The sequence below is a fragment of the Squalius cephalus genome (assembly GCF_949319135.1).
Source record: "Squalius cephalus genome assembly, chromosome: 3".
In the NCBI taxonomy this organism is placed as follows: domain Eukaryota; kingdom Metazoa; phylum Chordata; class Actinopteri; order Cypriniformes; family Leuciscidae; genus Squalius; species Squalius cephalus.
Window position 1 is genome coordinate 3,265,295 of NC_137124.1, and position 67,664 is coordinate 3,332,958.

The window sequence follows — 67,664 nt, forward strand, 5'->3', positions numbered from 1 at the left end:
CCTCTCTTCCTGACTCTCCTCAAGCTCACTGTCAGAGGGAATGACCCGATCATGTTCCTTCCGCCCATAACATGTTCTTGTGTCCAATTCCTGTAAGTCTCAGTAGATAGTAAAAACATTGACTATTGGTGCGTTCAATTGAGTGGGAACACCTTGTTGGAAAATATATATAGATAATGGTACACCACAAGGTAGTGTACGCTCTATGACATTGTTCAACATAATGATCAACTTTTTCAGCAAATAAAGGAAGATATGAGACCACTGTATGCAGATTACAGGCAATATGGGTTGTAACATCAAACATGTAACCAAAGTCAGACAGACAGTTGAAATTGGGTTAATAAATGGAGTTTCAGACTATCAGTGGCAAAAACTCAACTGGTTTGTTTTACAAATAAGAAGATAATAAATGAAGCTTTATGGACAAATAAAGGTTCCAATTATTAGACATGTAGAAGTCTGGCTAATAAAATAAAGTGATGTCGCGTCATTAATAACTAACATGATCTATCAATGTAAAAAAGGGTTTTGATTTTGACTCTCGGACCCACTGAACGTTTCTGTGATTCACACCATGACTAAGACACATTAAGAGAAAAGCATTTAGATAATTTTATGAATGCACTTTAGAAATTCAGAATCGAATCATTAAATGAATTGTATCTCATTGTGAATCGCCTCGAATCTAATCATTCTGAACTTGCGAAAATTGCTCCTGAATCGAAAAAATATGAATCATGAATCAAATCGATTCGCTGTCGACCCAAAGATTCACACCACTAATTTATTCCAGGAAACTGAAATATGCATGTTTTGTAAGTGACATCATATCCTAAATATCAACCAAACACACCAACAATCACATATACATTTTACATATTTATTACTATTTATTTGACAGTTTGTGACATCAATTCACTTCTGCCTTTCTAAGAATAAACCAAATTTAATTCTCCTGAGACACAAATAATGATTATTTTAAGATCTGCTGCTCACAGAATCATATTCAACAGTTACTGATACAGATAAGATTAGTGAAAAACATAGACACATAAATATACCAGATATGCAAAGAGATTCTTAAAACACACATATATTGTGTTAGTATTTTAGACATCTAAATAATATTCAATGATGTCAGAAAACTTTAATAAGATCAGATTATGTTATGATAATTAACACAGAGAAATAGTACAGAAATAGATTCACTCAGAAATTACTAAAAGAAAAAAAATAAACATGAAAGTAAATAAGAAAAGTAAAGAATGAAAAGAGTGAATGTAAGTAAACACACAAGCATTGCCGTCTTCTCACTCCTAAGATCTGCTGCAGATGAAGTTGAGTTTGTGAGTCTCAGGAAGGCTGATCCAGCGCTGATCTCCTCCAGACTGAACTGCTCCTTTTCTCTTCGTAAGGCTGCAGTTTTCCGGTGTCGTTCCGTTCCCTGGAGCCCAGTTCTGATAGCACACGATCTCTCCGCTCAACCAGAGCCACATGTTCATTTGGCAGTAGTTGTGTAAACCCAACCACACCGCCTCAGTAGACGCACGTTTAACCACATTCATCACCTCCTCCTGCATCTCCTCTGAATGAACCGAGACCAGATCCGTATAATTCTGTCTGCAGTATCTCAGAGCTTCAGGCCACGTCAGAGTCTCGTTGATCAGAATCAGTTTATCTGGACACAAAACAAACCACAAGCAAAAACTAGAGAGAGACTGATCAAAAACAACATGCAGAACAAACACTGTGGAGGAATCTGTCATGTCAGACATGTAGCGTGAACTTTAAGGGCGCTCACACTTGGTTCGATTGCCTGTTCCGCACCCGAGTTCGATTACTCCCCCATGCCCCCGCCCCTGCCCCCGCCCCCGCCCCTGCCCCTGCCCCCGCCCCCGATGGACTGTGTTCACATTATATTATTTCTATCCGAACCGCGGTACGCTTACGTCATCAGGCTGCAGCTGGCGTAATGGTGTTGCTTGGTAACCGCGAATGAAAAGGCGCCCAAATGGATAGACTTGCTCGGTTGACATTTGTTCTTCTTTTTTTTACCCTTTGGTTTTGTTTTCAACATAGACACACAGAAACACACTAGCGTCTGTCTGCCGCAAAAAATCTGAAAACATTTCAAAGACAGCGGGCTGTCCGCCGAAGACACACTACACGTCATCAATAGCGGTTCACTTCCGCGGTTTGGTTCGATTGCGTTCATATCAGCAGCGGACCGTACCCGAGTTCACATGAACCGTACCCCAGACCACCTTTTTAATCGGACTCGAGTACGGAAGACAGCGTTCACATCATCCAAACGAACCGAACTCTGACGTCATTCGAACCTGGGTGCGCACCAAAAGTGCTAGTGTGAAAGCGCCCTAAGACACCTGGAGGTGATGGATGGATTGTGTGTGTTTGTGAGGATCTGCTCACCTTCATGACACACAAAAGGATATTGGTTGTTGCAAGAGATGTCATTCCATTGACCCTGAGCATTTGGATTGAGTATTGTACAGTTTTCATTTCCTCCATTATTATTAGGTTGAGTAGGATCCCAGTATCTGAATGAGGAGTCACTCTGATCTGACCACTGCCATGAGTCTCTGAACAGACCGATCCAGATCCATAATACATTATGATTACTTCTCCTGACCCATGATTCAGGTAAATGACTATCATTGATGAACTTCTGAACCTGTTGATTCTCATCCTGGTTCTTCACACTGACCAGATCAGTGTGATTCTGTCTGCAGTAACTCTGAGCGTCTGTCCAGTTCTTCTTCTGATTGACAAAGACGAGTCCTGTGTTCGCTTTAAGAAAAAACAACAACAAAAAAAATAGTTTGTTCCTTTTTTTTCATTCTTTCTTTCTTTCTTTCTTTTTTTTTTTTTTTTTTTTTTACTGGACTTTTGTCATAAAAAAAAAAAAATTCTATACAGAAATTGACACAACATTGAAAGTGTGACATTTATCCACAGTCTGTTCTATATTCACTAACAAATTACATGAATTACATACAATAATTATGTTATAATATTTTACACAGTTAGGCTACATTTACTCAAATTGTTATGCTGATAATATAATTTGTAAGGAAAACACTCGCCCTGAGTCACGGGCATCTTCAGTTGCGATGAGGTTCATTCATGTATTAGGCTGTTTTGGAAATTCAACTATTTGGGTGTACAAAAGTGTTAGTAACACAATTTCAATTTCTCGATTACAATATAATCACATTTAAATAATTTCGTTTCACACATTCAACTCATGCACACAGAACGCCGACGATTTCGCTCTACAGAAGGCGTGTCTCTAGCGCCGTTACTTGAATAAGCCACACCCACTCATTAACATAGAATTTGCATGCAGGTTGTTGTTGAAAATGAAAGCGAAAATGAAAACTGTGAAATAAAAGAGGAATTAAAATGACAACTAAAATTTACATTTGAATTTGAATTGTGTCACTATTATTGCGTGAGCGTTAATAAAGAGCTTTGTAAAAACTGTGTTTGTAGTTTCTTTTTCACGTTTGGCTTTTCATTTTAATATTGGCAGTCTTGCCTCGAGACTGTAGTGAAAATGAAATGTAAAATCACCAATTGCATTTTATTTTTCAATTTGACAGGGATGATGCACTGTCACCGTGAAAATGAAATAATTTAATTTTAATTCTCAATTTTGTCACATATTTTGCGTACAGTTTTCTGTAATGAAATTGTTAATCTGGTTTTAATTTTCATTTTAATCATTTCATTTATTTATTTAAATTTGACAGAAAATGCCTTCCATACACCTGCTGCGCAGACGTCACACATCATCAGCGCGTTCTGTAAGGCTTTGCAGAGACACACAAAACAACGAGCTCCTGCTGCGTTCACACTATGAGTAACCGCAATTATGAGATGACAAACGTCTCGGTTACGTACGTAACCCTCGTTCCCTGAGTAGGGAACGGAGACGTTACGTCGGATGACGACGAATGGGGTTTCGCTTAGAAAGCCTATCATCTTCGAGTATATAAAACGAGCCAATGGCAATGAAATGCCATGGGTCTGCGGAATTTGCATAGCGTATCTCCGCCCCATCCTGGGGGTATATAAGGAAGTACGCCGGCAACATGCAGATATGTTTCTTCGCTGAGGAGCCGAGACTGAACTCAGGCGTTCCAGCGGTACAGCGGAAGTGGCAGGGAGACGTAACGTCTACGTTCCCTACTCAGGGAACGAGGGTTACATACGTAACCAAGACGTTCCCTTTCGTTGTCACTCCGAGTTACGTCAGATGACGACGAATGGGGTTCCCAGTGTAATCACGCCACCTCTCGACTGTCTTCCAGTGCCCTGCGTAAGCCTGAGCTCCCTGTCGTGAGACTGGCACGGATGAAGGACTCCTACTTAACACAGGAATACCAAGGTAGACTGGGAAGCATATCTCAGTGGAAATATGCAATCATGCCCAACCCGAAGGGGGGGACTTGGAATACACATATGACCCCGAAGGGCTGCATACGGAATAACACTGGGGTGTCCAGCCGCAGGTGGAATATTTCAACCCCAGGGGTGGCAAGGTGGCTTGCCAAGGGAAAGACACATGCTCAAAGAGGCTTACAGTGGAATACACATGTGGGGGTTGCCCGGAGGGGAACCATGCACATGGAGGCACCTAGCCAAGCGCGAAAGCTGCCAGTGGCATAACTCTGGCATTGACGTCAACAGTGCTGGAGGAGACTCAGGGCTTATGAGGCTCACCTGAGGAAATATCGCACGTATCCCGTCCGTGGAGAGGAATGGCGAGCAAGCGAAGACACCTGAGCAGAATATAGCACCGGCTAGTTGAAGCAAGTACATGAGAAGAAACTGGCTCTACTCGGAGATTATAGAATCTCGCGAATGTGTTTGGTGTCGCCCAGCCTGCAGCTCTGCAGATGTCTGTTAGCAAGGCGCCATGCGCTAGAGCCCAAGAGGATGCTACACTCCGAGTGGAGTGGGCCGTCACACCAAGGGGGCACGGTCGACCTTGCTGCTGGTAAGCCAAAGCAATGGCGTCCACTATCCAGTGAGACAACCTTTGCTTGGAGAGAGCCTTTCCCTTCAGCTTCCCACCATAACAGACAAAGAGCTGGTCTGAGGTCCTGAAACACTGCGTTCTGTCAACATAAGCACGAAGGGCGCGTACTGGACAGAGCAGTGCCAAGGCTGGGTCTGCCTCCTCCAAGGGCAGCGCTTGCAGGTTCACCACCTGATCTCGAAAGGGTGTGGTGGGAACCTTGGGCACATATCCAGGCCGGAGTCTCAGGATCACGTGAGAGTTAGCCGGCCCGAATTCCAGGCACGCTTCGTCAACCGAAAATGCCTGCAGGTCCCCTACCCTCTTGATGGAGGCCAATGCAACCAGGAGCGCTGTCTTCATTGACAGGAACTTAAGCTCCACTGATTGCAGAGGCTCAAAGGGAACACTCTGCAGGGCAGATAAAACCACTGAGAGGTCCCAAGAGGGTACGAGGAGAGGACGAGGAGGATTCAATCTCCTGGCTCCCCTCAGGAACCTGACGATCAGGTCGTGCTTTCCCAAGGACTTACCATCAACTGCGTCGTGATGTGCGGCAATGGCGGCAACATACACTTTCAGGGTGGAGGGAGACAGCCGTCGCTCCAACCCTTCTTGCAGGAAGGAAAGCACGACACTGATGGGGCATTTCGTGGGTTCAAGATTTTTAGAAGAACACCAGTTGACGAAGAGGTTCCACTTCAACGCATAGACATCTCGTGGACGATGCTCTAGCGGAAGTGATGGTAGCCACCACCGCTGGTGGTAGGGTACTCAAACCTACCTCGTCCCGTCCAGGAGCCACACGTGGAGGTTCCTTAGATCGGGACGAGGGTGCCATAAGGTGCCCTGTCCCTGAGAAAGCAGGTCCTTCCTCAGGGGAATAGGCCAGGGAGGTGCTGTCGCGAGAAGTACTAGTTCTGGGAACCAGGTGCGGTTGTGCCAATACGGGGAAACCAAAATTACCTGCTCCTCGTCCTCCCTGATCTTGCGCAAGGTCTGCGCAAGAAGGCTCACTGGGGGAAACGCATACTTGCGGAGGCCCCGCGGCCAGCTGTGCGCCAGTGCATCCGTGCCGAGCGTGCCCTCGGTCAGGGAATAAAACAGGTCGCAGTGGGACGAGTCGTGGGAGGCAAACAGGTCTACCTGTGTGTCCCCGAACTGATCCCAAATCAGCTGAACCGTCTGGGGATGGAGTCGTCATTCTCCAGCAAGAGGCCGAAGCCGAGACAGCTCGTCGGCTGCCTGGTTCAGGTCTCCCGGGATATAAATGGCTCGAAGCGACCTCAGATGCTTCTGACTCCATATGAGGAGGTGGCGGGCGAGTTGCGACATACGGCGGGAGCGTAGACCACCTTGACGTTTGATGTACGCTACTGTGGCGGTATTGTCTGATCTGACTAGTACGTGTTGACCCCTGAGCAACGCCCGAAAGCGGTGCAGGGCAAGGCGCACAGCCAGCAACTCGAGGCAATTGACATGCCAAAGGCGCTGGGGTCCTGTCCAGGAGCCCGCGGCAGCATGTCCATTGCACATGGCACCCCAACCCGTGGCGGAGGCATCTGTTGATACAACAACATGCCTGGAAGCTCGTTCTAAGGGAACTCCGGCCCGTAGAAAATTGAGGTTCGACCACGGGGGGAAGGTCTGACGGCAGGTCGGAGTCACTGGGACTCGGAGCGTGCCGTGTTGCCATGCCCACCTCGGGATTCGATCGCGAAGCCAAAGCTGAAGCGGTCTCATATGAAGCAAACCGAGTGGCGTTACTGTGGCTGCGGATGCCATATGCCCCAGGAGCCTCTGAAAGAGTTTCAGTGTTTCAGGACATGTTTTAGAGCCTCAGTCTGCTTCTGGGCAGTCGAGAACTGCTGGGCAAAGTCCTCGACTGCGCCGCCGAAGAGGCCAGCCTGGGATATGGGGGTGTCGAGGAACCGGGTCCGCTCGGCCTCCTGCATATCAGCCAGGTTAAGCCACAGGTGTCGTTCCTGGACCACACATGTAGACATCACCTGACCCAGCGAGCGTGCTGTCACCTTCGTCGCCCGGAGAGCGAGGTCGGTGGCGGCACGCAACTCATCGAAGAGTGCTGGGTCAGTCCTCCCCTCGTGCATGTCACGTAACAACTGGGCCTGGTAGACCTGCAGTGTCGCCATGGCATGCAGTGAGGAGGCTGCCTGCCCCGCAGCTCTGTAGGCCTTCGCCACAAGGGTGGAGGAGAACCTACAGGCCTTGGAGGGGTGCTTTGGGTCACCGCGGGAAGAAGCACTCTGAGGACACAGTTGCATCGCAACAGAGCGTTCAACCTGGGGAACCCCAGTGTACCCTTTAGCAGCCCCCTGATCGAGAGGAGGAAAGGCGGAGGAGGTCGCCGAGCGATCACGGGAAGACAATGGTGCCTTCCAGGACCTCGTGACCTCCTCATGCACATCCGGGAAGAAAGGTATTGGGGTTGGGCGGCGACGAGGGTCAGTGGCAGCTCCCAAAAACCAATCATCCAGCCGCGAGCGCACCGGACCAGGTGGCGGGGACCACTCAAGACCAATGGCCGCGGCTGCCCGGGAAAGCATGGCCGTCAGCTCGGGATCAGACTCGGGCAATGCTGGGACACCCGAGGGTGGCAGCACAGCCAAATCGTCACTTCCCAAGGACTCCTGCCCACCTTGTGATGCAGCGATCGACATACGGTCCTCATCTGGAGCGCCAAATGAGACATGCGGCAAGTCAGTGGACTGTACTGCAGGCTCATTTGGAACACTCGCGGGTTGCACAGTGCTAGAGGGCGGTGTGGAGCGTGGAATAGTCGGCGCTTTGTTCCACACCGTAACCCTCAGGTCACCCTGGCCGCCAGCCGAAGTACTAGCTCTCGCGGAGCCAGTAGATCGGGGTGCGGGTGAGGGGACTCTACCACGAAGGTCATTGAGTCTCGACCGCAACCGTGCGATGGGTATGTTCCCGCAATGGGAACATGACTCATCCACAAACGCTGCCTTAGCGTGCTCGGCACCCAGACACACAAGGCAGCGATTGTGCCCATCAGAGTCAGACACATATAGACCGCAACCAGAAATACACGGGCGAGGCATCTTTAAAAAGACGTGCCGCGTGTAATGCTCTTTTGTGAAAGGAGATTTTCTCCACAAATGTTGAAGCGACCAGGGAGAGAACACACACACTCTGGCAAATCACTGCACAGATAAGCAGGGAATGTGCACTCGCTGGAACTCACTGTCACACCAACACTTGGAGAGAGGCTCGTCTCGAAGAGAATGAAGAGATGAACTCAGAATTGGCTGTGGAGTGAAGAATCAACTTGGCTCCGAAGCGAAAACATATCTGCATGTTGCCGGCATACTTCCTTATATACCCCCAGGATGGGGCGGAGATACGCTATGCAAATTCCGCAGACCCATGGCATTTCATTGCCATTGGCTCGTTTTATATACTCGAAGATGATAGGCTTTCTGAGCGAAACCCCATTCGTCGTCATCCGACGTAACTCGGAGTGACAACGAAAGGGAACTGTGACATTCTACCAGGAGCTGTTCACGTCCTCAGACTCGGATTCGTGTGTTTCTATGTCAACACTATCAACGCCGAAATGAATCTAAAGCAGTCAGGACTAGAGCTCCGTATGCTGTTTACAATTATTATTGTAATGTTATGTGCTTTAACCCCCTGAGGTCGGCTATCGCGCCGGCGCGATAGGCTCGTTTTTTTCCGTATGAGTGCAAAAAATATATATAAAAAAAATATTAATTTTTATCTTATATGCTTGTGTTATACATCAATCGATCCTGTTTAGTGTGTATTTTTTTTTTTGTGTATGCTCATAATAAAAACAAAGTGTTGTGCTTTTCGCCAAATAAAGAAAAATAAACATGATGCGACTTCTGCCTACTCTCCGTCAGTGAAGTCAATTCTGAAACGCGTCCGAAAATGAACTGTAACTCAGCGAATACTCAGTCAAACAGGCATACAGTCACACAGGCATGAAGCTTGAATTCTCTTCTTTCAAATGAAGTAATTTTTATAAAAAACAAATATTCACAGTTTATATAATATGTATGTAAAGAGAGAGATGTCAGTCGTTCTCATCTCAGCTAATTAAGTTTTAATGTGACTCCGCCTACGGAGACCGCGCTATTCAAACGCAAATGTGAGGCGATCCATACAAACCTGTGAAACGCCCACATCCGCTGGATAAGGCCGGTGAAACACTGGATGCGTGGCGTAAGCGTCTCAGCTGCGTGGCGTGTCCGTTTTTATTTCGGCTCCCATCCATGTTAACAGTTTAGAGTTTGCACACTGCTGTGTGAGACGCGCGTCTCAGGCGCGGCACGAGCCGCGTGGAAAACGCGTGCATTCTAGAAATAGAACCGACGCCTATTTTTCACGCGACACGCAAGCGTCTTGGAAGCGTTTCCATGCAAAATTGAATAGGAAAATCTGTTTATTTGTCATTTTGACACGAATACATATTAATAAATGTCCTTTTGATGTTTAAAAGTGTCTAGGTTTTGACATAAATGCAAATATAAATGTAATTTTACAAAATATGATCGATTTTCAAATACTGCTGTATTGAATGAACAGCTTTTAGCAAACTCTATTGCTATACTGAGATGAGGAATATATACTGTATGTGTTTTGTCAAAAATAAAGTCATCAACTAACTAATGAATCCTTTACTTTGAAATACGTATGATAAAATGTATACTTTAGTTTTGAAAGACGTTGACTAGTTTTGAAAAGATTATAAAGTATGTATGTGCATGCATATATATATGTGTGTGTGTATATATGAAGAGTTCAGATGCAAAAGCCTCTAAATGCCATCTGAAATTTTCTCCTAGAATGATCATTTTTATGAAGCTTGTATATTTAAGTTAGATAGTGACACACCTGAATGAATGGCTCATTAAGTATGCAGGGACGTAGTCTCACCAGGTGTGAACTACTAAATATGCATGATGCTGTTGGAGCGTTTACGCCCCATCCGCATATTGGCTTTCCAAACTAAAAGTGTTTCACAAAACTAAAATCAATGTATCGTTTTTTTGTGAATGATTAGGCAGGATGATTTTCATATCATTTTGAAGAAAAAACACTAGGCGATGAAATCCATTAGTCAAAAGTCTTATTGCCACATATATAGTATGTGTTTTGTGGCCTTATTTCAGAAACTTTAATTTTTAGTTTTTTCGATTACCATGCATAAACATTATTCTCTCAAAAATGAAAACATGTACATACATGTGGCTCACATATTATGGAAGTCCTGTTTGTGCTATATAGAGTGAATTTACACCTTTGCCATTAATATGTTTATAAGCAACTGAAAAAAGCACAAATGTCAGGGCATGTCAGAACATCTCAAGGACCCCAAAAACACCCCAGACCCCAGAGGGTTAAGTCATGAGGTAATTTGACACCGTCTCTCTTGATGCTTAGCCGACTCTGCTGTGTGTGTTCATGTGTTTTAGAGGAGCCGTGGCTTTGGAGACTCTGAAGGGAGAGTGGGATCTCATGCTTTCAAAGCTAGCTTCATATTGCTAGCCTCTCGGAAATTGATGCTACCTTTCATTTATAAATTAATGCTGTGTGTGTTAGTAGAAAATGTTCTGGAGCCGTTATATTTGGTATATGGTGCATCTATAAATGAACGGTTGTTGTAATTTTAAGTAGCTGCACTCACTGTTGTTGCAGATGAAACAAAGAGTTCCACTACATGGCAAATCCTCCCATTGTCCATTTGACATCATTCCACAATCTCTGGTTTCAGGTTGTCCAGGTCCCCAGTTCAGATAGAGCGCAGGTTCACCTGAAGACCACTGCCATTTATCAACACTCGTCCTCTTCAGCCCAATCCAGATATACTGAACACCTCCATCATTCACACTCTTCTTCAGCTCGTTCATGTCGTTCATGTTGTCAACGGTGGCCAGATCTGTGTATTTCTCTCTGCAGAATCTCTGAGCTTCAGTCCAGTTCTTCCTCTCGTTTATAAAGTGATACTGACGCTGAACACATTCAGATACGGAGCAGAGAGCTGTGAAAGAGAACGTTTGATTTAATGCTTTTCATAACAGGGTCAAACCTGATGAAACTATAAACCATAAATAATACAACAAACACACTCACCAATGAGAAGAAGAATCACATATAGAGTTTGGTCCATTCCTGAGGAAGAAACAGAGAGAAAAATCTCAAATATGAGGAAATCATGATCATGTTATTAAAAAATAAATTAAATAATTAATTAATAAAAAATAGTAGTTTTAGCAATCATTCAGACAATATTAACACCTGAAAGTGTAATTGTGTGTGAAGAATGAACATGTTCTTACTTTAGAGGTCGTGTGTTTCTGTCCTGAGTCTGATGTTTCTGTCTGCAGATTTACACTACGCTATTATTATATCTGCTCTCATCCCTCATTCAGCTCATCACGTCATTTGTTTATTTCTCTGAAAACCCCTATTTCATATTTTACTTCCTCTATATTTGTGTATTTGTCCACCCTTGTCTTTCCCTTTATTTGCATATTGGCTTCTGTGTCAGTCAGTATTAGTCTATAATATGGACCTTATTGAATAAAAAAATCATTTGGACATTCACAACTAAACACTGCTTTAATGATATTGCTGGACTGCATAACTCGTGTTTCATCCCTGATCATCCTGAAATCGTCGTCCATCCACACTTGCCATCTTTGCACTTCACCATTTGTCTACTATAGATTTTTCCTTGTATTTGGCCAAGTGTTCAAGTGTGTGTAGAACTTTTGATGACCTAATTTGACACACTTATGGTGTTGTAAAAATGCAAGTGTTTACAGAGCTTTATTTTGATTCTCAAATCTTTTCATTTTTAAATAATCCTCTAAGTGTCTGTACAGCAGTGCCTATGTAACACAGTTTACTAGTAATGATGGTGCTTTTAATTAAGTGATAAAAAGCATTTGCAAATGTTGTAAAATTTACAAATACACATACTCATGTTTACACCAGTAAAATGTGCTCACTTATTTCCTGTTCCGTGCACATACTCTCTAGTGGCCAAGTGTATTTGGACAGAGCCCATGTTTGAGTTTCTCTGTTTTGGGCCACTTCTATCTGTTGCTGTTTGAACTGAACAGAGAAGGGTTGAGTTCATTAGTGAAGACTGGTGATACTGGTTACTGAGAGCCTTTAAAGTTTGAATATTGAGAGAGTTTGACTAGTGAGAGAGTTTGGGGCATTAAAAAAGACAAAATGAAGAGGAAGGGAAGACAATTCTTTTTTTCTTTGTGAAAAATATAAATGTTTTTGCTCATATATAGGCTTATTTTTTTCCTCTTCTGAAAGCTGAGACCCCTCACATTCACATCAGAGACGAGATAAAGACATGACAGCTTTCATTCCCCTGAAGTCCATTTCTAATGTTAATAAAGATTATTAGACTCATTATCCCACTGAAATAATATCATCATCTTCTGCTGTTTCAGAATAAACGTCTTTATTTCCTCCGTCTAAATACTTGATTGTGATTGGCAGGAATGTGTTCATTAAAACATTACATTTTTAAGAATTAGTCTTATTTAGAAAATTCTTATTTTGTTTCGTGTCATACTGTAACGTTGCTGAGGAAGACAGGTGAAGACGAGGATCTAAACGCAGGGTATTTTAATAAAGTAACAAGAAACATGAACACGGAACTCAAAGGAACAAAACCAGGGAATCACAGAGGCAACCATTACATGTACAACAACTGACAAAGTAACACGTGAAACACAGGGGCTATAAATACACAGGGACAAACAAGCTAAACAAGATAACAAGGGGGTGTGGCTAATTAGAAAAACCTGGGGAGACTAATCAACATGAAAAACTACAAAGGACTACAAAACATGGCACAGAACAGGAAATAACAAAAGGGCACACAAGACAAGGGAAACACAGGACAGGAATCATGACATAGCCCCCCACTTAAGGAGCGGATTCCAGACGCTCCGGAAATATTTCAGGAGGGTGGTGGAGCGGAGGTGGAACTGAGGGGCGGGATGGAGGGCCAGGCCCGTGGAGTGGAAGAGGGCCTGGAGACTGCAGTAGTATGGGAGGCCAGGGCGGAGCAGGCAGTGCAGGAGGCCAGGGCGGAGCAGGCAGTGCAGGCGGCCAGGGCGGAGCAGGCAGTGCAGGCGGCCAGGGCGGAGACGACCCTTCAGGTGGCCAGGGCAGAGACGACCCCTCAGGTGGAGATGACCCTTCAGGCGGTGACGACCCCTCGGGCGGCCAGGGCGGAGACGACCCCTCGGGCGGCCAGGGCGGAGACGACCCCTCGGGCGGCCAGGGCGGAGAAGACCCCTCGGGCGGCCGTGGCCTCTCAAATGACCAGGATGGAGGCCTGTAGCGCCCCCCAAAAAAATACTTGGGGAAAGTCCCGGGTCTCAGAGATGGCTCGGTGCTGGGCAGCGATGAGGGTTCGATGCTGGGCAGCGATGAGGGCTCGGTGCTGGGCAGATCCAGCGAAGAGGGCTCGGTACTGGGCAGATCCAGCGAAGAGGGCTCGGTACTGGGCAGATCCAGCGAAGAGGGCTCGGTACTGGGCAGATCCAGCGAAGAGGGCTCGGTGCTGGGCAGGACCAGCGATGAGGGCTTTGTGCTGGGCAGGACCAGCGATGAGGGCTTTGTGCTGGGCGGATCCAGCGGTGAAGGCTCTGTGCTGGACGGAACCAGCGGTGAAGGCTCTGTGCTGGACGGGACCAGCGGTGAAGGCTCTGTGCTGGACGGGACCAGCGGTGAAGGCTCTGTGCTGGACGGGACCAGCGGTGAAGGCTCTGTGCTGGACGGGACCAGCGGTGAAGGCTCTGTGCTGGACGGGACCAGCGGTGAAGAAGACTCTGGACTGGATGGGACCAGTGGCGAAGGAGACTCTGGGCTGGCGGGAAGTGCAGGCTCGGCTGGACTGGGGTGAAGCTCTGGATCGGCAGAAGCGACGTGAACAGTCTCTGGATCAGCAGAAGCGACGTGAACAGTCTCTGGATCAGCAGAAGCGACGTGAAAAGTCTCTGGATCAGCAGAAGCGACGTGAACAGTCTCTGGATCAGCAGAAGCGACGTGAACAGTCTCTGGATCAGCAGAAGCGACGTGAACAGTCTCTGGATCAGCAGAAGCGACGTGAACGGTCTCTGGATCAGCAGAAGCGACGTGAACGGTCTCTGGATCAGCAGAAGCGACGTGAACGGTCTCTGGATCAGCAGAAGCGACGTGAACGGTCTCTGGATCAGCAGAAGCGACGTGAACGGTCTCTGGATCAGCAGAAGCGACGTGAACAGTCTCTGGATCAGCAGAAGCGACGTGACTCTTCTCCACCTCCCCTACAGTGAAGGGGGAACCACAAAACTGCAGGACAAAGTCAATGTACTGTACCAGGGTCCAGCTGGGGTCTTCCTCTGGTAAATTTAGGCTGATGTCCTGTTCCAGTCCACTCCAAAAACAGTCCTTTAGCATAGCATCGTTACCAGGAACGAGGTGACTATAAAAAAGGAACTCCTCCACATAATTTTCTATGCTGCGACCATCTTGATAAATTGAACAAATTTTGCTCAATGGGTTCCAGATAATACCTGCTAGATCCATAGCTAGGTCAGTTGTTCTGTAACGTTGCTGAGGAAGACAGGTGAAGACGAGGATCTAAACGCAGGGTATTTTAATAAAGTAACAAGAAACATGAACACGGAACTCAAAGGAACAAAACCAGGGAATCACAGAGGCAACCATTACATGTACAACAACTGACAAAGTAACACGTGAAACACAGGGGCTATAAATACACAGGGACAAACAAGCTAAACAAGATAACAAGGGGGTGTGGCTAATTAGAAAAACCTGGGGAGACTAATCAACATGAAAAACTACAAAGGACTACAAAACATGGCACAGAACAGGAAATAACAAAAGGGCACACAAGACAAGGGAAACACAGGACAGGAATCATGACACATACTCCTGCTGTTCTTAGTTTCTAGAACATGAACACATCTGCATGTAAACGCATTCTCATCACTCATTTGTTTAGGGCCACATTTAGACGTTCAGGGTGGACAATATTTACATCTCTGACGTGAAACAGAAGCAGAAACAGTGTGTGATTGTTCTAGTCATATTCCATGGTCTCATTCTTTCTTATTCATCTGTTAGTTTTATTAAAGGGATATTTCTCCACTGGAAAGATGAATGTGTATTTAAATTGGGTCATTTATGTAGTAGAAATGTAGTAGAATTAATTTAGAATTTGGAGCCTTCTAGACTGAGAAAAGCCAGAAAATGTATTTTTTAGCACATGTGGATGAAAGACAACAACTCCCAGAATGCACTTGCTTCGCTGCCCTACGAGGCCACTGCTAATCCGCAGCTGCTCCGGCCGCCTCTTGTTCCTCCATCATCCGCATCTGTTCATCGCTGTATTGTGGCTCTTACAGGCAGCGGGTTCATCGGGTTCGTGCACCAGATCTTCAAAATCCCCTTCTGCCATATCATCTTCAAAACTACCTTTCGCCATCATGGTTAGCCTACTACTCAGCTTTCTCCACAGAGCAAGAGCCTGTTAGCTTAGCTTAAAAAAAAAGATGGCTGACACTATTTGAGGAGCTCTTTTCCAAAACACTATAAATCCATTTAAATAGTTTTCAGGAAAATTACATTTTTTACCTAGACCCACACATTTTGTGAATATTCAATTTATCCTGTTAAAATGTGTTTTTTTTTTTTGGCTCAGTCTGAACATGTTGAACAATGATTATTAAATCAAACAACAAAATTGTTGATGATAAATTCAAAGTTATGTTTTTTTCAAAACGCTATAAATCCATAATTTTTTTCCAAAAATTTATGGTTTGTCTTTAAAAAAAAAAAAGTCAGTCAGTAATAAATACATTGGCATTCAATAAAGTGTCGAACCCATAAAAAGTAGAACCATTGTCCACTTTACATAAAACAAATCACGACATGACCTTGTGAGAGTGAGAGAGTGAGTGAGTGGCGTTCACACCAAACGCGAATAGAGCATCTGGCGCAAGTGATTTTCATGTTAAGTCAATGTAAAGACGCGTTTACGCGCATCTGGAGGTCCTGCGGCGCGGACATGCGAATTGAGCATCTGGCGCGATACGCGCGAGTGATTTGAGGGAGAGAGAGAGAGAATTCTGATTAGTCCAGAGGATCTATCGCGTTTAGGCTAAAAATAGTTTTTTTTTCCAGACACACAATACAGAAATCTCTCGTCTCAGGGGGACATCATTCATCATTCCAAAATACTACCGGGTTTCTACTGATACAAAGCTTAATGCTAATCGGTGAAGTATCCCTTTAAGTTACACTTCTTAACATTTGTTTTTCTCTGGCTGTTATAAAGCACATTTGTTATAGAAAAAAAGCAGTGACAAATGATTATGTAGTAGATGATTATTATGTATTGATGATAACATGTAGTGGCCTGAGGCCTAAACCATGAAGCCGGTTTAAGTTTACAAGGTGTTTCAGTTTAGTTTGGACCAACCCTGGATTTTAGGCACTATGAAAGTGGCTCTGCTTTTAGCATTCATCACGATAATCACGGTACCAACACATCTGAGTGGATTGGTTTGGTTTTGTCAACTCGAAACTAATCCTGTAACTCTGAGTTTGTTCAACTACTGTAGATTTAAAAATCATGGTTTCCCCCATTATGGCTGAATCACGGAAGCTACACCAGTTACTTTTGCCAAGAGATCTCTATTTATTATGTATCATGTGTCAGACAGAGAAACAGGCATATAAGAATATAAGGCTACATGAGAGGTCTTCATTACAGATTTCTCTGTTCCCCATTTCTCTATCTTCTCACCCCATCATGTTAGCTGTAAATGGTTTCTCTGGGTTTCTCCTTCCTTACCCCATCATCTCTATGTTTCCTTCCTCTCACGCCCTCATGCCTTTATGTTTCTCTGAGGTGGTACAGTAAGTTTGAGCTTATATACATTACAGAGAGACTTACAGCTTCCTTTTAAGGTAGCAAAAACACCTAACGCTTTGACATGGTACAATCCACTATCCACATTAAGAAACTATTTCTCAGTGTATACATTAATGCATTAGTGGTATACATATGGTACATTTGCATCAGTTGAAACATTAATTTTCTACCATTGAGTCACGACCGGCTCAGAGCCATGACAAATGAAGGAGGCAACGAGAACAAAAGCGAATCAAAAAGTGTTTATAAATAAAAATAAAGTTTAAAACTCATAACTAAATGAGAAAAACACAGCTATGGAAAACATTCCACTCGGAACATCAACGTAAATAAAGAATAAGCAGCGTAATTTACAGCACAAAATATTAAAGACATGTTCCCTCATACATACACGCCTATAAACATAAATCCCCAAACTAAACTAATACATGAAGCAAATGAATGATAAGCAAATAACAAAGGAGCAACAGAAGACAAAAGGGCAACCGAAGAGAGTGAAGTCAGAGAACCAAAACCTTTTATAATTCTCTGCTGGTGTTTCACATTATGAGTCCCAACACACAGCCGGCTAGAGGAGGACGGGCTCAGAGGCACGTCACACATGGTGGCTCCCAGCATGCATTGCAGCATGAAACTTTTTGTTGATCATTATTAACATGTTGAGATTCATATGCTGATTTGTGATGTCTGTGTGTCTGACTGATGCAGGAGCTCATATTGCTGTATAACCACAGGGCTACAATCAATAATATACAATTAATAACACACTTACTTAATCAAAGATTAGAATTAGATCAAATGACTGAATCAGGTCACTAAATGATGATTACATCACCATCACCTGCTCACATTTTGTCTTTTTTTTTTTTCTTGCAATAACAAATGTGCTTCACAAACACTGTTACAGCAATCAGAGAAAAGAAATTATGTTGATAGCATGTCAATGATGATCAAAACATGACCATTATGACCAGATCATATTTTCTCTTGCTATAACAAATGTGCTTTACAAACACAAAGTTGCAGCAGTCAAAGAATAACTAATATTAAAAAAGTCAAGGGTCAAGAGCACAACTAAAGCAAACACTGATCACCATAATGGTGATGTGAAACCAAACATTTTCAATAAAACATCAACATTTAATTCTCAACAAGAGCTTCTATAGATGTATGCCAGAAATAAAGTCTAACTGGTTAATAATAAGTGCAATAATATGATAAAAATGATTTTGTTTATGCAGTTTTATCCTACAGTTTAGGTTTAGTGACTTGCTGTTTTGTGACATCTGGGGTTCATTTTCCACTCAAAATGATCCATCGAATGATACCGTCAATGAACTTGAACAGCAGAAACAAACTGTGTTGCATTATCTTTCTGCTATCACTGTAAAGCTGCTTTGAAACAACTATTTAAATAAAGGTGACTTGACTATCCTCATTGTGTATTGTGTACCAAATATTGAGGTCTCTGTGTTTGGGTGAGTACAGTGTTACTTCTATTATGTAGATATGCTGTCTGCACTATATCTATTGTATTATTTATATAGATGTTTCTAAGTAAAGCATCCAGTTTAAAAGTGTGGTGTAATTCTGTGTTATATTATTTGAGTAAAAAGTATTATAAACTGAACTTCCACAGAGTACAAATTATTCAACAAACTTTTACTGGCAAAGGTAAAGTTACTTATTTTCTTCGTTAACTTAGTTAAGAGTGTATTTAGTTAAAAGTTTACTTCAAATGTATGCGCGCAAAACAAATATTAAGTACATTTTACTTTTTTTTTCAGTGTGTCTGGACGTTAGTTGTAGAGAGATCATAATGCAAGGCAAGCACCGCATATATCTGACCTATTTTTAGCGCCATTCAGTATAGGATTTGACTATTCATAGTAATGATATGTGTTATACATCATTTGATTGTGTTAAGTGTCTACTTAGTGTACACTGTTGTGCTTTTCGCAAAATGAAGGGGAAAAAAAACATGATGCGAGTTCTGCCGTCTTTCTGTCAGTGAAGTCCATTCTGAAACGCATCCGAAAATGAACTGTAACTCAGCGAATGCTTGCCACACTTTCATGAGAGATATGTCTTTATAAAGCTTGAATTGTCTTCTTTTAAATGAAGTAATTCATATAAAAAATAAATATTCTCAGTTTATGAAATCCGTTTAAAACCATGGAGATGTACAGTCTTTTCGTTGTCCCTTTGTGGCGATAAGGAAAAAACGTAAGTTGCGTGACTGGAAGGAGGAGGGAAATCAATTATCCGGAAGTGAGGAAATGAGTATATAAGGTGGAGTTGTAAGAGAGAAAAGAAAAAAAGAGAGAAAAAAGGAACGGGTTACCTGAGACGAATCCACAGTCAGTGAGACGCGAGACGCTGTGTTTGGGCTGTGCGTGGATCTAGAGTGAGCGGGAGTTGCCTAGCGATTGGCACTGAGAGTGCGCTGCACCTCTGTACACCGGCTGCACAGCGAAGCTTGTCTTTGAGGCTGACAAGTGAGCAAGTTCTCCAGGTTATTCCCTGTTTTACCCTCACTTCGAAAACTTTCCTTCCTGCCATTATCGGCCAACGCACTTTCACACACACACATGCCTGCACGCACACGCATGCACCACCGGCTTCAAGCAAACCAAACATTCACGCAACCACTTTCGCCACGTATTTCGTATCTGTGTAATACAGTGCAGTGTTTCGTTATGTTTAAACGGTTGATTTCATTGTCAGTTTGATTTATTGTATTTTCTTTTTTATTTATTTTTTCTCCAATACAAAAACCAGTGGTGTAAATACTGTAGGATTTTGAACTTGAACCAAAGTTATTTGGTGTGTATTTAGTTTGTTTTGATTCTTTGCTTATGGTGAAACTGAGATTTTTGTCTGATTTCTTTGAAAATTATGAAAATATAACTGTGAAACTGAACTTTCTTTGTGTGATCTCTGATTCATGTTTATTCGTAACTGGTGGCTTAAAGAGCTATTCTGAGGAAAAACATTTGACAAGATTGAGCTTGTCTGGCGCCCGAACTAATTGTTTTTTTTTATACATACATCTTTCATTTGTTGATTTACATTTCGTTTGGGCCTGCCACCGTTACAGAAGTGGCGCCCGAACAGGGACTGAACTGAACTCTTTAAGAAAAAGAAAAGACACTTGAACTGAACTCTTTAAGAAAAAGAAAAGACACAAGACACTTGAACTGAACTCTCTGAAAAAAAAAAAAAAAAAAAAAAAAACCTGATCAAATTGTCAATTTTGGTGGAAAGTGTTATGTGAGTGTATATGATTACTTATTTTCTTGGTTGCAGTAATTGAGGGTTAGCTTTAAGGTAATGATTAAAGTGTGACTTTGAATTTGAATACGTGTTAGAACAGAAATTGTAAATTCTCTGGGTTTATTTGTTTATTGAACACTGAAATAACATTGTATTTTATTTTATTTATTTTTTGCTGACATACATTACATTTTGCATAACATTTTACACACTTCATTGAGTTCTCCAGAGACACCAGTGAATCATGACCACAACACCATCTCCTTTGTCAACGTGTGTGGATATTGAAGTTCCAGATGTTGCAACCCCAATTTGGCCCATTGCATCACTTCCCCGGTTTACTCCTGGACCTCTTTCACCTCCGGTCTTCCATGGCCCATACATCCAAACGCCTTCCAGCTATCCAGGAGGCCATGGAGCCCAGGTGCAGTTCGCTTCAGCACTGGCTGGCAGCAGCACTCCAATGCAAACCCCTACCTGGAACCAGGGACCAGGTCCTATGCATCTATGCACATCACCTGAACTTTCTACTCCCTCTTCAGTGGCACAGCAGGATTTGCCTGGTGTACTTCCCACTCCTGGTAGAGAAATGCAACAACTTACTTCACAAGTTCAAGGTAATTGGGATAAACTGCTGGACTCAATAAAGAAACAGGAGAGAGCAATCTCTGAACTTACCCATGGGTGGAAAGCAACTTCTTCTCAGCACTATGACCAGATTACCAGCCTTGCTACTAAAATTAAGGACAACCAGCAGCAAGTTCTCACACTAGTTGCTTCAAATAAAAAACAGGATGAGGAGGAGACTGATCAACTAACTAAAGCCATTAAACTCATGATTACAGGCGAACTTCAAAAAGTTGAAACTACCTTTGTCTCAGAGGTGCGCTTCATGGTGGATCAGCTTCAGCAGGAACTTCAACAAGATCTCAAAACCCTGCAACAGAACTTTCAACAAAGCCATGACCAGCTTACAACTGAAATCCATCAGCGCAACGTCCAAATTGCTAGTCTATGTACAGACTTTAAAAAGTTTCAAACTGAAATGGTGGATCGAAGCAAGATGCACGAAAAGAAATTAGCAGATCTAATTAAGGAGAGTATACCTTCACTACCTGGCACTTCCTCCCTCTCTTCACTACCGTCCACATTGACTGCTCCTGCAACTCCTCCCACTACCACAGTGGTAAGAAGTGACCACCTTAAGATAACCTTTCCCACCTTTGGAAAGCCATCAGATGACCCAGACCCTTTACTATATTTGACACGCTGTCAAGATTTTCTAGCATTACATCCCTTGGTTGATGCAGACCTGCTAGCCACTTTCCGAACTGTACTCTATGGAACTGCCCGTGACTGGTGGGAGGTTGCCAGATCCTCTGTAACAACATGGGGTGAGTTTGAATCAGCTTTTCTTTCTGCCTTCCTATCTGAAGATTACGAAGATGAGCTGGCTGATCGGATCAGAACGAGGACCCAGGGAGAGAAGGAATCCATCAGGGATTTTGCTTTCTCATATCGAGCTCTCTGCAAAAGGTGGAAGCCTTCCCTAACAGAAAGTGACATGGTAAAAATGATCCTTAAAAACATAAAGCCCTATCTCGCCAGCCAGTTACGCAGCAGGGTCAGCAATGTTGAGGAGCCAGTGAAGCTGGAACATCAGTTGGAGAAGGATTACTTGCAACAAGTACAATATGAGGGGCGCAAGGATTTTAAACCACAACCTACCATGCCACAAAGACCAATCTCTAGCCAACCTGCGGAGAAGCCTCAAGTACAGTGCTGGCGGTGTAAAGGTTCCCATTCACCTGGAAATTGTCCTCACTTTATGTCTGCTTCCAACCAGCCATCTGTTCAGCAGCGTTCCCCCCATAACAAGCGTTTCTTCCAACCTATGAAGTCTGGAGGTCCGCCTCGACAGCCAGTTACTCCTTCCAGCAACACGGTATCTGCAACAACTACACCTTGGTCATCTGCAGTCTTGGAAGAAAGCACCCCCACTTGTTCCAATACTTCAAATCAGCTAACGGCTGTACCACAACAATTAGTGGTGCCCATCAGTATTGGTCCTTGGAGAGGGAAGGCCATTGTGGATACAGGCGCAAGTTACACCCTTATCCATGAGAGCCTATGGACTGAACTCAATCCACCTGATAACCTTCACCCTTGGACCCTTGGTCCTCTTTATTTAGCTAATGGTGAAGCAGAAGTTCCATTAGGATGGATAAACCTGCCAATTATTCTTCATAATAAGACTTTTCCAGTACAGGTTGCTGTCCTCTCCTACACAGCCCTTGCATATGCAGTGATCTTGGGATTAGATTTCATCTTCTCCAGCGGACTGCAGATTGATGTGACAGACAGGAAATATTCCTTCAAGTCTGCCCCTGATGAACACTATCTCTTCCAACCCGGCCAGGCAAGTGTACCTGTGGTGAAACCATCACACCTGGAAAAAAGACCACATCTGAACAGTGTTAATCAAAGCCTCTCCCTACTCAGTTCCATTCCTCCACCCCAACCCCCATTGCTATCACGACCACTTGATAGCCTGGATGAACAAGCATTAATAAACCTTGCTGTAAATGGTGCTCACTTACCACCTGACGGGAAACAACAACTACGGCAAATCTTGGAGTCCAACTCTCAGGTGTGTACCCTCCAACCTGGACGAACTGATGTTCTCCAACACCACCTCTATATCACACATCCAGTGCCCCTCAAACAGCGACCCTATCGCATGAGTCCTTCTAAACAAGCTGTTGTGAGAGAGCAACTGGAGGAAATGTTAAAGGCAGGTATCGTGGAACCATCTCACTCGGCATGGGCATCCCCTGTTGTCCTAGTTCCAAAAAAAGATGGTAAAATGAGATTTTGTGTGGATTACCGGAAAGTCAACGCCATAACAGAGAGTGATGCATACCCCCTCCCTAACATTACAGAGATTCTTGAATCCCTCTCTGGTGCATCGATCTTTTCTACAATCGACCTCAACAGTGGCTACTGGCAGGTGACAATGGGTCCAGATAGCAAACCCATGACTGCCTTTATCACTCCATCGGGGTTGTATCAGTTTACAGTCATGCCTTTTGGGTTAAAAAATGCCCCAGCGACATTTCAAAGACTGATGGAGACGGTTTTGGGGGAATTACGAGGTAACATATGCTTCGTTTACATTGATGATATTATAATCTACTCACCATCCATGGACCAGCACTTCCTCGATCTCCAAACTGTTCTCCATCGATTGCAGACAGCGGGTTTGACTATCAACCTAAAGAAGAGCAAGTTTTGTCTTCAGGAGTTAACATTCCTTGGACATGTGGTGAACATTCATGGTATTTCCACAGACCTGAGTAAGGTAGAAGCCATACGTGCATACCCTGTACCTCGTAACATCAAAGAGGTTCAGCGCTTCCTTGGACTCGCCGGGTGGTACCACCGGTTCGTCCCAAATTTCTCGAGGATCGCTGAGCCCATCAATTCCTTGAAAAAAAAGGGTTGTGCATTTCATTGGTCACCCCAATGTCAACAAGCTTTTGAACAGCTAAAAGCCTACCTTACCTCACCTCCCATTCTGGGTCATCCCAACCTTGAACTTCCATTTATTGTATACACGGATGCCAGTGACATCGGACTAGGTGCGGTGTTGACGCAGTGGAAGGACCAGGGCTCAGAGCAGGTGATTGCGTACGCCAGTAGATCCCTGAGCAAAGCCGAAACCAACTACTCTGCAACAGAGAAAGAATGCCTTGCCGTCATATGGGCTCTGGAAAGATGGCAACATTACCTAGAGCCTAAACTATTCACGGTTGTGACTGATCACTCAGCCCTGCAATGGGTAATGAGCTCTACAAAAACCACCAGTCGTCTCATTAGATGGGTTCTTCGGTTGCAGAAGTTTGATTTTGTAATTGAGTATCGTAAAGGAAGGCTGAATGTAGCACCAGATGCTCTTTCTCGGATCCACACCCAACCTGGTTGTAGCTTATATGTCAGGCAAACGGAGGAGTCAGACCTTCCAATCACTGCCACTACCATCTGGGAGGAGCAGCACAAGGACCCTGTAATCATAAAACTATTCCAAACACTGGCAGGAGATGATCAGCTGAAAAATCAGTACGAGGTAGTAGAGGATAAATTGTACCACACAACTCAGCTGAAGAGTGGCCAACGCCATTATCGGGTGTACCTTCCCAACAGTCTGATTCCAGCCGTTCTCCACCACTACCATTCAAATCCTTTAAGTGGCCACATGGGTATTTACAAGACTTACCAGAGGCTGCATGATATTGCATTTTGGCCTGGGATGTGGACGGATGTGAAGAATCATGTCAAAAGATGTGTTAAATGCCAAACACTCAAAGGGGAAAATCGTAAACCTGCGGGAAAAATACAACAAGTCAGTACATCACATCCCAACGAGATGCTAGGGTTAGACATCATGGGACCAATGCCCCGCAGTACCCATCAGAATGAGTACCTTCTTGTCTTTGTGGACTATTTTACCCGCTGGGTGGAGCTGTTTCCTATGCGGAATGCCCGTGCAGAGACTGTTGCAGCACTCTTCAGGAGAGAGATTCTGACTCGATGGGGGGTTCCTGACTTTATCCTGTCTGATAGAGGTTCTCAGTTCCTTTCTGCTGTATTCAAGGAGATATGTGGTAAATGGGGGGTCACACAGAAACTCACTACTGCTTACCACCCACAAACGAATATGACAGAGAGAGTAAATCGTAACCTAAAGTACATGATGGCGGCTTATGTAGAAGATAACCACAAAAAATGGGATCAGTACTTGCCTGAACTACGATTTGCAGTCAATTCAGCTGTCCAGGAGTCCATCGGCATGACCCCAGCAGAGCTTCACCTGGGGAGGAAATTGCAAGGTCCCATGGACAAACTGTTGCGTGGCAAGAACATCTCTCCCGATTTACCTTCCTATGATGTGGTCAGTCATCTAGTTCAACTTCAAGCTAAAGCGAAAGAGTGCTGCCAAAAGGCACAGAAAAGACAACTACGGAGCTACAATAAGAACCGACGTGATGCCTCCTTTAAAGAAAAGGACCGTGTGTGGCTAAGGAATTTCCCCCAATCTAGTGCCCAACACCATTTCAGTGCAAAACTTGCACAACGATGGAAGGGTCCTTATCGGATAATAAAGCAGCAGGGACCAATAAATTATCAAGTGGCATTGGAGTCGAGGAGTTGGAAATCCAGGAGAGGAAAAGACTCCTTGAAATATTCCAAGAATCGTCAGAGGAAGATGAAGAGTTCTTGGGATTTTAATCCACACTTTCTATCCTACAACCTTGGGTTGCTTTCTCCAGGGGGGGAGAGTGTGGCGATAAGGAAAAAACGTAAGTTGCGTGACTGGAAGGAGGAGGGAAATCAATTATCCGGAAGTGAGGAAATGAGTATATAAGGTGGAGTTGTAAGAGAGAAAAGAAAAAAAGAGAGAAAAAAGGAACGGGTTACCTGAGACGAATCCACAGTCAGTGAGACGCGAGACGCTGTGTTTGGGCTGTGCGTGGATCTAGAGTGAGCGGGAGTTGCCTAGCGATTGGCACTGAGAGTGCGCTGCACCTCTGTACACCGGCTGCACAGCGAAGCTTGTCTTTGAGGCTGACGAGTGAGCAAGTTCTCCAGGTTATTCCCTGTTTTACCCTCACTTCGAAAACTTTCCTTCCTGCCATTATCGGCCAACACACTTTCACACACACACATGCCTGCACGCACACGCATGCACCACCGGCTTCAAGCAAACCAAACATTCACGCAACCACTTTCGCCACGTATTTCGTATCTGTGTAATACAGTGAAGTGTTTCGTTATGTTTAAACGGTTGATTTCATTGTCAGTTTGATTTATTGTATTTTCTTTTTTATTTATTTTTTCTCCAATACAAAAACCAGTGGTGTAAATACTGTAGGATTTTGAACTTGAACCAAAGTTATTTGGTGTGTATTTAGTTTGTTTTGATTCTTTGCTTATGGTGAAACTGAGATTTTTGTCTGATTTCTTTGAAAATTATGAAAATATAACTGTGAAACTGAACTTTCTTTGTGTGATCTCTGATTCATGTTTATTCGTAACTGGTGGCTTAAAGAGCTATTCTGAGGAAAAACATTTGACAAGATTGAGCTTGTCTGGCGCCCGAACTAATTGTTTTTTTTTATACATACATCTTTCATTTGTTGATTTACATTTCGTTTGGGCCTGCCACCGTTACACCTTCATTATCTCTAATGAGCGAGGCCGCCACACCCCGGCGCTATTCACATGGTACACAAGATACTTTATACTTAACTTTTCTTTAAAGGTACAATATGTAAGAATGTGTTATATATTTCTTTCAATTGTGTACTTACATTATCCTAAATGTTTACAAGAATTTATAAATTCAGAGAAATTCACAATTTTAAACAGTGCCCGTTTCTTGTCACTTGTCGCCTGTCAATGATGTAATATCCGCGTTATCCCTGGTTTCTGCTAGTACTGCCATAGTAACCATGGCAACAGACGTGGACAGCTGCGTAATGTTTAGCGGCACGCTCACGTGGTTGTTGTTTTGTTCAAACATTATTGACCATGGCAAGCAGACTTTGGGACAAAAGGAGAACTAAAACGAGGATCAATATCGGCATGCCATTTTTGAGATGCCGAGAGCTTCTCAACAAACTTGGACTTGACAGAGCTTTAAGACTTGAGGAGACCTATGATCTAGCTTACTGCAAGTCTCATATAGCCAACAAACTAACACAATAAATAACATTATAATTTTCAACACACTCAAATGCAGTTTAGTGTGATAGTGTAACGTTAGACCAAGTGAAACAGCGCTGCGTTACCTCACAAGTTTAATTCGTCAAATAAACGGTCCTGTGTGAGTAGTGATTCAGCACTTGCGGGTCGTTCGGTAGAATGAAATATCCTCGTTCCTTTAATATTTGCGGGACTCGTTTGTCTGTCTCTCATTAGCAATCGCGCCCTGTGTCATACCACATGTTATGTAATGGATAATGTAGAGCGAGGCGGTTGTTATAGCGAATATAACTCCAACAGGCTGATCACATCGGGATCTTGATTCAGCCTGAAGGGGTTGTATTCGCTATAACAACCGCCTCGCTCTACATTATCCCGCTTATTACATGGCTACCTACCAAATAAATCAATAATTTGAAACAAAATATTGATTTAAAAAGGAGTTTATTGATTTAAAAACGATTTTATTGCTTCCGCTAAAGAAAATAGTCTGTTCCGTCTCTACGGTTAGAATCCTGTGTCCATAGCAACGCTCTGTTTATCATGGCAGCGGTGTGTTATCCTTAGCAGCGGTCTGTTATCAAGAAATAATTCTATGCATTCTACATTAGAATTCAACCAAGCCATGTAATAAAAAACATGAATGTATTCACACATCCACAAACATTATTAGATCCTTCAGCATGACGACAAGTTCCATGATTCCTCTTATCACTGCGTCATCAACCTACGCCTTTGCTATTGTTAGAGGTTAGCGACCCCTAGTGGCGAAAATAAAAATGACATATTGTAGCTTTAAGAATAAACCATATTTCATTTTATTGAGACGCATATAGATGCTCACAATCATATTTTAAACAAGTAATTAGTAATAGTAATATCCTCATTCCTTTAATATTCGCAGGACTCGTTTGTCTTTCATTAGCAATCATGCCCTGCTTCATACCACAGTCATGTTAAGAAACATGAATGTATTCACACATCCACAAACATTATTAGATCCATCAGCATGATGACAAGTTCCATGATTCCTCTTATCACTGCGTCATCAACTTTGTTATTGTTAGAGGTTAGCGACCCCTAGTGGCGAAAAAAAAAGAAGACATATTGTAGCTTTCAGAATAAACCATATTTCATTTTATTGAGACACATATAGATGCTCACAATCATATTTTAAACAAGTAATTAGTAAATATATGACTAGTGCAAAACACAGGAGTGAGGAGAAGAAAGAAGCCACACCACCAGAATAACAAGATCCCATGAAATCAACAGACGTGGCTTGTGCTTTACTTTTATTTTCTTTATAACAGCCGATATACTTTGAGCCACATCCTCGAATCATGATCTTCTACTTTCTATTTAACAGCAAGTATGTTTGACTGAACAGTCACAAATAAAAACTCATGTTGATGTCATGGGGTCTTTAAAACATATAGTGCACATTAGTATTTTAAATACCCAAAGAACATTACATTGATAGAGAAAAGACTCATATGATACTTTTAAATTACATTAATTTATTTTTTTTATTTTTTTTTGTACTGATACAAGCACATTATCTGATGATTAAAACAATACAAAAAGGTTTTAGCCAGTTAAAAAAACATTCGTCAGTTATGTAAGGACACAAACACATCCTTCACTCCTCAGATCTGCTGCAGATGAAGTTGAGTTTGTCGTGTTCAGGACGGCTGATCCAGCGCTGATCTCCTCCAGACTGAACTGCTCCAGATCTCACTCCAGACACACAGTCCTCCTCTCCTGAAGCCCAGTTGTGATAGCACACGGTCTCTCCACTCACCCAGTACCAGATGCCCAAAATATGGGAGTGACGTAAACCCAACCACACCGCCTCAGTAGACGCACCTTTAACCACATTCATCACCTCCTCCTGCATCTCCTCTGAATGAACCGAGACCAGATCCGTATAATTCTGTCTGCAGTATCTCAGAGCTTCAGGCCACGTCAGATTCTCTTTGATCAGAATCAGTTTATCTGGACACAAAACAAACCACAAGCAAAAACTAGAGAGAGACTGATCAAAAACAACATGCAGAACAAACACTGTGGAGGAATCTGTCATGTCAGACATGTAGCGTGAACTTTAAGATATCTGGAGGTGATGGATGGATTGTGTGTGTGTGTGAGGATCTGCTCACCTTCATGACACACAAAAGGAAATTGGTTGTTGCAAGAGATGTCTATCCACTGTCTCAGATCATTGTGTTCGATCGCTGTACAGTTTTCATCACCTCCAACATTATTAGGTTCACCAGAGGCCCAGTATCTGAAAGAGGAGTTACTCTGATCTGACCACTGCCATGAGTCTCTGTCTCTGAACAGACCAATCCAGATCCATGATCCGGATAACTTAAGACCATTAATGAAATTCATAACCTGTTGATTCTCATTCTGGTTCCTCACACTGACCAGATCACTGTGATTCTTTCTGCAGAAACTCTGAGCATCTCTCCAGTTCTTCATCGTCTGATTGACAAAGACGAGTCCTGTGTTCGCTGTATGAAGAAAAAAAAGGGAAGGGGGAAGACAGAGAAATGAGATTGGCCCTTAGGCCCAATCCCAATTCTATTTTATGCCCCTTTGCCTACCCCTAACCCTTCGCCTACCCCTTACCCTTGCCCCTTGAAACAGAGTGGCAAGGCGTAGGGATGAAAATATTCCCCTAAGAAATGGGACACCACTACTGCACCGTTACACGTCATTATACGTCGTTGCTAGCGCCTACGTCACAGGAGATGCGCCAATGTTTATCACAAACTTCCAAGATGCCGTCGTCAGCTGTAGTCTTGCGTGAGTTACAGCTATTTTTTTGCATTTTTCTTCTGAAGAATGTTGTGTTCACACCAAACACGAATAGAGCGTCTGGCACGAGTGATTTGAATGTTAAGACACGTTTACGCACGTCTGGAGGTCTTGCGGCGCGAATGAGGCGTTTAGCGCGGCGTGGTGGATGCGAATTCGCCTCATTCGCGCATCCACTTCGCTTCAAACTTTTGCTTTTTGAGCCTTGGTGTGTGTGTCTGCCGCCCTGTGTTTAATTACAAATAAACCTTCGTTTTGGAAATATATCCTCGTCTCAGACTGCCTTCCTGCAATCCACTTTGACAATTACATTATGTGGTTTGAGACATGAGGTAGTTACAGTCTCTTGTGACCAAGGTTATTATAGTTTTGCATTTTTTATTAGTTTTTATTTCATTTTGACCTTTTGTTTTCAAATTCAGTTTAATTATAATTAGTTTTTAAAGTTTATTTTTTATTTTTTTGAAAATGTTTAGTTTTAGTTTAGTTTTTTATTAGTTTTAGTGTTGGCTTTTACCGCAAACTTGCGACTAGTTAACTTTCTAAAGACTTTTTAATGTGTGATTGTGTAAAGGTGTTCACGAGATACCGACCTTTAGCAAACTTGCTTTCATTGAACACTCGTTTTCATGGAGACGCGGGGAGGGGCAGGGGAGGGGCTGTGTGTGTGTGTGTGTGTGTGTGTGTCTGTGTGTGCGCGTGAGTGACAGAGACGGAGGGAGAGCAGGGAAAGGAAATGCAGCTGAACGCTGAACGTTATTTGCTCTATGAAAGACATTGACACAGACGAAAACTAAGGACATTTACTGTATTATTTTATTTTAGTTAGTTTTGCCAAACACACATTACAGTTTTCATTAGTTATCGTTTTTTTGTAATGCCTCGTTTTTCTTTTTATTTCAGTTAATGACAATGTTTTTCCCACCTAGTTTTCGTTTTTTAGTTTGTTTTCGTTTATGATTATAACCTTGCTTGTGACGCTTAGCCGACTCTGCTGTGTGTGTTCTTGTGTTTTAAAGGAGCCGTGGCTTTGGAGACTCTGAAGGGAGGGTGGGATCTCATTCTTTCAAAGCTAGCTTGATATTGCTGACCTCTCCGAAATTGCCTACTCTACCTTTAATTTATAGGTTAAGACTGTGTGTGTTATAGTCAGGGGGCCAATTCTGAAAAGGGCTTCCGTTAAGACTTTTGCGGACATGTTTTGGTACAAGCTGTCAACCTATTTTTTTAGTTAGAAGACACCCATAGGTAAGATATTAGGGTGGTTGTCAAGCTGAATTTTTTTTTTTTTTTTGTGACTTGTACAAGCAATTTCAGGCCAATTTTTTGGTTTCCTGCTCAACACGACATGCCAACAGTAAACGTTGAATATCTCCACAACCACAAGGACCATATTCATACAAATGGTATCAAATGAAAGCCAACACTCATGGGATGTCTGCTGAAGTGTCAGAATGAACATTTATTGTACAGTGTAAGAGACAATAGAACTAGAACATGAAAAAAACAATCTCCGCCTAAAGAGAACCAGTTTTCAAAGTGAATATCAGCTTGGAAACATAACCTAGTATCCCAAAACCTCTATCAATCAGTACCCATATCTATGAGAATGAGTCAAGCCAAGTTTAAAGCTTGTAGGGAGAGACAGTGCAATGCTGCACAAGTTATAATACTTTAATGTCAAGGTGGAAATTTAGAACTGTAGATGATGGTCTATGGTGCTATTTGACTTAGTGTACCAGGTTGTAACACAAATTATATTTAATTCACATATCACTATAGTTATTAATTCCATCCTAACAAAACTGCTTTCTCACTTCTTTAGGGTTAGGGGTTAGTAACTAGTTAGTAGTAATAACTATGTAATAGTCGTATGGCAAAGGTATGTTTTTCCCCATCAAAGCAGTGGCTCTCAGGTTGTCATTCTCATCCCTTTGAGACTGAATGGATTGAATAAGCAAGGTCAAGCTAAGCGCAATGCAAATAATGGTGTGTGTCTATTATATTGCAAAAATATTGCACAAAATTATACTACAATAATCTCCAGAAAGAGCACAAAGACACCACTTCCTGAAAAATCACTTCAATCAAAGGGCTTTATCTTGGCTATCTATGTTTTTCTTTGGACGCTAGGCTTACAGCTCCCTCTGGATCCATGTTATCTCATCTAAAGGCAAATAATTTTTTCACTACACTAGTCTGATTGGTTTCTGAGTGGATCACTACAATGTCCTCTGACATAAGCTGAGGGCTTTGCTATCTAACAAACTTATTAACACTTTTAGCTATAGCAGACTGTAAAATAGGCAGCTGTGCAGCAAATAAATTAAAAACATAATATTTCCATTACACATCTGCACAAAACTTAATTTACCTATTAGTAAGTAAGCTAGTAATTATGAAAGTAAATTAGCCTAGCTATACACTCACCTAAAGGATTATTAGGAACACCTGTTCAATTTCTCATTAATGCAATTATCTAATCAACCAATCACATGGCAGTTGATTCGATGCATTTAGGGGTGTGGTCCTGGTCAAGACAATCTCCTGAACTCCAAACTGAATGTCAGAATGGGAAAAAAAGGCGATTGAAGCAATTTTGAGTGTGGCATGGTTGTTGGTGCCAGACGGGCCGGTCTGAGTATTTCACAATCTGCTCAGTAACTGGGATTTTCACGCACAGCCATTTCTAGGGTTTACAAAGAATGGTGTGAAAAGGGAAAAACATCCAGTATGCGGCAGTCCTGTGGGCGAAAATGCCTTGTTGATGCTAGAGGTCAGAGGAGAATGGGCCGACTGATTCAAGCTGATAGAAGAGCAACTTTGACTGAAATAACCACTCGTTACAACCGAGGTATGCAGCAAAGCATTTGTGAAGCCACAACACGCACAACCTTGAGGCGGATGGGCTACAACAGCAGAAGACCCCACCGGGTACCACTCATCTCCACTACAAATAGGAAAAAGAGGCTACAATTTGCACAAGCTCACCAAAATTGGACAGTTGAAGACTGGAAAAATGTTGCCTGGTCTGATGAGTCTCGATTTCTGTTGAGACATTCAGATGGTAGAGTCAGAATTTGGCGTAAACAGAATGAGAACATGTATCCATCATGCCTTGTTTCCACTGTGCAGGCTGGTGGTGGTGGTGTAATGGTGTGGGGGATGTTTTCTTGGCACACTTTAGGCCCCTTAGTGCCAATTGGGCATTGTTTAAATGCCACGGCCTACCTGAGCATTGTTTCTGACCATGTCCATCCCTTTATGACCACCATGTACCCATCCTCTGATGGCAACTTCCAGCAGGATAATGCACCATTTCACAAAGCTCGAATCATTTCAAATTGGTTTCTTGAACATGACAATGAGTTCACTGTACTAAAATGGCCCCCACAGTCACCAGATCTCAACCCAATAGAGCATCTTTGGGATGTGGTGGAACAGGAGCTTTGTGCCCTGGATGTGCATCCCACAAATCTCCATCAACTGCAAGATGCTATCCTATCAATATGGGCCAACATTTCTAAAGAATGCTTTAAGCACCTTGTTGAATCAATGCCACGTAGAATTAAGGCAGTTCTGAAGGCGAAAGGGGGTCAAACACAGTATTAGTATGGTGCTCCTAATAATCCTTTAGGTGATTGTATATCTGGTAAGTATATAGCTAGTTGGAACACAGTTTAGCTTACCTGTTTCTGGCAACATTTGATGGTAGAATGGTAGAATCTTGAGGTAAATGTTTGTGTAGACAAATAGATCAAGTTAATCTGTTGTGTGATTGTGTGATTCACTCCTTTATAAAGTTTTGTTCAGACTGTACTGTTGACACCTGCTGTGATCATCTTCTCTGGATCTGCTGCCTCAATCTGCTGCCAAATCACAGCTGTGCTGACACAACAGTGCCCCTTGTGGTGTGATACTCTTGTGGTATTTATTGATTATTATTTTTTAATGATCATGCTTGCACATAAGTTGGATTATATTGCACATTTGCCCAAAATTACAGTAGGTAACATGGAAGAAAATGGAAGCACTTTGGGGAAAAAATCCGCTTTTACCACTTTTAAGAATATAGTGTTAAAATGGACAAAAAAGCATTTTCTAAGCTGACAACCTGGCTAGAACACATGTTGAGGGGTTAAATATTAATACTGGATAGGTTGTATACTTGTACCAAAAAGTGTCCAACAAAGTTTTAATATCAGTTTTGGCCCCCTGACTATTAGTAGAAACTGTCTTGAAGCCGTCATATTTGGTATATGGTGCATCTATAAATGAACGGTAGTTTTAAATAGCTGCACTCACTGTTGTTGCAGATGAAATGACGAGTATCACTACATGACAAATCATGAAATTGTCCATTTGACATTATTCCACAATCTCTGCCTTCAGGTTGTCCAGTAGCCCAGTAAATTATCAAGTAATCTCGGTTCTTTTTACTGGAACTCTTGTATAACTGAACTGTACTAACTAAGCTTTTGTCAGTACAACATACTATCCCTATTTCACTTTACTTTATTTTCTTTCTTTTTTTAAGGCAGTTGGTTTGCATGCTTTTAAGTAAGTCTAACTAATTAGATTTTACAGTACAGAATATGGTGTATCTTTTATAAATGAATGTTTATTGTGATTGTATGGAGCTGCACTTACTGTTAGATGAATTGCAGATGAAAGTCAGGCTGTTACTACATGACGCATCATGCCATTCTCCATTTGTCATGAAAGCACACTCATCTTTGCCATCAGGTTGTCCAGATCCCCAGTTCAGATAGAGCGCAGGTTCACCTGAAGACCACTGCCATTTATCAGCATTCGTCTTCTGCAGCCCAATCCAGACACGTCCATCATTCACACTCTTCTTCAGCTCGTTCATGTCTTTCATGTTGTGAACGGTGGCCAGATCTGTGTAATTCTCTCTGCAGAATCTCTGAGCTTCAGTCCAGGTCTTCCACACGTTTATAAAGTGATACTGACGCTGAACACATTCAGATACGGAGCAGAGAGCTGTGAAAGAGAGCGTTTGATTTAATGCTTTTCATAACAGGGTCAAACCTGATGAAACTATAAACCATAAATAATACAACAAACACACTCACCAATGAGAAGAAGAATCAAATATAGAGTTTGGTCCATTTCTGAGGATTTCCAGATTCATTTTGGAGTAAAATATGACAATTTATTTTAGTATCTGAACAGCAGCATGAATTCACTGTACATAATCATTCAGACAATATTAACATCAGAAAGTGTAATTGTGTAATTGTGAAGAATGAACATGTTCTTACTTTAGAGGTCGTGTGTTTCTGTCCTGAGTCTGATGTTTCTTTCTGCAGATTTACACTACGTGATTATTATATCTGCTCTCATCCCTCATTCAGCTCATCACATCATTTGTTTATTTCTCTGAAAACCCCTATTTCATATTTTACTTCCTTGTGTATTTGTCCACCCTTGTCTTTCCCTTTATTTGCATATTGACTTCTGTGTCAGTCAGTATTAGTCTATAATATGGACCTTATGGAATCAAAAAATTATTTGAACATTCTAAATTAATGCATTGAACATTCACAACTAAACAGCAGCTTTAATGACATTGCTGGACTGCATAACTCGTGTTATATTACTGATCATCTTAATATCGTCATCCATCCACACTTGCCATCTTTGCACTTCACCATTTGTCTACTATAGATGTTTCCTTGTATTTGGCCCAAGTGTTCAAGTGTGTGTAGAACTTTTGATTACCTAATTTGACACACTTATGGTGTTGTAAAAATGCAAGTGTTTATTTTGATTTTCAAAGCTTTGCATTTTTAACCCTCATGTGGTCTTCGGGTCAAGATTTTCTTTTTCCCAAAAAAAATAGTTAATGTTATCGCATTGGACTGAAACTTAGTGACTTTGTTCCCAAAGGGTATAACTACTTCTCAAATGTTTTTTGAAAATTTTCGTACTTTTTTAGGGGGGGGGGGAGGGGGGGGCATGGGGGGGGGGGCATGGGGGGGGGGGGGGGGGGGGGTTGTTACCTTGTTACACTTGTGGTCTTCCCAGGTCAAAATGACCGGTCTATAAAAAATACTTATAAATCACTCATTATACCATGTTTTCACCCAATCTTGGATTCAATCTTTTTGTCAACTTGTTCTCTTTCAATTAGGACTGGTTTTATATTTCTATTTGCATCTGATTAATTGTAGGCCTCATTTATTTGACAGTAGGCATCTAATTTTTTGAGTAAAAAAAAACATTATTTTTGAATAATTTTGGAAATATTAAATAAAATCTGAAGAAAATTGGCACTGTTGATCACACTAGTCTACTTTAATTTTTCACCAGGAATTTTGTTTTGAAAAACTTTTATTTTGTACAATATGGCACAGAGTTACACTTGTGGTGTTCCACTGGGCCATTGAGAGCCATTGTGGGCCATTGTTTCAATGGGCCATTGAAAGTGAATGGGAGAGACCAATGCAACCAATGAATGGAACAACACAAAATAGATATAATTTTAAAGCTTAGAATCTCAGCTTTTTAATGAATCTAATCACTTTGATCAACTCCTAAGGAGAGCTGAGTTATCACTCTAAAGCAGAGTGTACCCCCCGCAGGCGCCACCTAGCTGCGAAATAAATAATCATAATATTTTTCAAAACTATTACCTTGATCAACTTAAAATAGGTGTCATTTGAAAGCTTAGAGTCTGAAATTTACAATGAATGTAGCCAATTTGATAAACTCCTAAGTAGTGCTGAGTTATTTGCTGATAAATAGAAAAAAAATAAATCATAATTTACAAACTACTTTTTTGTACTACATTCAGCAATATGTCAAATACATCATATAGCTCAGATAGTCCTGTGTCATATGTCATTTGAAAGGTCTCAGTGAGTAGAATACAGCAAGCATAATTGTTTCAGGCTTTTTACTAACCTTGAGCGAGGTTTTTGTAAAAGAAGACCTTCAAGAGACCCATGTGTAAACCATATATGCATGATGGAATTTTAGACACATTTCCGCTCGTAACTTCATGAAACATGCTCCGATTGTGGAAAATGACACATCATTATTTACAGCAGATGCTTACAATTAAGATGAGTCCAAATTGCCGAGTTCACGCGCATAGGTTTAGTTACCTATGATCACGCGCGTGAACTCGGCAATCGACTACTTTGGACTTCAACCGAAAAACAGGATGTAAACAGGTATTTGCGCTGGCTTAAATAACATCATTTTTATACATATCTTTCACATCTACTGCAGTCAGATCCACTCGTGTTCACTCAGAAGGAATCACTCACATTTTCTGTGCACTTGTAATGACACATCAAGGATGTTAAGAGCCTAAAAGCAGGTTTAGTACTTGCCCCATTGAAGTCAACAGAGTGCAAATTTTAAAAATAGAATAACTCGGTGTAGGCAACACCGATTTTTGTAGTTGTTCTCTGTATTGACAGCACTCCAAATGTACAATAAAATGAGCTCAATGTTAAAATTGACCGGAGTTCTCCTTTAACTAAATGATAAAAAGCATTTGCAAATGTTGTACAAATGACAAAATACACATACTCGTCTTTGCACCAGTAAAATGTGCTCACTTATACCCTGCTGTGTGCACATACTCTCTAGTGGCCAAGTGTATTTGGACAGACCGCATGTTTGAGTTTCTCTGTTTTGGGCCACTTTTATCTGTTTCTGTTTGACCTGAACAGAGAAGGGTTGAGTTCAGTAGTGAAGACTGGTGATACTGGTTACTGAGAGCCTTTAAAGTTTGAATATTGAGAGAGTTTGACTAGTGAGAGAGTTTGGGGCATTAAAAAAGACAAAATGAAGAGGAAGGGAAGACAATTCTTTTTTTTCTTTGGGAAAAAAATAGAAACGTTTTTGCTCATATATAGAAGAAGCCTATATATGAGCAAAAACGGTTCTATTTTTTTCCCAAAGAAAAAAATAATTGTCTTCCCTTCCTCTTCATTTTGTCTTTTTTCCTCTTCTGAAAGCTGAGACCCCTCACATTCACAACAGAGACGAGATAAAGACATGAAAGCTTTCATTCCCCTGAAGTCCATTTCTAATGTTAGTAAAGATTATTAGACTTATTATCCCACTGAAATAATATCATCATCTTCTTCTGCTGTTTCAGAATAAATTAGTTTTTATTTCCTCCGTCTAAATACTTGATTGTGATTGGCTGGAATGTGTTCATTAAAATATTGTTACATTTTTAAGAATGTCTTATTTAGAAAATTCTTATTGTGTTTCGTGTCATACTCCTGCTGTTCTTGGCTTACAGAACATGAACACATTTGCATGTAAACACATCCTCATCACTCATTTGTTTAGGTCCACATTTAGACGTTCAGGGTGGACAATCTTTACATCTCTGACGTGAAACAGAAGCAGAAACAGTGTGTGATTGTTAGGGGTGTAACGGTACGTGTATTCGTACCGGACCGTTTTGGTACAGGGCTTTCGGTACGGCGCACGTGTGTACCGAATGACTGAATGCAATATTTTGTGTGCGGAACATAGGTACATTTTCTTGTTTCCACACGAACATATTAAGTGGCGGAAGTCTCCGCGTTCAGCGCAAATCCCGCCCTGCAGCTGATTCTAAAGTTTTCATTGGTTATGTCAATATGTCAATCACTGTACAGATTGCTCTACACCAACACTGATCTCTAAACCTACCCGTCGTCACTGTAACCTAAACCAATGAAATCGACTGCAGGGCAGGATTTACGCTGAAGTGGTTTGGAAAAAAAAAAATCACAAACCGTGCGCTGTTCAACAGCCACTGTCTATGACAACAACATACACGGCATGCTTCAGCCCAGCCTCTTGCTAGCTAGCGTCATCATGGCCAATGCAGACAAGCTGGAGCTTGAAGAGCCACCCATATCATTAAGGTCTCCTGTTTGGGAACACTTCGGTTTCCCAGTGAAATACGTCAACGGACAAAGACTAGTCGATAAGACGAAAGCAGTGTGCCGACATTGCTCAGTAACGATCGGGTATGTTTTTGGCAACACTTCAAACTTGTTAACGCACTTGAAAAGGCATCACGCAAGTGTGAACATCACTACAACTAGGAAAAAAACTACCGTAATTCAAACGCAGCTCCCGTCGGCATTTAAACAGACCTTTGCTGTTAATTCCGATCGGGCCAACGCAATAACGAAAGCAATTGGTGTTTTTATAGCAGCTGATCTACGACCATACTCGGTTGTTGAGAACAATGGTTTTAAGCACATGATGAAGGTGATTGAGCCCAGGTATGAAATTCCTTCTCGTCCACATTTCAGCCAAAGAGTTATACCCGCCCTTTATGAACAGGCTAAAACTGCTGTTGTCCATGAGCTGTCTAAGGCATCTGCTGTAGCACTCACAACTGATGGATGGACATCTAGAGCTACCGAGAGCTACTTAACAGTGACTGCCCATCACATTACTCCAGAGTGGAACATGGTAAGCCATGTTTTGCAAACCCGCCCCATTTATGAACAACACACAAGCACAAATCTGGCAGAGGGACTTAAGATGACAGTGTTGGAGTGGAAGTTTGAGAGGCCAGGAACTACAATTCCTGTCACAACAGACAATGCTAGGAATATTGTCAATGCAGTCAGTGAAGCTGGACTGGGCCCTCAAATTGGGTGTTTTGCACACACAATTAATTTAGCATCACAGAAAGCAACAGGTCCCAACCAGGTGTCTAGAGTGCTAGGTAGAGTCAGAAGGGTTGTGTCTTTTTTTCACCGTAGCCCAACAGCTGCACATATTTTAGAGAGCAAACAGGAAATGCTTAATATACCAAAACACACCCTTATTCATGATCACCACCCGCTGGAACTCCAGTCATGATATGCTTGAGAGGTACCTTGAACAGCAAGCAGCTGTGTACTCTGCACTGACAGAAAAGGCCCTCAAGAAGAATAAAGAAATAAGCACGTTGTCTGACCAGGATCTGAAAATAGCAGAGGATGTACTTGAGGTTCTTAAACCACTAAAAACCATCACAACACTGATGAGCACTGAATCCACACCTTCAGTATCAATGAAACCACAGTCCTCAACTCTATGGCACCCAATGAGGAAGACAGTCCAACTGTGAGAGAAATCAAGGCTGCCATCACAGAAAACCTGAAGAACAGATACACTGCTTGTCATGACTTCCTCCACAAATGCACAGTTCTTGATCCGAGGTTCAAGGCCCTTCCTCATGTGGATGATGCCTGTTGTGACAGAATCTACAACAACCTCATCACAGAGATTGCAACCATGGAAGAACAGGTATTGTGTTAATTTGTGTGTAAAATATCTTCATTGTATAATTTGAAATACTTGCTGCTTTGAAACAATCTGCGTTGTTAAAAAAGCTTATATAAATAAAGATGACAGTGCCAGTAGTAAATTAAAGTTTTGTCATTTTATTTTGCAGAGTGAGGGGGCCACAGCAGTTAGTTCATCCCCAGTGACAGGACACCCAGAGGCTTCATCTCCTCCTGTCAAGAAGTCAGCCATGGCTGAACTCTTTGGTGAACTCTTCAAGACTCAGGTGGGAAACAAGCCTACTTTGCAGCTGGTGAAGGAAGAGGTTAGCTTATACAAGGTTGTGGACTGCATTTCACTGGATTCAAACCCACTTTAATGGTGGAGGACCAATGAGGCCACATATCCTCATATTCCCAAGTTAGCAAAGCACTACCTTGCCGTACCTGCTACCTCAGTCCCTAGCGAGAGGGTATTTTCTACAGCTGGAGACATTGTAACTGCCAGCAGATCTGCCCTTTCTGTAGACAATGTGGACAAGTTAATTTTTTTGACAAAAAACATGAAAGTTGAATGAATCTGAGCTGGCCTTCAGCCTGGAGCTGTTCATGCTGCACTTTAGACTGTGGAAAAGTTCTTAAAAATCTGAGCAGGTCTAAAAACTGAAACTGTTGATGCTGCACTTTACACTTTGGAAAAGTTGTATATATTTTTTAAATATGAGCAGGCCTACAACCAGCTGGGATTGGTAATGCTGCACTCACTGTAATCATATTTATTTATATTTTTCATTATATTGTAAGAACAATGGGTCGTACATTAATATTAATATTAATATTAATATTAGCTCAAATGATCTATAGGGAATTTTAATAATTAATCATGAATATGATTAATATTTTGTATGTTACAGTTACATTAATTTATCGCAGCTGAACTAGATTGATATATGAACGATTACCATAACGGGTTATGGTTCGTCATTAATACATCAATTGTTCTTATTTCAGCTCGAAGTTATGGGATAACTTTAATGGAATTAATTTAGTTATCAAACAATCTGTTTGTCCAGCGAACAGATTGTACGTAAGATTAAATTAACTCTCAAGGAAAATTATCCTTCCTACAAACACGGGAAAGAGTATCTTTTCCAGGCCTTGAAAAGACACTCTCGGTGTTTGTAGACTAAAATTAGGTTACTTAAATCGTAGCCTACCAAGATAAAGCATATAGCTAAGATCGAACATTTCAGGGACTAAGTAACATGGGCAATTAAAACAGAGTCAGTCAAGGACATATGGAATTTAATAATTAGACTAATACTACATCGAAACTACGAGTATACACAGAGTAAATACATATTTACAACAGAAACATACGGATGAAAACATTACAAGACCAAACGGATAACAGATGAGATAGGGAGAGGATGAAAGGGAGAAAGTGAAACTAAAGTTCAGGATGAGAGAGATCACCGAGATGCTCTCTCTCATCGCAAAAACACAGGTAACCTTTTGAGAGACAGCAAGGAATCAAATCACATTAAAAGTTCAATAAACTTATCTTGCAAAATGGTTCTCTTTGTTGCTGAAGAACGCAGAGTTCATGCGTGTGTCCTAAGACCATCGTGCGTGTGTTTCTTTAAGAAAGCCGGGCTCGCGCTCTTGTGTCTTCTGGTGAGCGCGGTAGCGGGGTTTTCGAAAGAGTCTTTCTCTCTGAGTTGAAGTTGTCTGCTGCGTTTGCTTCATGGAGTCCGAAAATAAAGAAAAGACTTAAAGAAAATTGAAAACGCTCCCAAAGGGAGCCATAAGGTCTTCTCGCTGACGAGGCGGGTTCGTGAAAGTGCAGGAACAAAAACAAGACGAAAGGAAATACAGAACAGAACTGAACGGAACGCGGAGTGTAACCGCTTTTCTAGGGCACAGGAATTTCACTCCTCCCTGGGGCTTGAGCCAATTGGAATGCGAAATTCCAGGCGGGAGAAAAGTTCTTTGTCTCACTATGAGTTTGATTTGCATGTTTTATGGCAGTCTTAGGATCATGCCATTTCTACGTTAAACAATTATAACTGCAGTAAAATGCATTTTATCATAATTTGGTATCCATATCTTTCCTACGGGTATATGGAGGTTTAATTCAAGACCAAATTTGGTATGTTTAAAAGCTACGGCCTAGAAGTACCTTCTTACTCTGTAAGATAAGTATTAAAAGTTCGATTAACAAACTGGGAATAAGACTAACCTAAAATGTGATGTGCATTTACAAGTGGGAATGAAAATTAGACTTTTTTTTTAAAAAGATCCACATGGCATATCTATGATTGCAACGGTGCACATCTGAAACATTATTCCTTTAAGGTTTACAAGAATACAACAACCCATCACAGAGAAGAACAATCGTGGAAAAGAGAAATTACATTCAGGTTTACATATTTCTTCAATGGTTATACATATAGAAAATGTAGGATTTAAGTAGGGTTAAAGATTAACACTGCTCCACTCCTAAAATCTTTGTTGCTGGACATTCCTTTAGGCAATAAAACAGCAAAGTGGGGGGAAGGCAATTGCCAGAGAATATTGTTGAACATTCTCTAACTAAAACACTTCAAGATTAAAGAATACATTTCAAAACCACACCTCTATTATAAAGCCAAATTAAATCACACATGCCTAATGTAATTGTACATAAATTAAAGTATATTCTATCCTAATTTAAACACAAAGGGATGTTTGTGTGTGTGTGTGTGTGTGTGTGTGTGTGTGTGTGTGTGTAGAAAGTTTCAAGTTTCGTTATCTCTCTGTGGTCCAGAGAGGGGAAGGGGGGGTTTGGAATGTAGAACTTTGCAAAGTGAAGAGAATGTATTGACTTTTATTATTCTCCAAGGTGCAATTTAGATCGTAAGAGTCAAGTTGTTCCAGTCTTTATGGAGCCTGGCGTATGATTTGTAATTTCGAAGTCAGGAGGTTACAAGCTCTGATAAGCTTAGCAAAGAACGTTTTGGGCAGGAATGTGCTTAGAAAACACAGAGAGTCCGAATTTGTTAATTCAGACCAACGACGAATGATTCGATAGCCAATGTTGTTACATTCCCCCTTTTCGTCCGGTGAAGTCCGTGTGGACATCGTCGGACGACAATCATCACAATGGTCACATGGCAGGTGAATCATGACAGTCGTGTAGCAGGTGGATCATGACGGTAGGAAGGCAGGTGGTGCTTGGAGCTGAGGATTCAGCTCGATGAGGTTCGGCGTGGTCTCTGACTTGACACCCCCCTTCTGGGGATTCCGTCTGAAACCTGCAAAGGTGCACAGCCCAATGTCGGCGGCGTTCCAGCCTCGGACCGCAGATGAAGTGTTCAGAACGGGCCGTCGAGCCAGTGCTCGGAGGGCTTTGTTGGCAGGAGCAATGTCCATGAGTTGGGACCCCCTTTTCTCACTACGGAGTTCCAGTCCTGGATTCAAGGTGACGTTGAAGTTTTTGGAGGATGGTAGTTTCAGTGCTGTCTGGTACTCTTTGCTGGGAAGCTGGTACCATGTCAGGCCATCAAGGTGTAGGATGGCACCTTTCAGTACTTGAAGTCCCATTTTCTGGTTGAGCATGTTGACACGGCTGGTTGTGTCATGCTGGTCGCGAGTGACAGTGGCGGTGTGCACAGGTGCGTTAGCACGCCACCTTTCACCTGCTATCTCTGCTTGTGTGTGGGTGACTTTGCTGACCAGGGGGTGCAACCCGCAGATTTCTTCAGCGTTGTCTCTGAGTAAGGGTTTGCTAAGGCAGAGATAACAAATGTCTTTGGTCATAGTACACAGGTGTAGGTTTGGAGCTGAGTACCGTTGTGTGTCGCCATCGTGGTAGGCCACCACGTCTGGAGGGCTTATCTTGAGGTGGGTGTTGTTTTCCCAAAACCTGACCTTGCAAATGTCTGTAAGTCTGTAGACTTGGCTTGACTCGATGATAGGCGGATTTAGGAGAAGGCCCACTTCTCTCTGCTCGGGATCGACGCAGAGTGAGATGGTGCTACCCAGAGAGTAGGCCAGGTGTTTTTGTAGAAAGTCAGCTGGCGTGTTGATGGCGGAAACCAGCACAGTTAGCATCAGGCTTAGTATCAGGTATGGTGGGATTACACCTGTGGCTATGCTGTCATTGGAGGAGCTAACCTCCCACAGCATGTCTGTCGTTGGCACTGTAACCAGCTGAGTCTGGACAAAGTCACTCTGTAAGACAGTAAACTGCGGCTTCATGGAGTTTGCGGTCTGGGTCGCTGCATTTACACTGGACACACCAATGTTAAACAGAGTTCTGGCAGCAGCTCCGGTTCTGAGCAATGCTCCCAGGAACTGGCTGGAGTGGTGGTTGGTGCTTAGGAGTCCCGATTGTGCAACAGTCACTTTCTCAAGTTGGTTGAACATGTGTTCGACCTTGGCCTCGGCGTGAGAGAGGGAGTCCTCTGTCCGTCGGACACTTGTCCAGATGTATTGGGCTACGGAGCTGGGGTGGTGTGCTCTGTAGACCGGGCGGGGCTGGATGAGTCGAACATGCACTTGCTGGGGGTAGGTCCTGCCGTCAGTGATCTGGGGTCTCGGTCGTTCTCTCGGTGGCAGCTGTCCTCTGGTTGGCAAACAGTACAGCATGGCGAACCACAGCAGCAACCTGGCACAGACAACAGGGAGAGAGAGAGAGAAAGGGGAGGAAGAAGCCAGCAAGGGTTGTCTTTGATTGGACAGGGCAGTCTTTTTACTTTGTGGGCGGCGACTGGGTTTAGTTCGCCTTGGCCCATGTTTTGCCACATCTTGCTGTCGGCTTGTCGCTTGCTTCAGTGTCTCGTCAGTGTCTCTGGTGTTGCGTTGTGCAGCACATGATGCGTTATAGCCGAACATTAGCAGTTTATCCCCCTTTGTGCGCCGTGGCAGTACAAGCCTTGGCATTGTGATGTCAATCGGTGCACAACTCATAATGTTGTTCTGTACGCGCAGCATGTGCGTTGTGTTATGCAGTGGTCTGAGGCACTGGTTGTCAGTGAGGTCAGACGGCATGCGAGGGTGGTTGGAGGGTTTTGAGAGGTGGGCATTTAAAGTCTTTATGTGGATGTCAGAAGCCCGCATGTCAGTTATGGTTGTCTTTGCAAACAGCGGAGCCAGCGTAAGCGGCTCTGAAGTAGGCAGTTGATCTTGTAAAGTTCTTATGCTGTGTGTAAGCTTTTCAACCTCTAGGGTGGGTGGGTGGGTTGAAAGTGACCACAGCTTGTTGTTTAATGCACCAGGCTTGGCACTGGCTTGAATGAGGTCATGTCGCTGCAGGTCAGTCATGACATTGAGGCAGCAAGTGTCAAAGTCTTTGGTGGGCTGTAAGGTGCAGGGTAGCGGATTCGAACCTTCAGTTGGTGCTGAGTCTGTGTCTTGCTGGCTGGCTGTGGGAGTTCCCATGAACTCTGTGACCTTTGTGACCTGACCGTCTGGCTGTGACTGGAGGGGGCAAAGTTCTCGTACTTGAGCCCAGACTTTGAGCTGTTTCAAGTCCAGTAACGGTTCAAAACGATCTAGAAGGTCTCTGCCGATGAGGAACGGAAAAGTGTCCATTTTTGAGATGAACACGGGATGGACTAGACTCAAAGGACCAATCGTCAGGTGAATGTGGGCTACCTGTTCGAGCCGGATGTCATGTTGACTGTATGACTGTACGTTCAGTTCACAAGTTTGAGGTGTAAGAGTTCGGTCTTGTCTCTTAGCTTCAAATTGGAGTCTTTTGAAAAGTTCATTTGAGATCACCGTAATGTCTGATCCTGTGTCGATCAGGGCTTCCATGCTCACTTCCTCTTCCAACGTGATGTTCAGGTAGAGTTTTTGGGCCACCCCCTTTTTGATTAGGTTGCCCAGGAATGTTGGCATGGCAGGTGTGACGGTCGTTGGGTGGTTAGGACCGGTCTCGTGTAGCTTGCTGTGGAGGCAGTTAGACAGAACAGCGTTTTCTGGTACCTTGGTATTTTGGTACCTGGTGTGAGGAGGTGTGCTGTTTCGTTCATGGTGTGCAGCTGTCAGCTGTGGAGCTTTGGTGATGCTGTCACGTTGTGATGTGACAGTTAGCTCTGTGGTCTGTGGATGATGAGCAGTGTTCGGGGTGCTTGGCTCAGTCAGATGGCGGTCAGACGGTTTGGTTTCAGTTCTTATGCTTAGGCATAAGATGTCTGGCTCGTCCTTCTTGTCTTTCTTGCGACGTTTCTGGTGAAGAAGCTCTTTCAGCACCTTTAGGATCTCTGCTGTCTCAGATGTGGATGCACTGTGGTTATCTGATGTGAGCTCAGGCTTGAGCTTACCAGTGTCGTGTCGAGAGTGGTTCCACTCTCTGTCGGGGCTTGTTGTCCTGGGCGGTGGAGATCGGCTCTTCTTGGGTCGCCGGCCGGTTTCCCGGAATCTTTTAGAGCGCTCGCTCTGGTGCTTTGGACGAGCACCACTGCGATTGTGTTGCCCTCTGCTGGTTTGGAACGGTCGTGACTCTCTGTAAAAATGTCTGTGACTGTGGTGTTGTGGGACACCCTCTAAAGTCAGTTTTGAACAGTGTTCAGAGACAGAATAGATTGTGGGGTTTTTCACAGTCTTTTCAGAAATAGTCTTTTGCTTGGTGTAAGCTTTATGGGCTAAGTCACGCAGCTGTTGGGTAGACATGGTCCGTGCATCGGCCAAAACCCCAATATGATGGGATAAGGTTGGATGGAGATTCCGCAGGAAAAGAGTTCTAAATGTAACATCCTGTTCCATCCCTGGCTCATTCTGTGCTCCGAAGAAGGCTTGTCGGAGTCGGTTGTAGTAGATCTGGGGGTGTTCACGCCGACCTTGTTTGAGGTCTACAGCAGCGATGAAACCTTGATCGGAGTCTGGATCAGAGAATTCACTGATCAAAGCTTGCCGTAATTGTTGGAAGTCCATTTTAACAGCCTGTGGCTGACGGTCTAGAAAACTACGAACATCACTACTAGCCGTTATTCTTAACAAATACAATTTGTCCCAAGCCGTCATGTTGGTGACAGTTTGCACGTGAAAGTCAATGTCTCTTAAATAAGCATGAATGTCATAATGTCCTGCAGAATCTGGATCAAACATAGGAATGTTTCGAGCTAGCTTGTCAAGTTCTCGGGGGGTCGTGCCGTGGTTAGTGGCATGGGTTTTCTGAAAGGGTCCTCCCCCTTTCGCTGTTGACAGATGGTCTTGGAAGCTGGCTGGTGATGTCTTGAGCGGTGGGCTTACATCTCCCTTTTCAGCTCTGGGTTCTTGGCTGAAAGGTGCGGACCAGCTGGTCAGGGGAAACTCTGTGATGTGCGTTTCTCCGTTCCAGCCACTCTGCAGTCTGTAAGAAGGTTTCAGTTCTGCATGAACAGTGTCAAGTTCATCTTGGAGCTCGTCTCTCTGCAGAGTAAGCTCGCTGATTTTAGCTCGGGCCGTTTGCAAATGTTTTTCGCAGGCCCTGGCTTTAGCGTCTCTGTCTTTTATTTCAGTCTCTGCTCTTGCAAGGAGAGCTTCACCTTGGAGTTTTTCGTCGAGTTCTTTTCTGGTTTCTCTCTCCAACTGTTCTCTTTGGTCGGTGTCGAGGCGCAGATCTTGCAGGGCATTTCGAAGTCTTTCTACTTCTTTCTGTAGTTCTGGATCTGTGGCGTCCTCTTTCTCGCGCTGGTTCTGGGTCTCGAGGAGGAGCTGATCTAGACGACTCTGGGTCCGGGCCTGGTCCTTCCAGGCCTCATCCGCTTGAAGCTTTAGCGTTGCGGCTTGCTGCTCCAGGTCGATGTTGCTCCGTTCGCTGAGCCGTGCCTGGGCGACGAGGAGGTGAGCTAGGGTCCCGGTGATCCTGGCGAGTTCTTTGTGGGTGTAACTCTGGCTAGGATCCTGTGCCATCAGCTGGTCCAGCTCAGTGTCCAGCTGCGTTTGGTTCAGATGCTGCAGGTCACTGGCTTCCTTGGGCAGGAAGGTGCTCGTTGTCGCTTCCAGCCATGTCGCTAAGTGCTCCCGACGGACCGCGGGACTGGATGCACGGGACATATTGGCTTCACTGTAGGCGAGAGAAGCACAGCACACACACAAAGAGACCAATGCAAGTTCGTTCTAAGGTTAAAGAGCTATACTCATACGGGCTATGCCGTTTATGAGAATTTTGGGCTAACTGATGCACAGTTAGACAGTTAGCGGAGCCAATTGACTTGGGTCGAAGGACCCGAACTAGAGATTTTGGCAGGCAGTAGCCTGGCGGGTCACGTGTTGTGACGCCGGCTCTGGTTGTCGCTCTACTTATTCAGTTTTCTTTGGTGGCTCTCACAGGTTACTTGTCTCTGGGTGAAAATGAAAGAAACAAATCACAACCGAACAAAGGATAGAAAAGACTGAGGTAAAACAAAACACTAGTGATGACTAGGTCTGAAATTAAATACACAGAATAGTAACACAGTACGTGTTCAAGAGGATAAAGAGACCTAAGCTATTACCACTGTTAGGGTTTAGGATAGGGCCAACAGGTGAGTGGGGCTATCGGGGCAGGAAGCCTAGGAAGAGGGTGTGGCTTGGAGAGGAAAGGTGGGTCAAAACACTTAAAATATATCCGGGGGAATATCTAATATTCTGGGGCTTATACTAAGAGAATGGGTTTTATCACATTTAGTTTACCTGATGTGAATTGAGGCCACTCAGGTGGAAACCAGTGGCTCGGTCAACCTCTCCGACAGTTCTCCAACACTTGACCGCAGTGCTCCCGGGCAACCTCGTCTCTCGGTACCACGGTGTGCCCACTCAAACCACTTGCGACTTTAAACACAAAGTGGCAACGCCAAGGTGTCAATCATCAGACGGCACGGAAAGATTGAGTTTTCCTCGGAACTCTCCTTTCGGAGTGGTCCTTTCAGCAGACCCCAGTTCGAGTGATTGTCTCAAAATTGCCTTGTGTGTCGCTGACGTTGACTTAACCTTTTGGCGGGCCAAATTGCTGATGTCGGGGTGGCGTGCCACAACCGGAGGTACGAGATTCGGAAGAGTCCGAGACACACGGCCAGTGTCAGGTAGCGTCGGACAGGTGAGCTCGCTTGCCGGAGACCAAGCAGAGATGGCTGTCAGATCACAAAGGGAGTACTACAATAAATACACAGAAGGATGAACAAGGGAAACTTAAAGTGAATTAAGGCTTGCTTGTTTAAAACCAATTGAGTAGTTATGTATGTAGAAAGGAGAGTCAAAGGTTTTACTAAATAATGATAAAACAATAGGAAGTTATGATAATGTTAATTATCAAAATGACCTAACCCGAAAGAGAGAGGAAAAAGAATAAAAATAAAAATTGAAAATCAAATTCAAAATGAAATGGCAGGATGAACCCAGGAGAAGAGGCAGGCCGCAGTAGTGGGTTTTCACCACAAGGGGGCGTGCTCCCTCTCTGTGCTCAACCTGGCAAATCGAAAACTTAATTCAAATTAAAAATTCAAAACTGAAAAAAACAACAAAAAAAAAAAAAATCGGAATGATATCCTATAATAATCCAGATACACTAAAGTATCAGTCCTATTTATAAAAATAATCAGGAGAGAAAGACGATATAAAAGAGTGAAGGGAGGAAAATAGTGATGCCGACTTAGTATCCACAAGGCCACACGATGGTGCTGTTTCCTCCAAGTGAATATCAGTGGCTGAAATAGAAACTCAATTTAAATTTGAAATTCAAAACTAGTTTAAATAAAATTTAAATGAGCATGTAAAGAAAGTCTAAAAAGGGAGCTCATAATCATATCCTATAATAAATTAACGATAACAGTGAAGTATCATTAATAACTATAAAAATAATCAAAAGAGAAAAGTAGAAATAAAACAATTCATGACAGGATTTGAAAAGAGAGAAACGCGAGCTGAGTGAACCGACCTCGCGGGTGGCGGCCACTAGGTGCCGTTGTTTCCTCTAAGGGAATGGCTGAGATTTAATCTGAGTTTTAATCCAAATCTTGTTTGAACCAAACTCAGAGTAAATGTATCAGTCCAAAAGCAGGAAAATTGTCTAACACAAAATAATAAACGCACGAGCAAAGCTATAAATGCGAATAGTTATTTAGAGTTTAAACATTAATTCACAGGGAAATGAATTCAGCCGTGAAGAGAGCGTTATCTGATAACTGGCCACGCGATGGCGTTGTTGCGCTCATGCAGGCGGAAATCAGGGGGCAAAAGGGGTAATTTGAGGCTGCTAAACACTTACGCCCTCTGGCGTTTAGTAAATGGAATTACACAACTTCAATGTGATTCAAACGCTAAGAGCTTTTCAGCTCGCGTCACGCGCTGATTTCTGCAACACTCACAAATTAGACAGAGGTCTCGGCGGACCTTTTGGTGCTATTAATACTGCACAAGAGAGTATGGCGGGGTTTCTTCGCCGCAAATACTCAAATGTGGACAACAGGAATTGTACGTCTGTTGCACTCCCATACGCACTTTATCAAAATAGCACTTTATGATTTAAGTGTGTTGGTTTAAAAATTGGGTAGCTAATCCATTTTTTCGACCAGGAGTTTTATCGTTAATTTTTGAATATCACTGTGGTTCACCACAAATTCAATAACGACATTTGCATGCAAGGTATGTTTAGAAGGAAGCTCGCTTCAAAACATATTTATTAATACCGGTAATACGCACGTGAGAATTATTCGTTCACAGCGATTTAAAACAAATATTAGAAATGTATCAACTGCAGAGATATTTCTTCATCTCTTACTGACATTTGTAATATTAAATAGGCTACTGCAGTGTACGTAGCATTTAACAGTGCTAAAATTGTTTAGGCATATTTTAGCAATGTAACGTTAGGCCTACTGACTTTGTAGTCAGCTGGTGAGTTTGAGCACGACTCATTCTCACAATTCACAAAAACGCGCGTGTAATGTTACAATTATCAATAGCCATAATACACATTTAACTGAAACTGAATTTGCCCATAAACAAAGTTTGAAATGCCCGCATTCGTTCCACCACAACTGTAAGAACAATGGGTCGTACATTAATATTAATATTAATATTAATATTAGCTCAAATGATCTATAGGGAATTTTAATAATTAATCATGAATATGATTAATATTTTGTATGTTACAGTTACATTAATTTATCGCAGCTGAACTAGATTGATATATGAACGATTACCATAACGGGTTATGGTTCGTCATTAATACATCAATTGTTCTTATTTCAGCTCGAAGTTATGGGATAACTTTAATGGAATTAATTTAGTTATCAAACAATCTGTTTGTCCAGCGAACAGATTGTACGTAAGATTAAATTAACTCTCAAGGAAAATTATCCTTCCTACAAACACGGGAAAGAGTATCTTTTCCAGGCCTTGAAAAGACACTCTCGGTGTTTGTAGACTAAAATTAGGTTACTTAAATCGTAGCCTACCAAGATAAAGCATATAGCTAAGATCGAACATTTCAGGGACTAAGTAACATGGGCAATTAAAACAGAGTCAGTCAAGGACATATGGAATTTAATAATTAGACTAATACTACATCGAAACTACGAGTATACACAGAGTAAATACATATTTACAACAGAAACATACGGATGAAAACATTACAAGACCAAACGGATAACAGATGAGATAGGGAGAGGATGAAAGGGAGAAAGTGAAACTAAAGTTCAGGATGAGAGAGATCACCGAGATGCTCTCTCTCATCGCAAAAACACAGGTAACCTTTTGAGAGACAGCAAGGAATCAAATCACATTAAAAGTTCAATAAACTTATCTTGCAAAATGGTTCTCTTTGTTGCTGAAGAACGCAGAGTTCATGCGTGTGTCCTAAGACCATCGTGCGTGTGTTTCTTTAAGAAAGCCGGGCTCGCGCTCTTGTGTCTTCTGGTGAGCGCGGTAGCGGGGTTTTCGAAAGAGTCTTTCTCTCTGAGTTGAAGTTGTCTGCTGCGTTTGCTTCATGGAGTCCGAAAATAAAGAAAAGACTTAAAGAAAATTGAAAACGCTCCCAAAGGGAGCCATAAGGTCTTCTCGCTGACGAGGCGGGTTCGTGAAAGTGCAGGAACAAAAACAAGACGAAAGGAAATACAGAACAGAACTGAACGGAACGCGGAGTGTAACCGCTTTTCTAGGGCACAGGAATTTCACTCCTCCCTGGGGCTTGAGCCAATTGGAATGCGAAATTCCAGGCGGGAGAAAAGTTCTTTGTCTCACTATGAGTTTGATTTGCATGTTTTATGGCAGTCTTAGGATCATGCCATTTCTACGTTAAACAATTATAACTGCAGTAAAATGCATTTTATCATAATTTGGTATCCATATCTTTCCTACGGGTATATGGAGGTTTAATTCAAGACCAAATTTGGTATGTTTAAAAGCTACGGCCTAGAAGTACCTTCTTACTCTGTAAGATAAGTATTAAAAGTTCGATTAACAAACTGGGAATAAGACTAACCTAAAATGTGATGTGCATTTACAAGTGGGAATGAAAATTAGACTTTTTTTTTAAAAAGATCCACATGGCATATCTATGATTGCAACGGTGCACATCTGAAACATTATTCCTTTAAGGTTTACAAGAATACAACAACCCATCACAGAGAAGAACAATCGTGGAAAAGAGAAATTACATTCAGGTTTACATATTTCTTCAATGGTTATACATATAGAAAATGTAGGATTTAAGTAGGGTTAAAGATTAACACTGCTCCACTCCTAAAATCTTTGTTGCTGGACATTCCTTTAGGCAATAAAACAGCAAAGTGGGGGGAAGGCAATTGCCAGAGAATATTGTTGAACATTCTCTAACTAAAACACTTCAAGATTAAAGAATACATTTCAAAACCACACCTCTATTATAAAGCCAAATTAAATCACACATGCCTAATGTAATTGTACATAAATTAAAGTATATTCTATCCTAATTTAAACACAAAGGGATGTTTGTGTGTGTGTGTGTGTGTGTGTGTGTGTGTGTGTGTGTGTGTAGAAAGTTTCAAGTTTCGTTATCTCTCTGTGGTCCAGAGAGGGGAAGGGGGGGTTTGGAATGTAGAACTTTGCAAAGTGAAGAGAATGTATTGACTTTTATTATTCTCCAAGGTGCAATTTAGATCGTAAGAGTCAAGTTGTTCCAGTCTTTATGGAGCCTGGCGTATGATTTGTAATTTCGAAGTCAGGAGATTACAAGCTCTGATAAGCTTAGCAAAGAACGTTTTGGGCAGGAATGTGCTTAGAAAACACAGAGAGTCCGAATTTGTTAATTCAGACCAACGACGAATGATTCGATAGCCAATGTTGTTACAATATTTATTATGTGATATTGGTTTGAGACAGAGTATTTTATTTAGTGGAGAACTTTGCAGCAGTATTTTATTTCTTATTCTTTTTTTTATATTATATATATTTTATTATATTTTATTAAAAAGTGTTTAAAAAAGTGTAAGTAAATTGTTAAAAAGTTTATAGTAATAAACAACCTGCAGTTTAATGTTTGCATTTCTTTCCTTTACTGTACCGAAAATGAACCGAACCGTGATTTTTGCGTACCGTTACACCCCTAGTGATTGTACATGTTATTGACACATTCCATGGTCTCATTCTTTCTTATTCATCTGTTAGTTTTATTAAAGGGATATTTCACTGCTGGAAAGATGAATGTGTATTTAAATTGCGTCATTTATGTAGTAGACATGTGAAATTATTCTAGAAGTCGGAGCCTTCTAGACTGAGAAAAGCCAGAAAATGTATTTTTGGCACATGTGGATGAAAGACAACAACTCCCAGAATGCACTTGCTTTGCTGCCCTACGAGGCCACTCCTAAGCCGCAGCTGCTCCGGCCGCCTCTTGTTCCTCCATCATCCGCATCTGTTCATCGCTGTATTGTGGCTCGTACAGGCAGCCACGGGCATTGGGTTCGTGCACCAGATCTTCAAAATCCCCTTCTGCCATATCATCTTCAAAACTACCTTTCGCCATTGTGGTTAGCCCACCACTCAGCTTTCTCCACAGAGCAAGAGCCTGTTAGCTTAGCTTAAAAAAAAGATGGCTGACACTATTTCTACATTGGGGGGAAATTGTAATTATCTGATTGGTCAGTGTGAACCTCTCACATTTGGGTTTTAGTCACATGGTCACGGAAGGGATAAAAGAAGATTGAAACTGTTGCTCTGTCTCTTTTGATGCTCTGGCTCTCTTCTTATTTTCTGGGTCCCTTTCTTGGGGCTCTCTCCTTTACCTGCTCCTTCCTCTTACTCTCTACACTCCTGTAAGCCCACGCTCAATCAGCCCAATGGAGGCATCCGGTCAGCGGGGAAGGTCTTTTCTCGTGGCAAAGTATTATTGATTAAATTAAATAAATTTTCTCAAATGTATTTTCTCGTTATTTCATCTGACTCCATAAATGAAAAGGTTTTAATGATATCTGTGCATCATTAAATGTGAGCGAATGTTTGACTATTCTTTTTAACTCTTTACTGAAAATAATGTCAGAGTCCTGTTAGAATAATCAAATGTTTACAATTTATTATGTCAGGTAAATGTATCATGCCAATTACATAATCAATTCAAAGATAATCAATACAAAACACCAAATGCTCTGGAATAAAGAGAAGAGATGCAAACCCGACATACATATATAGGAAAAGGATGATGCTGAGAGTCCCGGCGGCTCTCAGCATTCACGGGCTGATCTGAGGTACAGAATCGCGCAGATCCTCTGGTTGCATTTCATCATATAGACAGAAACTTCTTTCACATGGAAACATATGCTAACAATGGAAATTTGCATTGATCACCGTCCCAGACTTACTGGGGGCAGAATTTGCATTGAGTTTACACTTTTTGGGAGCAGGAGGCCATTTGCCTGGAGACCTACCCACCTTTGTGTGCCAGTTATCTCCAAACTCTTTAAGACCTTATTACCTTTTGTTTTACTTATTTAGGAATGAGACCTTTGTACCAGTCACACTGAGACATTTCAAGTGATACCAAACATGATGATAATTATTCACATTAAACCATATAGATTCTTGGGTGAATTTTGGTGATCTCAGCATGAGGGAGGAGGGATGTGGGAAGAGGGGAAGAAATGTAGATTAGGATTGCTTTGGTGAGAGGTGCCAGTTTCACAAGAGAGAGTTCAAATGTTAATTTCCAGAATGGTCCTTTGTCTTCTCGAGGAGTGGTCGTTCCTCAACCAGTTCTTCCAGTTTCTCCAGCTTACACTTTAAGAAGTCGTTCAGTGCTATCGTCCACATGACTTAATTTTAAAAACTATGTTTATTCCAATAAATTAATTTATTTTTCTTTCTTTGTTTTTTGAGTTATCAATAAGTAAAAAGTGTGAATATTTTCATAATGTTGCCAGTTAACAAAATAAATCAATTGACACTGAACCGCATTTTAGATTGGCTTTATTATTCTATATTATTTTAATCAATTGTTTAAATTTCCTTTAAGTTCTTCAATGCTCTGAAGTGAATGGTTCAACAAATAACGTGATGATTTAGTATCACTCAACCTCAGATACTAGATTACACTATTCAAGTGTAGAACTCAAAATGAATAGTTAACAAAACAATATCTTTACAGAAATACCAGTAAAGCCTTATAAAGTGTCAATTTCTTGAAGTACAAATTATTACAAATGTTAGGGCACACTTTCGGGGTGAAACAATACACTTTGAAAGCAAACAAACACGGTAGTGGCACCCTACAAAAACACAAAACCACTGTCAGCATTTTCATCATGTGCATTAAAGCACTATTTCACAAAAAAAATCAAATATAACATACACAAGACATTATGCACCTCATTCACATTTGTTTAGCACATACACATTACATTAAGAACTTACCGAACTCTTTTAAAGACTTCGTAATGCTGGTCACGTGCATCAATCAAACATCTCCAGCCATCTCGAACTCTAACCACCAAAATACACAGTATACATACACAGAATGAAACGAGCATAGCCTATTACACCAGATTAAATGATGATTATTACATTTACTTACATAGAACCTCGATTAAACCAAGGATGATAATCATCTTTGCACACGACTGAATGCGTCTCTCATGCACTGCTTTAGCGTCTTTCTCTGTATCGCGCTATTATGACGTCATCATAAGGGCTCGCTTTTCTAAAAGGGGAAGTACTCTCTAGCTTATAAATTCAGATACCACCCGGCTACAATAACTTAATATTTTCTATAATAAAATTAATTTAAATTGATTTTACAAAACTCATTTTAAAAGTTTATATCAGACGTAAAAAGATACGACCCGCCCACCTGCAGCAATGGAAGAACAAGGCCGGACAAATCCTTCACTCTCGTCTGTTCCAGGAGTTTATTCAAACAGAGTTTTCCAGTAAAAATTTTAAATTTAAAAGTTAAATTTTACCCTAATTAACGTGTTTGTGTTGCGCAATCTGCAAAAGCATCGCTCTGTTTCCTACAAACTTGTGCGACCGCCAACTTCGAATGTGCTCAATCGCAAACAGTTTGTTAACTTGAGCCACATACTGTATAAATCTACGTGTGTGTGCGTTGTATAAGTAATGCAGTCTTTGTGTGATAGTTCAATGTTTCAGAGGTGTTTGTATCTGTCACGACTGCACAGAGAGAAAAGGGCACAGGATCCAAATGCAGTGTGGTGAGGCTTTATTTTCAGGGCAATCCAAAAATCAAGGTCAAAACACAGGCAGGGGTCGAAAATCCAGACAGGCAATATCAAAACAACAAACAGGCAAGGAAAACACGAGAACTGGAGCGGCGTGACATACAACATTGATCCACAAAGAACACAAGACAAACAGGGCTTTAAATACATGAATGACAAGGGGATAACGATAGACAGCTGGTGATTACAAACTACAGACACCTGGGTGTAATTTACAGACAGAATTGTGGGAGATGAAGTTCTTAGTGCAAGACATCGTGGGGGTAAGGAGGACATCTAGTGGAGACCTGGGGAAACACAACCAGACACTGTGACATGACCCCCCTTCTACGGAGTGGCTCCCAGACACTCCAAGACAGGACATGGAACAAAACAAAAGTTCAGGAGGGAGGTGGCACGGTGGAGGATCAGGGGGAGGGACGGGGGGCCAGGTCCATGAAGGGAAACAGAAACAGTGGGTAACAGATTCAAAGGGGGCCAGGATGACACAAATAGCCCATTGGGCGGCCGGAGCGGAGCGAGCAGTTCATCCGGCGACCATGGCGCAGACTCTTCCTCAGGCGGCCAGGACGGTGAAGACCCCTCGGGCGGCCACGGCGGTGAAGACCCCTCGGGCGGCCACGGCGGTGAAGAACCCTCGGGCGGCCAGGGCGGAGACTTTCCCTCGGGCGGCCAGGGTGGAGACCTTCCCTCGGGCGGCCAGGGCGGAGACCTTCCCTCGGGCGGCCAGGGCGGAGACCTTCCCTCGGGCGGCCAGGGCGGAGACCTTCCCTCGGGCGGCCAGGGCGGAGACCTTCCCTCGGGCGACCAGGGCGGAGACCTTCCCTCGGGCGGCCAGGGCGGAGACTTTCCCTCGGGCGGCCAGGGCGGAGACCTTCCCTCGGGCGGCCAGGGCGGAGACCCTCCTTCGGGCGGCCAGGGCGGAGACTCTCCCTCGGGCGGCCAGGGCGGAGACTCTCCCTCGGGCGGCCAGGGAACAGGCACCGGCTCAGGAACAGACATCACCGGCTCGGGCACTGGAACTGGCACCACCGGCTCGGGCACTGGAACTGGCACCACCGGCTCGGGCACTGGAACTGGCATCACCGGCTCGGGCACTGGAACTCGCACCACCAGCTCGGGCACTGGAACTGGCACCACCGGCTTGGGCACTGGAACTGGCTCGGGCACTGGAACTGGCACCACCGGCTCAGGCACTGGAACAGACACCACCGGCTCGGACACTGGAACTGGCACCACCGGCTCGGGAACTGGCACCACCGGTTCAGGAACAAACACCACCGGCCCAGGAACAGACACAGACACTGGCTCCGGCTCAGGAACAGGAACAGACACAGACACTGGCTCCGGAACAGGAACAGACACAGACACTGGCTCCGGCTCAGGAACAAGAACAGGAACAGCTGGGCAGGTCTCTGGCTCCGACTCTGGATCAGCTGGGCAGGTCTCTGGCTCCGACTCAGGATCCGGCAGGACTAGCAGCGTGGGCGGGGCCGGCAGGGCTAACAGCGCGGGCGGGGCCGGCAGGGCTAGCAGCGTGGGCGGGGCCGGCAGGGCTAGCAGCCCATGGACGGCCTCCGGGGTGGCCCTCCTCACCGCGGTAGCAGCAACGACCTCCGAGACAGCTTCCTTCTCCACAGCCGCCGTGGCTTCAGAGACAGCTTTCTCCTCCACAGCCGCAGTTGCTTCAGAGACAGCTTCCTCCTCCACAACAGCAGCGGCCTCAGGGACAGCTTCCTCCCTCTCTGCAACAGCGACTTCCAGGGCATTGGGGGAATTGGGGGTCTTCCTCCTCCTCCGTCGCTTACGGCGGTGAGGTGCCGGCTCTGAGCTGGGCTCTGGGGTTTGAGCGGTGTCTGTGCTGGGCAGCGGGGATGCGCGCTCTGTGCTGGGCAGCGGCGATGCACTCTCTGGGCTGGGCAGCGGAGATTGCACTCTCCGGGCTGGGCAGCGGTGATGCACTCTCCGGGCTGGGCAGCGGCGATGCACTCTCCGGGCTGGGCAGCGACGATGCAGCTTTCTTTGAACTGAGCAGCGATGAAGCCTTCCTTGAGCTGGGCAGCGATGAAGCTTTCTCTGAACTGGGCAGCGATGAAGCTTTCTCTGAGCTGGGCAGCGATGAAGCTTTCCTTGAGCTGGGCAGCAGTGCAGCTTTCTCTGAACTGGGCAGCGATGAAGCTCTCTCTGAACTGGGCAGCAATGCAGCTTTCTCTGAACTGGGCAGCGATGATGCAGGGGAGGCGGTTGTATCCCACTGGCTTCGATGGTGGAGATACATCGTGAACCTCACAAAATCCAAAATTTCCAGCCCCTTCATTTCCCATTGGGGCAATGGATCGTCCAAACAACCATTAAGGATATCCTTCAGGGAGGCGTCATTGTGGCCTAGGTCTTGTGCCATTCTGAAGAAGGTTTTAGAAAATTCACTTACAGCTTGACCCCGTTGGCGTAAGCCCATCAATTCCTGAAACCTTCTCCTCCTCTCCTTCTGAGTGATGGTGGAAGGAGCCTCAACCACCGAACTGCTGGATCCCTTCATTTTGTTGGATCAATCTGTCACGACCGCACAGAGAGAAAAGGGCACAGGATCCAAATGCAGTGTGGTGAGGCTTTATTTTCAGGGCAATCCAAAAATCAAGGTCCAAACACAGGCAGGGGTCGAAAATCCAGACAGGCAATATCAAAACAACAAACAGGCAAGGAAACCACGAGAACTGGAGCAGCATGACATACAACATTGATCCACAAAGAACACAAGACAAACAGGGCTTTAAATACATGAGTAGTTCTTATGCTATACCACCTGTCAAAATGATTGATGACTTCCGGTCCCGCCCACTAGATATGACATCTGGTCACCGCCCTTCCGGTTGTCCGTTGAGCTGTCCCGCCCTTTCTGTCGTGTATAGATAAGAATATGAATTGTCATATTGACCGTTCGATCATGCGTTTTGACCATTCGATCATGCGTTTCGACAGTTTTATCTACCGCATATGTTGTTTTTTATCTATTATCTTTCCGGCATATGTTGTTATGGTTTGCCTATCGTCCTAGCTAGTTGTAGATAATGTGGTTTTGTCAGAAAGTTTGACTTTGTTGTCCAGTTCAGTTATGTGTGTCTGGCTATGTGGCATCACAAGTGCTGTTAGGAAATGTGTCAGCATGTGATATCTCTGCTACGCAGACGTCCACCCTCACATTCCAGAGCAATGTATATAAATGGGTGGTAGTGTGTTGTAAACCATCACCAAAAACATGAGCTACATGAGCATGGATGGTTTATCCTCTCCTCAATCCCCAGAGCCGGGGGTGTGCGACCAAATGATGGAAAGGCTGACTATGGCACCAAGAAAAAAGAACCCTTTCGGACGCATCCGTTTGACAAGTTTTCTCCATGAACTTTCGGAATGGACTACAGCTGAATATGTAATGTGTAGGAATCGTGTATTCGGCTACAAATTTCACAAACCAACTCGAGTTGTTACACTCTACACCGCTGACAGCATCGGAGAGTTTCAGCCTGGGGAAGATACGTGTGTGGTATTTCCTGAAAAAGACTGGACTCTCTTCTACAATCGTGTCTGGAAGGATCTGAATGATGATGGCGAAGAGCCTTTGTACATTTCGGAGTGGGACGGGGTAACCGATAATGTTCGGTACCGCGTGGTAGGTGACCATACTAACAAGAGCCCTACTGATTCTGTTTACATATTCTGTTGTAGAGACAAGACAAAGCTCAACAACAAGCGGTCGGGACGCATCCAGCCTAACGAGCATCACGATCTGTATGAAATGCAATTTTTGTTCGACTGGTGCGATCTGAATCTCCTGAATATGGTTTTTTCAATCATTAACAAAATGTTCAAATGGTGTGACATGCATGACGAATACAGCAAAATTAAAGTGCAACTGTTCCACCCTCAAACATGCCCACGGAGTGGCATGTGGTCTCGACCATCCCCACCCATTTACTACAGCCATCCTAAAGCTCGCAAGCCAGACCTATCTAAATAGCGTCTATTAATCAACAACAACCCCGCCCCTTTACTACAACTATCATAAATTCCTGCGACCAGACCCTTCCAAGCACCATTTATAAACCATGGCTGAAGACGCCGCTTCAGAACCCAATCATGTATGCAGCTGCGGTATCTCTTTCGGTAGCATTCTCGAACCTCCTGACGACAACGCAACCCTCCATACTCTGACTGACGCCTGCGGGCCATTGGGCATACACAAAGACTGGGCTCCGGCTAAAACTATCAAACGTCGCATAGACTTTGAACCATGCATTGAAAGCGTTTGGTGTCCGGGTAACATTTTCAACCCTGAACCATTGGACCTGCGCAAAGACTGGGCTCTGGCTGAAAGACGCAAACGTAGCTTAGACAGGGATCCGGAGATCGAGTGCGACTGTGCTTGTACTAAACCATGGTCACCACCACCACCACCACCACCATCACCATCCAACAAAAAGCTTGAATCTCCCAACCTGCCTGACCTCTCTCATGCTAAACCCGGTTTCGATGCTACAGACGGATGTTTCAGTGACGTGGGATTCAAAATCATAAAAGCCGCGACAGTGGTTTTGCTGCAACATCTCATCGGAAAGAAACTGAAGGACGACTGCGAAGGGTGTGAGATTGATCACCCTAGTCAACTGCAACATTCCTGCCTGTTCGACCCACCTAACTACTACTTTGACACACATTTTGATGAACTTTCAGGCAAACTGTTTAGACCCTATTTTCACGCCATCATCGGTATCCTCCTAGGACGGTTGGGGTTGAAATCTCACCCACAACGTATTCAAGGAACAGTCGGGACTATTCTGTACGAATTAAAAGACGAACCATTCATCGCCGCTAAGCTAGAAGAAATCAGGACGAGACTTCTGGACAAACCCTGTGAGGAAATAGTGCACGACGTCGTTGATCTCTGGGAAGGTATTTCGATCGTGAATGGAGAGTGACCAAGACCCCACTAGTATGGGTGCTGCCAGTAGTCTAACCAGCTGTATGGAATACCTGTTTAAAGGACATTACAGACGACAGATGACCAAACTGATGAAAAAGATTATCGATTTTGCATCACGCGACGGTCATCCACCTATGGAGGCAACTACGCGTGAAGCAAATTTCAAGAAACAAATGGTGTATATAAGAGGAGCCGCTAATTCATGGGATGATTTGACGGACAAATGTTCTTATGGCTTCGATCCCCCCGGTGTAATGATAAAACAGGTTCTAGATATGATGTGTGAATCACAACTCCCGCTCGGGGTCACCGATGTGCTATGTACTTGTACCTATGTGGTTGATGTGTGTACCGAGCTGGTGAAGAAATCAAAAGAATATGACTCTGATGATCAGGACGAAATGTCTGAAAATGTCAATGAAATTGTTGAAATGTACGTCGATTACATCCTAGACAAAAACATGATGGCCTGTCGCGATTTTCTTTTCTGGTTAGACTATCAGTGATCCATTTTACTTAGACTATGCATGTAACATCGTTATATCTAATTTTACTATATTCCGTTTTGTACTAACATCATTATATTCAATTTTACTTAGATTTTGTTGTACTAACATTATTATTATTATTATTATCAATTTTACTTAGATTTTGTTGTACTAAGATTATTATTATTATTATATCCATGTATACTATCTTTTATTATATCCATTTTACTTGCGTTATATTAACACTATTTTACTTCAATCATGTATCCTGTAATTTTTTAATAAAAGATTGATTCAAACCACATGTATGAGTTATTCTTTTGCAGCGGTTGAAACGGCAGCATGTCGGAGCTCATGAAAAAGGCTTATTATACACCCTCCAACCCGGGCTCTTTAGGGGGTAAAAAACGATTAAAAGACGCCGTCTTAAAAGATAGCGGGGTCCGACTAAGCGATAAAAAGGTTTCAGAATGGTTGTCTGGTGAGGATGCTTACACTTTACACAAAACAGCTCCTATAAAATACAAACGAAATAGAGTGGTTGTGTACGGGGTCGATACCCAGTTCCAGGCCGATATAGTCGACATGATCGCCTATGCCAAGGATAACGACGGTAATAAATATCTGTTGACTTGCATAGACGTATTTAGCAAGTATGCGTGGAGTCGCGTGTTGAAGAATAAGAGTGGGCCCGAGGTCGCTAGAGCGTTCGAGTCTATACTTGAGGAGGGTCGTGTGCCACAGAAATTGCAGACGGATCAGGGGAAGGAATTTTTTAACAAACAATTTCAAGATGTAATGAAAAAGCACAACATTGATCATTTCGCTACCGCTACCGATTTGAAAGCCAGCGTCGTAGAACGATTTAATAGAACGTTAAAGAGTCGTATGTGGAGATTTTTAACAGCTACAAATTCCCGACGATACACAGATGTTTTACAAGACATTATGCAGGGGTACAACACCAGTTATCACCGAAGTATCTGCATGAGACCCGTGGACGTCGACAAAGTAAACGAGGATCAAGTGTTTCAAAACTTGTATGGTGATATAAAGAAGACCGAGAGAGCCGTATTTAATTTCAAAGTCGGCGACGTCGTCAGGATTTCTAAAGTGAGAGGCCCGTTCGCCAAAGGTTATGAGCAGAACTACACGGAAGAATTTTTCACCATATCCGCATGCATTCCGCGACAACCCCCGGTCTACAGACTCAGCGATTATGACGGTGATGTCATCGATGGGGTTTTTTATGAAAAAGAGTTACAAAAAATAATTGTGAGTAAAAACAAATCTTTTAAGGTGGAAAAGATTTTAGGTCAGAAAAAACAAGGGAAATCTACGCTTGTTTTAGTGAAATGGCTAGGCTGGCCTTCAAAATTCAATAGTTGTATAGATAAAAAAACACTGTTGGACTTAAAACACCCCGACGTTTAATGGATGAGTTCATACGAGCGAAGGACAGTCATGGATGATCAAGGGTTCTACATTACGCTACCGTGCAATGCATCAAGCTCGGTTTACCCCGAAAATCGCATATCCGGCTATACAACCAGGTTAGCAAAAGCTATACAATTGAAAGGACAATGGGAGGTGGGGCTCGCCGAAATCGAATATCCTAGAAGTTGGTATAACTTTAATGACAAAGACGGGGGTTTCACCCTGTACACAGGCCCCATATTCAAAAATAGTGGGGACCCCAAAGACACAGTTAAAAAAGACTTACCCACGTTTTTTGTATCGAGGATATTATACATATCTGGTGGGTACTACGCGAACATTCGTGCGATCCTCCGCGTGATAAATCAACTTCTAGCACCGACGGCCGTATTGGATTACGATGAATTAAAAAACAAAGTGTTTCTGATCGCGAAACCCAATGTTTCAGTCAGCTTTCAAGGCAGACTAGCCACTATTTTAGGAATGATACCGGACGATGCTCTCGGACGCTCGAACTACCATAAAGAAGCAGATTTTACTACGAGTCATATCACGTACGCTCCTCATCAATCCGATATCAACGCAGGGTTCTACACAATGTACGTTTACACCGACATCATTCAATATCAATCGGTCGGTGATTCTTACGTCCCGCTTTTGAGATGCGTACATATATCGGGTAAAAGCAACGAGACGGTCATTGCTAGATACGACAACCCGCATTACGCATCGATCAACAAGGATCACATCACCAGCATTACCATAGAGTTGAAGGACGACCAAAACTGTGAAATACCATTTTCTTACGGGAAAGTCATCGTAAAACTACACTTTAAGCCAACGAATCATTCTATTCTTTAAAATGAGTTATTACTATGGCCCTAGAGAGCACAATACCGCGGACTATGTGGACTATTACCGAAATCAGGCCGGCGGGGGTTTGCCAGGCTATGCCGGGGGAGGGGTTATGTACGGGGCAGGGTTAGGAGGACTTTTCAGAGGTTTGTTCAGGATGGCCATACCTCTGTTAAAAAGAGGATTTAGCATCGCGAAACCCCATCTAAAATCCGCTGCTAAAAATATAGTATCCGACGTCGTCTCAAACGTATTGACGCGGGCGCATAGCAATAATGCTAATGCTCAAGACGGATCTGGACTGATGGTCATGGCCCGTAAGAGGATGTCTAAACCACCTGGTGTGAGGAGGCGTGGTCAATGGGGTAATAAGAAGAAGAAAACAACAAGCGGAACAAGGAAGCGTCCAGTCACACGTAGAAAGCGTAAGAAGTCTGTTAGTCGAAAAGCGACGACCAAGAGATTCGTAAAAACCATATTCTAACATGGCGCTACTGCATCGTATGTCGGGGGAATGCATCAAGTCCGAGTTGGACTTATTTACGGTCCCGCTGACACAGACGGTTATTGAGAAAAACGGCTATTTAGAAGTTGCCCCTTTATCCGCCATATCGGACACCGCGCCATTAGAGTTTTTTATCGCAGGCAATGGCGATGATTATGTGGACCTAAATAACACGATGCTCTATCTACGCCTGAAAATCACGAGACCTAATGGAGAGAACATTGTGCATCCTGCACGGGTTGCCTTAATAAATTACCCCGGAGCCACCATATTTTCACAAGTCGACGTGACCCTGGGCGATCGTCTGATATCACAGAGTTCGAGCACCTACCCTTACCGTTGCATCATAGAGAGTCTGATCAACTACAGTAAAGATGCGTTGGAATCTCTTTTCTCCGCCGGACTGTTTTACAAAGACACTGCCGGTCACATGGATGTGAATGACCCCGTAGGCCGTAACGCGGGGTTGACAAAGAGATCGACCTACACCACCGAAAGTAAGGTGGTGGAGCTGATGGCCCCTATACACAGTGATATATTCTTTCAAGAAAAACTTTTGCTGAATGGAGTTGACATCAAGATACGTCTAATTAGAGCAAAAGATGAATTCTGTCTGATGAGGTGTGATGATGTGGCTTACAAAATAAAAATAGAGTCGGCGTCCCTATTTGTCAAGAAAGTTGCCGTAGCACCACCGGTGAGACTGGGGCACGCCCAGGCGTTACTCTCGACAACCGCAAAGTACCCCATAGATAGGGTGGTTCTAAAAAATTTCTCCATACCTGAGGGTACACGTGTTTCAAATCAAGAAAATCTGTTTTTAGGGACCCTACCAAAATCTATCGTCATAGCCATGGTCGACAATGACGCATTCACCGGTTCCTACGAAAAAAATCCATTTGCTTTCAAACATTACGATCTTGAGTTCCTGGCCGTCTATGTAGACGGTCAACAATTCCCCTCCAAGCCTCTACAGCCTAATTTCGAAGCTGGTACGGCAGTGCGTGAATTTTATCAGTTGGCGATGACGACAGGAAGACATCTTAAAAACCAGGCACTCTCTATCGACAGGGGTGATTTCCTGAACGGATACACGCTTTACGCGTTTAATCTCACGCCTGATGAAGACTGTGGTCAGCACATTTCCCTCATCAAGTCCGGGAATATCAGACTCGAAGCTCGATTCAGACAACCGCTGCCGAATACCGTTAATTTATTAATTTATGCCGTATTCGACAGCATCATTGAAGTGTCTAACCGGCGACAAGTACTAGTCGATTACTACTGAGATGAATACTCTACAACTGACCGCGATCATGGATAAAATTACGTGCAGGACTCATTTTCTCGGCGTGCTACCGAGCGATCAACTACCCGAAAAACCGCTTAGGATCTTACCGTCGATGGCCGTCATAAACACCCACCCTGCTCGGCTACCGGGAGAGCATTGGGTTGCCGTTTATTTAACCCAAGACGGAGCCGCTTGTTTTTTCGATAGTTTTGGCAATCCGCCCAACAGCCCCCGCTTTCCAATCACCATCAATAACTTTCTAACTGCCAACAACGTCGATGTGTTATATTCCGACAGACGTGTTCAGGATTTTTCATCAGATACCTGTGGTCAGCATTGTGTGTTTTTTCTGTATCATTTAGTCAGAGGTTATGACTATAACCATGTGATGAAACTATATACCGATGATTATATCAAAAATGATAAAATGGTGTCCCTCTTTGTAAAGAGATTAAGACCTCATGTTTGTAATGATAAAATGTTATCCTGTGTCCCCTGTGTGCAGACGTGTTTGACGTATAAATAAAAATCTTGAAACCATTATATATTTTTAGCATCTTTTATTTAATGTATTTGTTAAAATTCCAACCATCGCTTTCGTTTGAGAGCCGGCGATTTAAACACCGAGTCTTCGGGGTTTGGAACCGTGTAAGGTGAATATCTTTGTGTCTTTTTATAAGGTCTAACACGTGGAGGGCTGCCGGGTTTAGTCTTTAGAGACTTAATCTTGCGTCTGACCTGCTGATTTGGTACTGTAGAAAATGGGATGTTTAATTCGGCAAAGGCACGTAGAAACTCTGACCATCCTCGAGGTCTCCGTTCATCCCTAACGTTTTGCGGTGCCGTAACATTTTTTAACAAATCGACCATGTGCGACACTTGTACGGCTTTACCCCTGAACACAAACTCCCCCGTTTCGTTCCACGTACTTAGCGCTTTAGCTTTAGACATCTTGTCTAATATGTATCTGCTGTTTTTCACGCTTCTCGAAGGTACGTTCTTCAGAACTTCATCGACAATGTCCTCCCCCTCAGCTCTGCCGTCTTCGGCATTATTATCACCATCCGCTGGTTCGTCTTTATGATTGAGATCAGTATCGGGTAGCGAAAGCGTTAAAACACTGCTCTCACGATCGCCTTGTTTAACGATGGTCAAAAACCTACTCAGGGTATTGGTGTAAAGTTTGGCTTTTTCGTACGGATTCAGGTCAGTGCGACGTAAAATATTTCTTATGCTATCATCCAAATCGTTTTCCACGCTCCGTTGAATGTTCTCGCGAAC

At 43.2% G+C, this 67,664-nt stretch overlaps 2 protein-coding genes across 2 annotated transcripts; both read right to left on the reverse strand.

Annotated features, from left to right (window-relative positions):
• Window positions 1-401: 401 nt before the first annotated feature.
• LOC307155334 (C-type mannose receptor 2-like) lies at window positions 402-11,461 on the reverse strand. Its single transcript, XM_079865937.1, has 5 exons — window positions 11,395-11,461; window positions 11,189-11,227; window positions 10,743-11,096; window positions 2,434-2,811; window positions 402-1,681 (listed from the first exon to the last, which is right to left on the reverse strand). Exons 2-5 carry the CDS (start codon window positions 11,223-11,225, stop codon window positions 1,320-1,322), a joined length of 1,131 nt encoding a protein of 376 aa, XP_079722063.1. The 5' UTR covers window positions 11,226-11,227; window positions 11,395-11,461; the 3' UTR covers window positions 402-1,319.
• A 16,727-nt stretch (window positions 11,462-28,188) lies between these two features.
• Window positions 28,189-35,248, reverse strand: LOC307155339 (C-type mannose receptor 2-like). The gene is made up of 5 exons (XM_079865943.1): window positions 35,189-35,248; window positions 35,000-35,038; window positions 34,554-34,907; window positions 29,240-29,596; window positions 28,189-29,075 (listed from the first exon to the last, which is right to left on the reverse strand). Exons 2-5 carry the CDS (start codon window positions 35,034-35,036, stop codon window positions 28,720-28,722), a joined length of 1,104 nt encoding a protein of 367 aa, XP_079722069.1. The 5' UTR covers window positions 35,037-35,038; window positions 35,189-35,248; the 3' UTR covers window positions 28,189-28,719.
• Between the last annotated feature and the right edge of the window lie 32,416 nt (window positions 35,249-67,664).

Coding starts and splice junctions, on each gene's coding strand:
- LOC307155334 (XM_079865937.1), bottom strand. CDS start 11,225: ATGGACCAAACTCTATATGTGATTCTTCTTCTCATTG. Junction 2,812..10,742: donor TTGTTTCATCTGCAACAACA/GTGAGTGCAGCT, acceptor TTTTTCTTAAAG/CGAACACAGGACTCGTCTTT. Junction 1,682..2,433: donor TCCTTTTGTGTGTCATGAAG/GTGAGCAGATCC, acceptor TTTTGTGTCCAG/ATAAACTGATTCTGATCAAC.
- LOC307155339 (XM_079865943.1), bottom strand. CDS start 35,036: ATGGACCAAACTCTATATTTGATTCTTCTTCTCATTG. Junction 29,597..34,553: donor CATCTGCAATTCATCTAACA/GTAAGTGCAGCT, acceptor TTCTTCATACAG/CGAACACAGGACTCGTCTTT. Junction 29,076..29,239: donor TCCTTTTGTGTGTCATGAAG/GTGAGCAGATCC, acceptor TTTTGTGTCCAG/ATAAACTGATTCTGATCAAA.